We start from the raw sequence: 72,089 nt of genomic DNA on the forward strand, positions 1-72,089 counted from the left end.
GAGTGATCTCTGAGCACAGAGCCAGGAGTAACATCTGAGCATAGCCACGTGTGACACCAAGATAAAAACAAACAAAAATAAATAATAATGATGTTTACTCTTCTGGGGATTTGAGAGCAATACCATTGATATTCAGGAGTTACTTCTAGCTCTGCACTCAGGAATTATTCCTGTGGGCTCAGGGGACCAAATGGGGTCCCAGATATCTAACTTAGGTAGGCCATTTGCAAGGCCTACTTACCATCTATATTATTTCTCGATTCCATAATAGTGATTCTTAAGGTTAGGGAAGGACTATAATACAAAATTTATACATTTATTTCTATATAGAGCTTGACAGTTAGGAGGTTTTATTCTGGTGTCTCTTTTGCCTGGAATAAGAGTCAAGCAACAATGAACAATGTGGTAGACAAGACTGGATTTCATTCAAAAAAGGAATTCTTTGGTTCTGTGTTTACAGAACCAAAACTGATATCACATTGGTTCTGAGGGTTGCTTGACAAATCTTAAATGAAAAGTAGAGAAGAGGACAATGAAGAACTTTGAAAGATCTTTCAGAATAGTATGTTAGGTAAATAGATATTATTATTAAGTACAAACAACACAAATTTATGAGAATTTGAAACTAATTACACCAATAACCTGTCAATAAGTGTTAGCAAAAAATAAGAATGAAAACTAAAATTCCACATATCTATTTAACAGTTTCAACAGAGACACTAGGAAGAGAAATAATAGTCACTTAAAATGAAGCAATTTCTGTAAGTCATCATTCATGATTGCGTGAGATGTAGTGGATAATATGTATACTTCTTTGGTAAGAATTTTTGGAATCAAAGCACCGTGGTGGAAAAAATATTTAATTTATATAAGTGAGTTAATTAGTAGTTGATAATAAAAATAATAATATTAAAATATTTTAAGTATACCTCACCAATCTCAAGTAATATGGTTGTTGCTAAATTTGTCATTTCTGAGTACATAATCTGAGAGAATAGGAAAATGTTTTCTTTCAAGTTTGGAAGATAAAGCATAGAATTATTAATTTATTTTATTTTATTTTGAAATTTTTGAACCATAATTTAATAGCATGAATGGATTATCTATGTTTCTGTGCTTAGGATGATTCCTAACAGAGCTCATGGGTCCATATGGGATGCATAGAATTTAATGTAGATTAGTTGAATGCAAGGCAAGTGCCCCACATAATGCACTCTCTGTCTCTACAGTGTTTTTAGTCACTTCGTTCATTTGGGGGCCACACCCAGAAATGTGCAGCTGTTATTCCTGGCTCTGTACTCAGGAATTAGCCCTGACAATCCTCAGGGAACCATATTGAATGCCAGAGATCATATCTGAGTTGGCCAAGTGCAAAGCAAATGCCCAAACCATTCTGGTCCCCAAATCCTGTAGTGCTTTTAAATAAGAAAATGAATATATAGTAAATAAAAATTAATTTAGTAGCTATATACACAGGCTAATTCAATTAAATGGATATTGGCATTATGAAGAGCTGACTTTGAATATCTTTCATGTCTCTCAAAATGTCATAATAGGAAATCAACTGCTAACTTAGAAGTCATCTTTAAAAACTATCATTAATTTTATAAGTTTTGTTTTTAGTATAGTTTTTATTTCCTCTTATACTTTTATTTTTTACTTTTAAGAATATTGGTTCTTTTGGCTTCTGAGTTACACCCGGATGTATTCAAGGGCTAATGTTTTTATGTGTTTTAAGGATCAAACCCAGGCTAGAACTGTGAAATCACTTCCCACACTATATTTCAATACAGGTGGATGAGTTTGAAAAGGTAGCAGAGAAAATTAATTAAACCAAGCCAGTTAGAAAAAAATCATGGAGTCTTATTGACTTCTCCTGTGGATTCTATGTGCACCTATTAAAAACTGAAACCCTTTGCTTCCTCAGCCAGCAGGAGGATGGTCATGTGAAATCCAGGTAGACTTTTTCATATCAAAGGGACAGGTGAAAAGGAAAGAAGAAGTTGGGGAATGCTTTTATTTTGGGTAAAAGCAGGTGTCATCTAACAAGAACCATGAACAGCAAGTGCCCCTAAACTGTTCAATGCCTCCTGTTAAAACATAGCACTTTTATAGCTTCAATAACTGAAATTGTGTAGATTTTATTTCCCAGACTAGGCAATTAATGACAGTCATTATTTGACTAGACTTTGTAGTTAGCAACAGTAGATATTTAAGAAAGTATTCTTCATAGCCTAAGTATATAGTTAAGAAAAATTTTGAATTTTCAAGCTGTTATAATAAATAACATAAATTTATCCCTGACTTTATTTTTACATTTTACTTTCACAATAATATATTGGTGTGGATCAAAGTCTAATCCAAAATTGTCTTTTCATCATTTTTGGTTTTAATTATTATTAAATGATTTATACAGTAATATTTCAGTCCCCTTATTACTATTACTATTTGATATGCATATGAGGGTAACAGAGATCATGTAAGATAAAATTTATATACATATGTATACCATTCTTTAAAATCTTAACGATCAATAGGAAATTATAGTTTCTCTTTATTCCAACAGCAAGATCAATTACATTTTGATAACTCATTATTTATATAGATTATATTGGTTGAACTGACAAATAATTACATATTGTTATGATGTTGCATAAATGGCCCATTATAGAACCATGATGTCCTAGGAACTGTCCATTACAGATAAACTTAGAATGGAAACATTTCTAAAGATATATCTTTTCATACACATAATTTAGGTTTTTCCTTTTTTAAAATGGGCAGAAAAATGACCCCTTTGGGTAAAGTTGTCCTGTTCAACTAACAGAAAACAGCTTGAGCATGGAAAGGCCCAAAACTTCTGTTTCCTGAAAAACTGCTAACCTACACCAAAAACAATGGCTCCAGATTAAGGATTTCCTTTACAGGGAAAAACTCACTACTGCAGTTTCATGAAAATTAGAAAAGGGGAGAAGTCTAATTCCATGAAAGAGGTTAAATTTCCTTTGGAAAGCTCAGATACAATCTAATCCTTGATTCAAGTATCCTCTTTCTTTGTTATAGGAAGGTAATAAAGCCAGCAGATTATGTCTGCAAAGAAATTGCTCATTAGCTGCTGATTTACAGTCAGTGATCTTCCTCTAGTAATTTACTTGGTATTTAAAGCCTTATAGAACATTTGTAATTTTCTTTGTGATTTTCCTCAAGGAATTATTCCTCCAGCAATACTTCTATTTTTTCTTTATGTTTTTCTACTTTCTTTTCTTCTTTTTGGAAAAACAATAAACAGCAAACATAAATCATTATAAATATTTTTGTGGAAATAAATTATAGAGATTAATAGAGAATGTAATTTTCATATTTTTTGTTCATCAAAGTAGCTGAAACATGTAAAGCAAACTTTGAATTAAATTTAGCATTGATCTCAGTAAATCTGGGAATATAATTAAGATATGAAATATTGTGTTTCATGAGACTAAAGTAAAATTTCTCCTAATACCCAAAACATTGAAAATATTCAAGACATCCACAAAGATTTTTATATCCCTATGTATTAAACTAATAATCTACTGTGATATTAAGAATTTTATTGTAACATTGCAAAGTTCATATATGTAGAACCATTACTTATCTAAGAGACCTACCAACTCATATATGAGACCAGAAATGACGTCTATTTATATTTTATAATTCTTGATTTATCTTGCACTAATATTCTGGGGCTTGAACGGGAAAGAGAATATAATAATAGTTTAGAAGAATTTTAGCTGACAGAGATACCTAAATCTCTAAACAAAAAAGTATCTTCGATGATATCTTCTGATTTTATTAGAAAAAATACAATGATACTGTCAATGTTTCCATCTTCCTTTTTTGAACAGATATAAATATTTAAACAACATATTTAAATATTTATAGTGTGTGGTTTATAGATTTTGGTGTATATTACACAGCCTTGACAATACATCTAAGATGACTAAATGGAATAAATTACCCTAATCTAGTTACACTGACTCTTAGAGTATAAAATATAAGGAGCAAGAGAAAAATATATTTCGACAATTTTAAAGTAAGACATCATATATAATTTTGGTTCATGTTTCTTACTACATTTTTCTCTTTCTTTTCTAGTTTTTACTCCTCCAATGAAATAGCCAGCTCTATGTTCCCCCTAGTAAGAATGTATATTATAGGAACAGACAACTTCTGGAAAGACTGTTAATTTCCCCAAACCATTGAAATATCTGACTTAAATAACAAATTGACTATGTTCCCTCCATACTTGTCAATATGACCCTACTTTAAAAGTTCTCCTAATTTTTTATGTTATACATAAGTATTTTGATTCTACTGGTCTTTCTAATTCCTTAGTATGCACTACTTTACAAATCTTGTAGATACTCAAATAGCTAAGAGTATTGCTGGCAAGTGTCTATAATTCTTTTACTTTCTGGATCCTATTGTGTTTTCATTTACACTTTCATTCCCATGAATAATTCATCTAACTCCAAGATGAGTAAATTCAAATTAGTAAATAAGATTTATTATTTTAAATTTCACTTATTAAATTGCCCTATATTCAGTCATATTGTCACTAGTAAAATATGTACCATGTATGAAATCATAATCTTAGGGCCTGGAGAGATAGCACAGCGGTGTTTGCCTTGCAAGCAGCTGATCCAGGACCAAAGGTGGTTGATTCGAATCCCGGTGTCCCATATGGTCCCCTGTGCCTACCAGGAGCTATTTCTGAGCAGACAGCCAGGGGTAACCCCTGAGCACTGCCGGGTGTGGCCCAAAAACAAAAACAAAAACAAAAAGAAATCATAATCTTAGACATCCACCTAACTACCACAATTAATTTCATTAATGAACAGATTTGATCTCCATAGGTTTCTTGATTTTCCATTTTGAAATAACTCCTGCAACTTCTTGCATTTATCTTATTCATTAAAAAGTCTTGATTTTAAATTTTATCCTGTCTACCCTTGAAAATTGTTTCAATATCCTAAGTCTACCACTATTTTACTTGTACAAACTAGAACTTATGATGTACTACTATACTCCCATAAGTACAACTGAATTTCACTAGCCTAAAATAAGTAGGTCTAGTTGCATTAAAAGATTTAATATGATACCATTTACATAAAATACAACTCATGTGTTGAAGGAGTACTAGTCTGATTTTTAATGAGAATCTACATATGTAAAATGAGGATTGCAATGAATATATGGAAAACACTCCTCTGCTACATTGATGCCTCATTTTTTTCTTTTACTACAACTGTTGAAAAGAAAATTAAAGATTAATTTTCTAATGACACTAGCTAGAACATTCATAACAATAAAACCTTTGCCTATGATCTAAGCAGACAATCTAAAGGCCAAATCACAGTTTTGTTTTTTAAATCAATTGTTCCAAAATAACATTGTTGCTCTGTTATTGCCAGGAGTGATTCCTGAATACAGCGCCAGGAGTAACCCTGATATTGCCTGATGTGGCCCCAAAGCAATAATAACAATAACAACAAAAATTAATTGTGCCTCTTTTTGTAACTCAGAGTCCAAAAGATAGTACCAATATATTGTCTTATCATTCACATAGGATACAAATTATTTTTTTCCAAATTCCACATTCTGATTGCCAAAATACACCAGAGAAATATCTAACAATCTCTTTTTCTACTCTTCATCATCCCTATATATTTTGAAACTCTTTGTTCAATGCAAGTAATAATAATTGGCTTCCTATTGCAATAATAATAATAACTGTCTTCATATTGCAAGCTATAAATAAAGACACTTCACTTTTCATGTGAATGATTGTATTTATTTCCAGGCTTGATTATAGGTGAAAAAAATCTATCCTTGATCCATGTTCCATACTACTAATTTCAATGTATCTTACTGTAAAAATCTTGTCAAATCTGCACTAATATAAAAATATTGAAAAGCACTTCCTGGTTCTTAAATATAATCATATTGCTTACTGATCATTATGTTTCTATTTCTAAATGGAATTAATTCACCATTGCTGATTTGATCTTCCAGTGATAATTCTGGGAAACATTCAATTTAATCATTGATATTCATTTTTGAGAAAACTTAGAAAGTACAGTAAGCTTCTTCAGGTCCAGTCATCAGCAGTGTTTATATATAAATAATCCTGCATCACAATTTGTTTTTAATAATATCATTTGACCAAAGCTAATAAGGTAATTTATCTTAAGCAACAAGCAAGCTAGTTTAATTTTCCTTCTCTGTTACATTTTTCTTATTCCCAAATGTTTTTCTATACTTATTTCTCCCATTTCCCTTTATGTGTTTTACCTCTTTATTTATCCATGAAATATATTTTTTCCTTCAGACTCCCATGTACTCATGAATAGATATGCAGGCCACAGTAAAATATTTTTCCTGAGAAATATGACTATATTTCAAGTTATATAGATAAAAATTTCCCTAAGCATAAAAAAGACATGATACTAAAGAAAAATTTTTAATTTGGAAAGAATAAAACAACTCATGTTTCCATGACCAAAATCAGCATGCTTTGTTTTAATTTGAACATTAGAGATTAAATCTTGAAATGGTAAAAGTCAAATGGACTATACCAGAAAGGAATCTGCATGTTTCCTCTTTCCAAATAAACCAAATAATTCACATTATTAATTTAAAAGAGCCCAATTAATGACACCTTTTAAAAAAATATAGTACTTAATAAAATTAATGATTTAATTAAAATATTTTGAAAGAATTTGACAGCAAGAAAAAATAAAACTGTTGTAAAGTTGTCAATTGACTGAAAAATATTCTCTGACATTTGAGAGCAAAAATGCTGATATCACAGTAACCCTTACATCTTATTTTGTCAATAAAGCTAATGCAAAAAATTGGACACCTAATTAGTAAACAGAAATTAGAATTGGCTGAAGACTCTTTATCTTAGCTAAAATACTTTCAGAACATTTTAAAAGTGCCTTAGAGAAAAATGAAACAAGCTCTAGATATTTTACTTTTTAGTCAGTGACTAACAAGAGCATTGTAAAAGCAAAAAAATTAAGAATCAACAGGGGAAAATATTGCTGTATCTTATAAAAAATACCTGTGAGTAGAAAATTCCATCGGTTTATAACCCAGAAAAAGCAAAACTTATCCAAAAGTCTATAATGTCCTAAACACTAAACTGAATTAGAAATACATGGAACCTTTGTCCTGATAGATATAGGTGCCATTCTTTGTATTTAAACATTTTTTAACCTCTGCCTTAGAGTTAATATTTTATATAATTTTTGAGTATTTTAAATAAGGCACATTTTTTTCATGATTTGAATACTTTTTTGGAACCCTTAGAATAGAAACTAAAAAAAATATTTCCCTACTTTGTAATGCAAAATAGAAAGACTTATTTTACAATTGACATCAGGTGGTTTATTGCCTTGCATGTGGAGCGTCCAGATCCTATCCCAGAATTTCTGATACTTAGAGCTCCTTCATGAGTGATCCCTGAGTGCTGTCAAAAGTCATCTTTGAGCATCACTAGGTGCAGCACAAAACAAAACCACAAACAAATTATTAGCTATTTTTTACCTTTATATTATTCTTAATTTGTCCTTTATTTTTGATAGTAGTTTAATTTTAGTGGCAAAGATAATTCTCTTATAGAACTTTTTCATTCATTTTTTTTTAATTTTCTTGAAATGCATGAATTTTGTTTTCTAGTGGTATCCTTTTTTGGTTGCGGTAGCATTGGTTTACAAGACTATTGTTTTAGGGGTATAATATTATACTTCTTCAAAATATTTTGTTACCACAGTGTAATTACCACACGTGTTATTATCACCATACTACATTTTTTGATCCCTCTAATACTGTAAAACTGGCTAATATCTGAGTGGGTCTTTGAGGTATTGCATATAAAATTAGCACACAAAATATCAGATGCCTCTGAAATTGCAACTATTTCCTCAACAGTTTGAAGACTGTAACTTTGGATTCTCCAATTGTTCTATGTCAAGGCCATAAGGTGGTTCCCTGCTGGTTCTGTCCTTTTGGTTCTCTTGTTGGTCTCTTGTTGATTCTATCCCACAAGATCTACATTTCCAATGTCTTCCTCTGTCTTCCTGGTCTGAGGGTTTTGCTCTGCAATCTGTTACTGAGATTTCAACATCTATACTGAAATCAAAGCCCATTGCCTGTTATCAGGTGCCAATTTGACTTTCCTAGTCTCTGGCCACTTGGACCTGGTTGAGAACAGTTGAGATGCTAATTTTCTTGTCAGCTTCCCAGTGATACAAAGGAAATTTCATCTTCTACCCTCCCTTAATTTAACATGTTTGTTTATCTTACCCTTTTTGCTCATTTTTGCCATTTTGCTCATCTCTCTGTAAACGAGATTTAAAACGACCAGTTAGGATAGGAGAAAAAAAAGGGGTTCAGTGTTGACCCAATTTAGTCCCCGTAACATGCCAGAAATGACCCCCGAACATGCTGAAGTAAACTAGGTATAGCCTCCAAAACCCACAGAGAAATACATAATAAAAAACCAAAAGTAACAATTAATTACATTTTTGCATGGTGTCCCTCCCCTCCCAGTCTTCATAACAGATCCACTCATTCAGTATTCTCTGTATTCCCCCAGAGGAAACCTCATTTCCACAGTAGAGTTCATAGTCTTGGCTAGTCCCTTACCTTGTTTCCTGAAAAATCACATTTAAAGGACTCATACAGTTTTTGTCTTTATCAATTTGACTTATTATGCTCAGCATTGTCCTCTTCACTTCCATCCTTAGAAACCAGCTCCAAAATCAATATTGGACAAGGTCAGTCTTTGCCCCAAAGCCTAGCCTTAGCTTTGTCTGTTTGTAAATAATGTGTCTTAGGGAAAGAACCAGCCCAATAGGATTTCATTCTTCAGTCCAACACCTACAGGTTGGCAACCTTCACTTCTTCCTGGTTTCTCCCTTTAAAAAAAGTCAATAATAACAACAACAAAAACCTTTTGTGCCTGTTCAGACAGTTAGTTGGCTTTAAAGACATGAGTTTACTATCTTCCAAACTGCCAGCTTGTTGCCAAAAAAGCTTTTTCCAGACCTGTCACTGTGTTTCTCTCTTGATAGGCCCTGGAGAGGCAGTGGAAACTGACCTTTGAGGTTATATATGTCAAAAAAAAAAAAAAAACCCAAGATTTAACATCTTCTTGCAGCTGAGTGCTATTTCATTGTGTGTCTAAAGAATATCTTTAGGCATTATCAGTCTGTGCACTTGGGTTGCTTACAAATTGTAAATTAGATTTTGTAAGTAGTGCTGCAGTGAATATAGGTGTGCATATATCTTTACAAATTAGTGGTTTTGTAGTCTCTATGTGAGATCTAGGAATGGAATTGCTAGATCATGTGGCAGTTTTATTATTGGTAAAGGGAGCTTGACTGATTGGAATGGGTCCCATGTCTTCAAGAGCTCTTGCAAAGCACAGACACTGCTCCTTCCAGCAATACAATGACAATCACCAGGCTGTAACTAAGAACCTATTAGTTACAGGTGATTTGGGAGTGATGCAGCAGCGTTGACAGACAGGTCTATGTGTTGACCCATGATTTCCAGGTTCCTCAATATTTTCACTTCTGAAATATTGTGGAATAAAGATGCTCAGACTCAGTTAGAATATAGAAAATTTTATTAGAAAATAAAGGAGAAAGAAAAGGGACTCTATGTGAGGATGAAGTTAGCATAGGATAAAGCTAAGCATTTTTTGAGGGAGAGTTATAGCAAAACTGAGTCTTTGTCCAGTCCTTGAAAGGTTCTTTTCATTTCTTCTCAATTGATAAAAAATTTTATCATGAATACAAAATGCTTGTCTGAATCTTTTTGGTTCTATTTGGTCATGGGCCTTAGGAATTGTCCATTATTATATTCTTTCTAGGTGAGGCAGAATTTTATAGTCTAGTTGAGTATGTTTGAAGTACAAGCCAGGACCTCAGGGATGAGGTTTGTGTCTTAGATCAATGTATACAAATGGAACTGCTGCAAGGAGAATTAAGGTTTTCTCTTTTAGGTGATTGTGGGGATCAGGTGGAAAGTAACCCAAAGAAAACAGTTCTGCCACCTATCTCCTGGCCATAAAGAGAAACACCTGTCATAGGACTAGTCAAGTCTGCTCAAGCTCATACAGGGCACAGAAACTCACATCTCAGCAACCCCATGAGGCAGCTGTCAAAACAGGCCTGAAGCACAATAGTGATGGGAACTGGGCCTATCCACTGGGGTCCTCCAGTGCCAAGGACTCAGGCTAGAGGGCAGAGTTGCTCTTTGCAGCAAAGAAACATTAGTCTGAATCTCAGCACAGGCCTTCAAAGTTCACTGCTCTCCTTCACAGAAAAGAAATCTAGGAGGAAGCAAATAGCAAAGCAACAGTATTTTTTTTAATTGAATGAGACATAGGAAAATGTGAGGGAAAGGAAACAAAAAGAGAGTAAATGGGATTTTCCAGAGTGGAAAAAGCAAGAGAATGCCTTTAGGGAGAAGGTTTGATATAGTTTCTCCAAATTGTCATGACCTGCAGTGCTCTGCATACAGAAAATTTTATCTTTGGACTTCCAGGGAAATTCCTATTCTTTTTATAGTCTTTTCACATTTTTATTATAACCTTTATAATTTCCTTTAGCTTGCCTTTTTCTCAGGGGTTACCCACTTTTGTGGATGGTGCCTTGGTTTCTGTGCTTGGTTGGTGTCTCAATTTCTCCATCTCTAAAGAACTAAGAATGTATAAGTTAAAGGAGTGTGGTTCTCATATCTTTGGACTTCTTGAGGGCTGAAAAAAATTTCTTCTTACATTTTAATATGTCCTAAAATGTTATTACCAAGTTTTCTTTATCTGCCTAGATCTGTCATGTGAACTGGTTCTCACCATCCCAAATTTTGTGATATCCATAATTTTCAGGCTGGGATAAGGATTAAACTTCAAGGGGAAAGGAAAGTAAATCTTAATCTCTATCCAAATTTAGTCAGTTCTAATCTCTACCAGGCTCTTTGTCTTGCTACAGAAAAAAAAATCGCAAGTAGAATTAAAATTAATATTGGGAGAGGACACTGATGCCAATGGAGGTCCCCAAGTGACTGTCTACTTTGCCTTCATTTTCAGGTCTGTGGTTTTCCCTCACAAAAAAAATTTTAGGGTGAGAAGAGAAGTGATATAAAAATGAATTTTTGGGAAGGAACTGAGTTAGGAGTAGATAAGAAAATAGAAAGAGCAATATGCTTAAAAGAGAGTGGAAGCTTCTCCAACTCAGCAAGAAAATAAAAAAAAACACCACATCTCAGGAGGGGAGAGAGAAGTAGGCTACATGTTTATGGACTTTGGGGAAAAATGTGCTTGTTTCCTTGATTGCCAGTTAGTTTATAAAGTTTTTCTCCCAACCAGCTCCAGTCAGGCTTAAAATTTAGGTGAAGAATTCAGTTGTGATTGCCAGGGGAAGGGTCAGGATAGGTTGATCTTTGAACTCTTTCCTGGCCTTTGTTACTATTGGCTCTTTTCTCATCAGTCCTTAGTTGCAGTCCCACTAGGTGTGACCTGATACTCTTAGGGCTAGAGACAAAAGTAACTTCTTCAAATTTTATTTGGTTTTGTTAAGTCCCAAGGACTTCTGTTATATCAAAAGGACTCATATTCATGGGGGCAGGGAGGTCCTTTCTAGTCTACCTGTGCTTCAATACTAAGTGAAGAAGAGAGACAGCAGGAGAAAGAGAAATAGATACGGCAGAAAGTCAGTGAGAAAAATAAGGTTCCGATATAATCTATAAAATAAATCAAGAAAAAAATATGTACCCTTGAGTGTTGCCAGGGGAACTAGTTGTTTGCCACATTCTAGATGCCTGGAATTGGGCAGTATGTGCAGATCCTTTTCAAATCAGAGTTAAGATAAAGAATGTAAATTCAAGTGATCATTTGCATTTAGAATCTTCTCAAGTTTAACTTTTTCTGAATTGTCTCCTGAGGGGAATTAATTCATTGAATTTGGGCTTTGGTTTAGGTTATCTAGAGTTGGACTCAGACTGGGCTAAATCTGGCTGGGTATTTTACATCTTGAACCCGGGTCTAATATTCTGTTTTTCAGGCCAGTTTACTTTTCATGGCTTTTTTTCCCTTTTCTGAAATTATTTGCTAAGAACTCTTCTGACAGTCTACTTTAACTCTATATTTATTTATTTATTTATTTATTTATTTATTTATTTATTTATTTATTTATTTTCAATTTCTGCAGACTATATTCCATAAAGATTGGGCCTGTTTACATTTTTTTTGCGGTTTTTGGGTCACACCTGGCAGTGTTCAGGGGTTATTCCTGGCTCCACGCTCTGAAATTGGTCCTGGCAGGCACAGGGAACCATATGAGACACCGGGATTTGAACCGATGACCTTCTGCATGAAAGGCAAACGCCTTACCTCCTTGTTATCTCTCCGGCCCCCTGTTTACATTCTTACAAAAGAAGATGAGCAGTGGTTTTTCTTCATATTTCTGCCAACAGTCTATTCACCCATTTACTATAGGGTATTTTCATAGGTGGGAGGGGATCCAAGGTTTGTTTTTATTTCTCTGAGGATGGCAATTCTTCCTCCTTTTTCTGTAAATATGTCTTAAAAATGTCTGTTTAGTTTAATCCTCACTGATTTTTGGAGTTTTATGTTTCAATTGCTTAATTTTATGTCACATTATTATATTTTAGACATTAGCCACTCATCATATGCAGAGTGAGCAAATATGCTTTCCAGTCAATTAGATAGTTTTTGATTCTTTTGCTGCACAAAAATTATTTAGTTTGTATAGGCCTATTAGTTTATTTTTCTTAGTATTCTCCTTGCTGAAATCAACAGATAGTGTTTTGTGTATGTTTCCAAGGTGTATTTTATAGTCTTGTTGATCTAATATATAAGTTTTTAATTTTTTTCAATGAGTTTTTTCTGTGTTCATGGTGTGAGCAAAAATACAAATTTGGTTTCTTATGGCTTTTTATTTTTCCCAGCAAATATATTAGAGACATTCCTTTCTCATTTTATGCTCATAACTTGGTCATATAGAACTAGACTGATTACATATGTTGTATATTTCTGGGATCTCAGTTCTATTTCATTGGTGTGAATAGCTTCTTCTATTCTCATACACAATTTTGGTTATTGTATTGAATGTGAGCTTGTGAAAGACCTCTGTAATATAAAGATTCCTAACTTAAGTCTGTATTTCAAAGACCTGGGAGGCTGAGACTCGCCTTACTAAGGTAAACATCTAACTGTGTCTCAGAGTCTCTAGAGTCCCTACAATTGTTCCATTCTTCTCCCTCATCAGCCAGTACAAAGAACTAGACTAGGCACCCCTGGCTTATCGATTTCAACCAGCAAGACAGAAATCTTATGTCTGTGCTACCCAAATTCATAGAACTGACCACGTTGTTTTCTTCATAGCATAAGCTAATATTATTCTGTAGACATTCTATTATGTCTATATGACTAACAGTCATGTAACTAACTTAGTTGATCTAAATTACTATATGTAGTTTTTCCTTTATATGTGATTGACTTAAAAAAATTTTTTTGGTTTTTGGGTCACACTCAGGCAGCGCTCAAGGGTTACTCCTAGCTCAATGCTCAGAAATCACTCTTGGTAGACTCAGGGGATCATATGCGATGCTGGAATTTGAACCACCATCCTTCTGCATGCAAGGCACACACTCTACCTCCATTCTATCTCTCAGGCTCTTAAAATATTTTAAATACAATTAGATTTCTCCCACAAATCTGATACACATGTCCTAATGTTCCTTCATAGGACTAACTAAGTTTGAAAAAAGCAGATTCTCAGGCTAACTAAGTTAAAAAAAATGTGGAATTCTTGCATGGAAAGCACCAAACTGGGTCAATTGAAAAGGTGTTATTACCTCTAGGGATATACCCTAGGAACTCAAAAATGCAATACAAAATCCCTTCCTCACACCTATGTTCATTGCAGAACTATTTACAATAGCCAGGTTCTGGAAACAACCAAGGTGCCCTTTAATGGATGAATGGCTAAAGCAACTGCGGTACATATACACAGTGGATTATTATACAGCCGTCAGGAGAGATGAAGTCATGAAATTTTCCTATACATGGATGTACATGGAATCTATTATGCTGAGTGAAATGTCAGAGGGAGAGAGATAGACACAAAATAGTTTCACTCATCTATGTGTTTTAAGAATAATTAAAGACATTGAAATAATTCCCAGAGATTAGGGCTGGAAGAACTGGCTCAAGATAGGAAGCTCACCAAAAAGAGTGATGAGTGCAGTTTAAGAAATAACTATGATGAGAACTATCATAACAATGTCATTGAGTAAGGGATGTAGAAAGCTATTGAATACAGGCGGGGGGTGGGGGAGGGAGAAGATGAGGGCATTGGTGATGGGAAAGTTGCACTGTGAAGGAGGGTGTTCTTTTTATGACTGAAACCCAACTGCAATCATGTTTGTAATCACGATATTTAAATAAAGGTATCGGGGCCGGAGAAGTGGTACTAGAGGTAAGTTAAGCCTTGCAAGCACTAGCCAAGGAAGGACCACGGTTCAATCGCCCAGCATCCCGTATGGTCCCCCCAAGCCAGGGGCAATTTCTGAGCTCTTAGCCAGGAATAACACCTGAGCATCAAATGGTTGTGGCCCAAAAACAAAACAAAAAAAAATAAAATAAAGGTATAAAATAATAAAATAACTAAAAGGCGATTTACCTGCCTTCAATAAACTTGCTTTATTTTTGTATAATCCATACAACTCTTGGTAAATTATTATATCACCTCAAGGACCAGAAATAGAAGAGCCTGGTTTCAAGAATGTGTCCTAAACCTATATATATTTATAGTATAAAATTAGGTCTTCATTATCTCCTATCTTCTTTGTTAGGATAGCTATGAGTATTCAGGATCTTTGATGAATCTATAAAAATACTAATAATGTGTTTAACAAGTTTATTTTCTTGAAGAATGCCATTAGAATGTTGATAGGAATTGATGGAAGCTGTATAGTCATAGTGATAATAATTTCTTCAGCACATATCTTTCTGTCTACATTTTTCAACAATCCTTATGGCTTTATATGAACAAATTTTAAAAACTAATTAGGAATCTGAAATAAGTCAAAGAAGGGTAGTTCATCTTCACAATATCCCAGCCCAGAATTCCTGAATACTCCCAAGCATGGCAAGGTATGGCCTTCGTAGCTCCCAGAACTTCTTAGCCTGAGGTGCACTGTAAAATTTGTCTCAGCAATTAGTTGTACAGATTATTTACCCAAGTTTCACCCAGTGTAGCTGAACTTTCTGAAAATTTCTTGGAAAGTTTCCCTGAGAGAAATCTTTAAAATGTCTGATTTTAGAGCCTGGATGATCACAAAGTGGGTAGAGTGCCTTGCACACAACCAACCTCGATTAGATGTTCAACAACTTGCAGAAATAACTCCTGACCACAAATTCATGAGTAACCTTAAGAACTGCTGTGCCTGCCTGAGAATCTGCTTCTGAATCCCCGAAGGTTTTCTCAGAGGCCTAGGGAGCGCACCCCCAAAAAAACTGCATTTTGAAGCTGCTGAGTGAGTACATTCTGGCTGCGGGATTGCTCTGCCCTGCTGTGCCTTTGTTCACTCTGAGGACTACTGGGGAAACTTCTATCTTTGTCTGCCTGAGACTCTGCTTCTGAATCCCGAAGGTTTCCTCAGAGGCCTAGGGAGCAGCACCTCCAAAAAAAACTGCATTTTGAAGCTGCTGAGTACATTCTGATTGTGGGATCGCTCTGCCCTGCCCTGCTTTGCTTCGCGGCTGTGCACTCTTTCTAATCAATGAACCCCACCACAACACGCAGGAAAAACCACACTACAAGCATGACAATGGGGAAACCTCGCAGGCAAACACCATCCACAGAGAATGAAGACGAAAGCTCGGATGACCTAATAAATTCCAACCACCTGATTAACCTTTCAGATAAGGAGTTTAGAATAGAAATATGGAATATGTTCGTAGAACTCAAAAAGAGCATAGATCGATCTGAAGAGAACACAAAGACAGAAATTAGAAAACTCCAAACTGAAATAACAGATTTGAAAAACATGGTTGCTCAACTGAAAAACTCAATGGATAGCCTTGCCAACAGGATATCAGCAGCTGAGGAGAAAATCGGAGTACTGGAAGATGTGATGCATAAAAACTCAACACAACAGAAGAAATTGGAAAAGACCCTTAAGCCAAATGAACAGGCAATGAAAAAAGTACACAAGGCATGCGAAGAGATGAAAATAGAAGTCTTTGATAAACTCAACAGAAACAACATAAGAATCATTGGAGTCTCAGAAACCCAGGAAGGAGATCTCCAAGAAGAATCAACTGTCAAAGACATCATCAAAGAGATACTCCCAGAGTTAAAGACTACATGCAATCAAATCCTGCATGCCCAAAGAATAACAGCTAAAAGAGACCCAAAGAAAGACACCCCAAGACATATCCTCGTTACAGTGACAAATCCCATAGATAGAGATAGAATACTGAGAGCAGCAAGAACAAAAAAGGAAATTACATGTAAAGGAGCATCCCTAAGACTTACAGCAGACATATCACAAGAAACTCTCATGGCCAGAAGACAGTGGTGGAATATTGTGACAAGACTGAATGAAATGAATGCCTTACCGAGAATACTGCACCCAGCCTGACTCATGTTCAGGTTTGGAGGAAGAATACACAGCTTCATGGATAAACAACAGCTCAGAAACTTCACAGATGATAAACCAGCCTTAAAGGAAAAACTGACAGGTCTACTCTAAGACAAGAGAGACCAACAAACACAGCAAACTTATCTACAAAGATGATATTAAATCCTATGACAATCATCTCCCTCAATGTCAATGGACTAAACTCACCAATTAAAAGACACAGAGTGGCAAAATGGGTCAAAAAGATGAATCCAACCTTCTGCTGCCAACAAGAAACACATCTGAATAGTCAGAACAAACATAGACTCAAAATCAAAGGCTGGAGGGAAATCATCCAAGCAAACAACACCCTCAAAAAAGCTGGGGTGGCCATATTAATATTTGATGACACCAACTTTATACTCAGAAAAGTGGTAAGGGACAAAGATGGACACTATGTACTAATCAAGGGATATGTGCAACAGGAAGATATCAGACTATTAAACATATATGCACCCAATGAGAGACCATCAAATTATCTAATACAATTACTGAAAAATCTGAAAGAAGAAATCAATAATAACACAATCATTGTGGGAAACTTCAACACGGCCCTATCAACACTTGATAGGTCAACCAGACTGAAACCCAACAAAAACATACTAGCCCTGAAAAGAGTTATGGAAGAAAGAGGACTAGTAAATATATACAGGCCACTCCATCCCAAAAAAAACCTGGATACACATTCTTTTCCAATGTACATGGGTCATTCACCAGAATAGACTTCATGCTGACACATAAAATATAACTCCATAAAATCAAGAGGATAGAAATCTTGCAGGCTACCTTTGCTGACCACAAGGCTCTGAAATTAGATGTGAACTACAAAGCCACACAGAAGAAAAACTTTAAAAATTGGAAATTAAATACCCTGCTACTGAACAACCAGTGGGTCCGAGATGAAATCAAAAAGGAAATCAAAACTTTCCTGGAAACAAATGATAATGAAGACACAAACTGCCAGAATCTATGGGACACAGCAAAAGCAGTCCTGAAAGGAAAACTTATACCTCTACAAGCACACATCAGGAAGGAAGAAGGAGCATACCTGACAAACTTAATGATGCAGTTCAAAAAATTAGAAAATGACCAACAAAAGGAACCAAAAATAGGGAAACAGAAGGAAATAAAAAAGCTGAAAGCAGAAGTCAATGAAGTGGAAAACCAAAAAGCAATCCAAAAGATCAATGAAAGCAGAAGCTGGTTTTTTGAAAAATAAACAAGATTGACAGACCATTGGCAAAACTCACAAAGAGAGAGAAATCTGATAACCCATATTAGAAATAAAAAGGGGGATATCATGACAGAAATTGCAGAGATCCAAAGGGTAATCGGAGACTAGTTTGAGAAACTTTATGCTACAAAACATGAGAACCTAGAAGAAATGGAAAAATTCTTGAACACTTATAACCTTCCACATTTAAGTAAGGAGGATGTAGCATATCTAAACACCCCCATCACTACTGAGGAAATTGAAACTGTAATCAAAAATCTGCCCAAAAATGAAAAGCCCAGGCCATATGGTTTTCCTAATAAATTTTTTCAAATCTTTCAGGAGGAGCTACTACTTATCCTAGCCAAGCTCTTCCAAGAAATTGAAAAACGGGAACACTACCAAACAGCTTTTATGAAGCCAAAATCACCTTGATATCAAAACCAGACAGAGACGCTGCCAAAAAAGAAAATTACAGACCAATATTGCTGATGAATGCTGATGCAAAGATCTTCAACAAAATCCTGGCAAATAGGATCCAATGCATCATCAAGAAGATCAGGGCCCGGAGAGATAGCTCAGCAGCGTTTGCCTTGCAAGCAGCTGATCCAGGACCAAAGGTGGTTGGTTCGAATCCCGGTGTCCCATATGGTCCCCCGTGCCTGCCAGGAGCTATTTCTGAGCAGACAGCCAGGAGTAACACCTGAGCATCGCCGGGTGTGACCCAAAAACCAAAAAAAAAAAAAAAAAAAAAGAAGATCATACACTACGACCAAGTAGGTTTCATTCCAGGAATGAAAGGATGGTTTAACATTCGTAAATCTATTAACATCATGCATAACATCAACAACAAGAAGAAAAAAATCACACGATCATATAATAGATGCAGAGAAAGCATTTGATAAGGTCCAACACCCATTCTTGATCAAAACTCTCAGCAAGATGGGAATGGAAGGAACCTTTCTCAATCTAGTTGAAGCCATCTACCACAAGCCAATGGCAAATATTATCTTCAATGAAGAAAAAATAAAAGCCTTTCCTCTAAATTCTCATACAAGACAAGGCTGTCCTCTCTCACCACTCCTCTTCAACATATTACTGGAAATTCTTGCTATAGTGATCAGGCAAGAAAAAGATATCAAGGGAATCCATATAGGAAAGGAAGAAGTCAAGCTCTCATTGTTTGCAGAGGACATGATACTCTACTTAGAAAACCCTAAAGACTCTACCAGAAAGCTTCTAGAAACAATAGATTCATCTAGCAAGGTGGCAGGCTACAAAATCAACCTACAGAAATCAATGGCCTTTTTATACACCAATAATGATAGGGAAAAGATGGAAGTCAGGAAGGCAATCCCATTCACAATAGTGCCACACAAACTCAAATATCTTGGAGTCAACTTGACCAAAGACGTGAAGGACCTATACAAAGAAAACTATAAAGCTCTGCTCCAAGAAATAAGAGAGGACACATAGAAATGGAAACACATACCCTGCTCATGGATTGGCAGGATTAACATCATTAAAATGGCAATACTCTCCAAAGCATTATACAGATTTAATGCAATCACCTTAAAAATACCCATGACATTCTTTAAAGAAGTGGATTAAACACTTATGAAATTCATCTGGAACAATAAACACCCTCGAATAGCTAAAGCACTCCTAGGGAAAAGGAAATTTCCCCAACTTTAAACTGTACTACAAAGCAATAGTTATCAAAACAGCATGGTATTGGAATAAAGACAGACCCTCAGATCAGTGGAATAGGCTTGAGTTCTCAGAGAACATTCCCCAGACATACAATTACCTAATTTTTGACAAAGGAGCAAGAAATCCTAAGTGGAGCAGGGAAAATCTCTTCAACAAGTGGTGCTGGCAGAACTGGTTAGCAGTTCCAAAAAAGTGAACATAGACCCCCAGTTAACATCATATATGAAGGTAAAATCCAAATGGATTAAAGACCTTGATATCAGACCGGATACCATAAGGTATATAGAACAACACATCGGTAAAACACTCCATGACATTGAGACTAAATGCATCTTCAAGGAGGAAACTGCACTTTCCAAACAAGTGGAAGCAGAGATTAACAGATGGGAATACATTAAACTGAGAAGCTTCTGCACCTCAAAAGAAATAGTGCCCAGGATACAAGAGTCACCCAATAAGTGGGAGAAACTAATCACCCAACACCCTTCAGATAAGGGGATAATATATAAAATATACAGGGCACTGACAGAACTTTACAAGAAAAAAATCTAATCCCATAAAAAATGGGGAGAAGAAATGAACAGACATTTTGATAAAAAAGAAATACATATATAGCCAAAAGGCACATGAAAAAATGCTCCTCGTCACTAATCATCAGGGAGATGCAAATCAAAACAATGATGAGATACCACCTCACACCGCAGAGATTGGCGCACATCACAAAGAATGAGAACAATCAGTGCTGGCGGGGATGTGGAGAGAAAGGAACTCTTATCCACTGCTGGTGGGAATGCCGCCTAGTACAGCCTCTATGGTAAGCGATATGGAGGTTCCTTCAAAATCTGGAAATTGAGCTCCCAATCGACCCAGATATTCCACTCCTAGGGATATACCCTAAGAACACAAGAATACAATACAAAAAAACCCTTCCTCACATCTATATTTATTGCAGCACTATTCACAATAGCCAGGCTATGGAAGCAACCAAGATGTCCTTCAACAGACGAATGGCTAAAGAAATGGTGGTACATATACTCAATGGAATATTATGCAGCTGTCAGGAGAGATGGAGTCATGAAATTTTCCTATACATGGATGTACATAGAATCTATCATGCTGAGTGAAATAAGTCAGAGGGAGAGAGAGACACACAGAATAGTCTCACTCATCTATGGGTTTTAAGAAAAATAAAAGTCATTTTTGTAACAATCCTCAGAGACAATGAGAGGAGGGCTGGGACACCAGCTCACTCCATAAAGCTCACCACAAAGAGTGGTGAGTACAGCTATAGAAATAACTACACAGAGAACTACCATAATCATGTGAATGAATGAGGGAACTGGAAAGCCTGTCTGGAGTGCAGGTGGGGGTGGGGTGGGATGGAGGGAGATTTGGGACATTGGTGGTGGGAATGTTGCACTGGTGAAGAGGGGTGTTCTTTACATGACTGAAACCTAATCACAATCATTTATGTAATCAAGGTATTCAAATAAAGAAGAAAAAAAAGAATAAAAAATAAAGAACTGCTGTGAATGACCCCAAAAATAAAAAGTACATGATTTTAAAGTAATATAACAACTAACAATGTATGCACAGTTCTACACTTATGCATATATATGATTTTTACACACTTGAAATAATAAATTTTCAGTTTTCATATAGATGATAAATAAATGTTCAACAGTTAATTAATTACTTGTTTAAAGAGACTTTCAATTCTTTCTAGATTCCTCAAAGCCTTAAAGTAACCAAGTTTTAATTTTAGTATATAATTATATTAATAGAATTTCTTAGTGGAGAGATGGATACTAAGCCAGAATGGTTTAAATTAATTTTAAAATAAAATGGTGGAGGCAATCTTACACAGTGATCTCATTAGAATACACATACAGAATTCATTTTCAGATTGAGAGCACTAGTTGAAACATTAATAACTTTACATATTGGCTAACATAGATTTCTCTGTGAACGGCTTTGTAAGTAATTCTTATATTTTTTCTAGAAGGCATTAAACTAAAAATATTCTTTATATTGTATAAATTTAACCTAGTAAGTTAACAATGACATTTTTGCCCTCTCAAGACATGAAAACCACCCCGTCCAGAAAAATATCTTTATAGCTATACCCAGATAATCAGAGCCCCCAGGGGAAAAATAGGTAGCTATTACATATATGAGTTTTTCAACTTTGGCATTAATCTATATACATATATATGTCATATAAATTAAATCATAATCAACTTTAAAATTAAGCACACTTCAAAGATCATCTAATTTATATGTTAGAAAAGATATAAAACTTTCTTTCTCCTTCATTACTTACTGGTACTGCCTTTCCTTGCAAATTTGGAGGAGTGGGTACTAAAAATATAACTTTCTGTGCCAACTGGATTTTAGAAAATATAAACCAAAAGGCATTAAAATGTGCCTCTATATGATGCTCGCTCTCTTGAATTTATGTCATGACATGACACTATATTTCCAAGGAAATATATACCTGTACTTATATATCTCAATCTATAATCCAGAATTAAAATGTAGGGAACACATCTGCAGTGTGAAGATCAGCATCAGTGCAACAAAATTGTACTTAGATCCTTACCTGTAGACCCACAGAATTCTATCTGAAAGGAATGATTTTACTTTATGCTTTTGATATGGTAGGGGCATTTGTTATTAAATTGGAACAGAGGTGTGGGACACAGCTATAACACAAAATGAAATATGTGGCATTGGTCTTGAGATTGACCAGTGAGTGATAGGCACTGTTAAAAGAAGTAAGAAAAAAATGGCAAGAAAATGGTTTATAAAAGTGTGACATGAATTGTAATAAAAACTGAAACTTCTGGAATACTATAACTTACTGTGTCATTTGCGATAGGGAATATGCTTTCTAACTTGCAGAATTACACATGATGATTTCTAGACAAAACATTAAAAGGGTGCAATTTTTCTATTCACCTTAACATTGATAAGGTACTGCCTGAAGTTTAAACAAGATTAAGTGTAAATATAATATGTCCCCAATATCTTTAATTTTTATAATTGAAATAGCTAGTATTTTGTATTTGTTTTAAGTTTTAAGTCAATAAAGCTTCTCAAATCAAAGGTGACAATGTGAATCATGGACATCATGCTCAGAAGAAATCAGAGGTTATTTTTCCTGGCCTGGTGCTAAGTATTGGTGGTTCCTGATGGTCCTCAGAAAAGGATGCAGTGCCAAGGATCAAACAAACACTCCCACACATAAAGCATTCAACCCTTTGAATCATAACTTATAATAACTTTATGAACTTCTGAAAGTAAAAATTGAGGGTCAGGGAGATCATTCAAAAAGCTAGTGTACTAAAATCTTGCATACAAAAGTCCTGAGTTTGATTCCCAATACCTCATAGCTCTGTATATGCTATATATTTCTGATTTGTCCTGAAAAACCAAAGAACCATCAAATAATATTATATTATATCATGTTTCATCATATAGTATATCATATCAAGTAGCATCACAGAATTAGTGGTCAAACATTCCTGGAGTGACCCTCAAATCCTCAAGTGTTGCTGGGAAGACAACCTCAAAATAGTAGATCATTGAGAGGCTAGAGTGGTGGACCATGGTAGTCATTTGCCTTGCATGCAATTGATCTAGGACAGAACCAGGCTCAATACCTAGCATCCCATATGGTCCACCGAGCCAGGAGCAATATCTGAGCTCAGAGCCAGGAATAACCACTGAGTGCTGCCATCAGATATGGACAAAAAAAAAACAAACAACAATAGTAGAACTTTGACATCTATTAGATAGTTCAGCTACACAAAATGACTTCAATTTCATAAAATATACATAATAGAAAACCAAGAGGTGACAAAAATAACTGAGAATATAACTTATGGTACAAGAGCATGATTGGGATTAAATATATTAAAGATATAACTGTTTTCCGATTGGATGTCTTCTCTGTTTTCAGAGATGGATGTTTTAGGAAAAGTTTGTTAGGCTGGATTTAAAAGAATGACATATAATTGAGATAGAAAATCATATATTGAGTAAGAAATTTGTATGAAAAAGAAATAGTCTTAGACTTTCAACATTAAAAATGAAAAGCGAAGTTTTAATGCCTCCTTCAGAGATGATCAAGAGTTGAAAAAGAAGGAAAATCTGTATTCATAAGACGAAGTCAAGAATCAATGAAACTAAATAACTATTGCATTCGTTCCTTATAACAATACCCTAAATAAGACTCAGATCAGAAAGATGGAGCAATAAATGCCCAGTAATATTTCATAGTCATCACCAGAAAAAAGAGAAAAACTTCTCTGCTTCATAGATTCAACTTTTCTTAATTTTCTCTATCTCATCTCTGTTTGATCTTTGTGAGTAACTGGAACAAAGCACATGATTATATAACTTGATTTTAAGATTCATAGTTATATAGATCAAAAAAGTTACTTTTAAAACAGAAAAAATTGACATAAATAGGACAGTGATAGGGTTCTTATTTTGCAGATGTTACACTGGGTTTTAATCTTCAGTATCCCATATGATCCCTCAGCCTACCAGGAGCTGTTCAGGTGCATAAAGCCAGAATTAAACTCTAAGTACCACTGGGTGCAGCAAATAAATAAAAAATAAAATAAATAAATATTTTAGTTGACAGATTTATTAAGATTCTGTAATTTTGTGTCTTAGAGATCGGTGGGTATATTTTTATAGATTGCAAATATTTATGAAGACTGCCTTAAACTTTGTTATTGTTTCTACTCAGAACTGAAATTTCGTGTGAGGAGTTTCTTTGTCCTTTGAATTTTGAACTAAAGATTAACCAATGAAAGTTTAGCAAACAAGATAAAAACAGAGTAAAATTGTATCAGTGCAAAATTTATTCTCGATATGACTGGCATTTCCTGAAAAACGTATGCTGCTGATTTTTGAGAAAAATCATGTCCTGTAGAAAATAAGTCATGGTAGCCTGAAGCAGTTACTTCAGACAAATTGAATATCTAAGTCCTAAAAAGAAACAAAAGTGAAAAAAAACATATTACATGACAGCAAGATGCTAGAAATGTTGCTCAACTTGCAATAATTTAAAATTCAGAGAAATGTCAAAGTAACAAAAGTGAGCTAGCATAGCAATAATTTAAAATGCAAGAGGGGCAAGGAAAAATAGTAATGTAGACATCTCCATCTCCTTTACAGAAACATAAATTTGTACACTGATCCATATAGGGAAGTATGTTCACAAGTCCTAAAAATTTTAGCTAAGGGTTTTAGCATTGAAGTGAAACAAGTACATAGTAAAAAAGTACATTGGAGAGGGCAGGAAAGATAGTCTGACATCATCCAGTTACTCTTTTCATAAATCCAGGTAATTCAGAGCCACTAGAGACCCTTGTGTGGCATAAACTGTATAGAGTGAGCAGCCATCTTCTCTGTGGCCCCAATAGCAGACATATACCAGAGCAAGGGCAATTTCCAAAGACTAGCCCTTAAAGAAATTCTTACAGACCTAAATATATCATGGTGTAAACATAAAGCATAAGCAGGTCTAAAATTTAAAGAAAGTGAGATTAAATTTAGCAGGTATAGAAAAAAGACAAAAGCATTATAATATAATTATTATAACAATATTTGTTAGAATAAAATCCTCCCCAAAACTTCAACATATATAAAGACTTTTAGTCTATTTCAGTTTCTCTAATTAAAAAAAATATATACACTTATTTACTAAGGGGTCAACTCACTAACTGCTCTTATTTACATATCAAAAGAAAGTAATAATTTTTAAATATTACATATAAAAAGCATAAAATTAACCAAATTATGCTGTTTTTATTTTATCTCTCAACCAGGAGCCCAGTGAGAAAATATAAATTAAATACTCTCAAGTATTTAAGAGGCTTGACCAATCAATAATTTATAATTTATTTTATTTTTCTAGGAATCCTCAATACAATTATAAAATGTAAGGGAAAATCTTAAATATAACTAGAATATAAAATAATGCTGTGTTTTTGCACTGCATCCATAGACAGAAAGGCCTTTTTATCAATGTTCAATTTAAGAAAATAAACGTTAATATATACTAAATAAGTCAAATATGATAGTGAGAAGAAATTCAGATTCTTTGGAGATCATTTACTTATTAATTCTATTTTTAAACACTGATTTAAATTGTTCTAAATATGTTGGTTGATTGGAATGCCCCCACACCAATTTTTCTTTTTATTATTTTTTTCATTGAGGGTAAATTTAGAGGAACTCAAAGGACATTATGCATGCAGGAGATCGAACGTGGGCCTCCTACATGCTAAGAATGTGCTTCAGTTCAAGGGAAAAAATATTTCCAAGACACATAGTTTGGAAATATTTTGTTTGCTTTGAGTGTCCAATAGTTATGAAAAATCGGATTGAATACATTATGGAAGTGTATTTTCTTGGGTCTATCAGATAATATGGTAGGTAAGGCTCTTTCTTTGTGTATGGTCAATCTGGATTTGATCTCTCTTTGTTCATAGGGTATTCTGAGTCTTGCAGATTGTTTACTTACCACAGAGCCAAGAGTCAGCCTTGATCATTGTCCAGTGTAACAGGAAAACAAAAATGTCTTGGAAATGGATTTTCCTGGACCAGAGCGGTACACAAGCAGTAGGGCATTTGCCTTGCATGTACTGACCTAGAATAAATCTCAGTTCAATCCCCCAGAGTCCCATATGGTCCCCCAAGCTAGAAGCAATTTCTGAGCACATAGCCAGGAGTAACCCCTGAGTGTTACCAGAGTGACCCAAAAACCCAAAAAAAGGGAAAAAAAGAAAAAAAGAAATGGAATTAATGTAAATAATTAGTTATATACATAAAATATTACATTGTGACAATATGAATTAAAGTATAAAATTCATTGTACCTCAAAATTATAAAACTGAACGTATAGAATGCTCATAACATATTTTATAAATATAGATATTACCCTAATTCCAAATCCAGGACAAAAATATACAAAATCAAGCAAATCAAAACTATAAACCAGTTTTTTTAGTGAATAGAGAGGAAAAATTCTCAATAAAATACTAGAACTTGAATCCTACAATACATTATTATTTGTGAAAAGTGTTCAGGAGTATCTAAATCCCTCCTGCCAATTATTCACAATATATATATAAACTGGGATTTCAATAAAATGACACTAGAATGCAGTTTTGATTGGACACTGTGCTTTGGGATTTAAATTGGAGTTTGTTACATAAAAGCTGTATAATTACTATACTACCATTTCTGACCATGAGTTCAATATATTATTATATTATTTATTATATATATAATATATATAATAATATATATATTATTAAGAGTCATAGACTGCAATAAGGTGAGAATGATTAGAAGGTGACAGTGGTGATACAATAAACAGAAATTAGTGTGAATTGTCATGTTAACAAAAGTAAGGACAAAACCCATGTTTATTTCATTGTTTCAGTAGATACAGAGGTAGCCTTTGTGAATATTCGACATTCATTTATAATTAAAGAAAATTGGCATGGAATAAATATATGACAGTTTAAAACATGTTATAAATAACAAATTTTGGGACAACATTATTCCTCATGGTGATAAATTGTATGTCTTTTCTCTAGATTACTCATGAGATAAGGTTTTTACAACTGCTACTATTATCCAACATAGAAATTCACCACAATAATTACTAAAGAAAATAAAAGATATACTTTTCAAGTTGGAACAGAAATAAAGTTATTACTAAATAGTACATGATAATATAGGAAGGAAATTCCAATGAGTACAATAAAAATCTAGAATATAAATAATAAATGGATACTAAAATGTATACCACAAAATTAATATACAAAAATTGAATTTTTTTAAACGAAACTAGCAAAAAGACAAACAAGAGCAATTCTTTTTTTAACAAAAATAATCCCTTTATTGTAAGATTTATTTGAATTCTAGAGATTTTAAAATGTACAGATAATTGCTTCTCTGCCTTTTGGCTAACAACAAGTGTAGTATCTGTTATTATCAGTTTAATATCTGATATGTTTTCTATCTGAGGACACCATATTAAATGATATTTGAAGTAGAAAATTGAAATAGAAGTTTGCTCATCCACTCACATTTGGACCTAGTCTTTCAATTTTTCAAAAACATTGTATTAAAAAATGTATAAATTTGATTGCAGAAGGAAAGTGGTTCAAATCCCGGCATCCACCATGGTCCCCCGAGCCTGCCAGGAGCGATTTCTAAGCATAGAGCCAGGAGTAGCCCCTGAGTGCTGCTGGGTGTGACCCGCCCTCAAAAATCACAATACTACTTAAAAAAATTTTCCTAGCAGAAGATGAAAATTCAACAGCAGTAGGGCATTTCCCTTACATGCAGCTACCGTTTTAATTTCATCAATAGTGATGGGGGTGTTTAGATATGCTACATCCTCTTCATTCTACAGTGGAAGATCATAAGAGTCCAAGAATTTATCCATTTCTTTCATGTTCTCATATGCAGTTTCTCAAAGTAGTTTCTGATGTCCCTTTGAATCTCTGTCATATCAGTAGTGATCTCTCCTTTTTCATTCCTAATATGAGTTATCAAGTTTCTCTCTCTCTCTTTCTTTGTTAGTTTTGCCTGTGGTCTATCAATCTTGTTTATTTTTTTCAAAGAACCAACTTCTGCTTTCGTTGATATTTCGGATTGTTTTTTGGGTTTCCACTTCGTTGATTTCTGCTATCAGCTTTGTTATTTCCTTCTGTCTCCCTATTTTTGGGTCCTTTTGTTGAGCACTTCTAGTTCTATTAGCTGTGTCATTAAGCTACTCAGGTAAGCTCCTTCTTCCTTCCTGATGTGTGCTTGCAAAGCTATAAATTTTCCTCTCAGTACTGCTTTTGCTGTGTCCCATAAGTTCTGATAGTTTGTGTCTTTATTGTCATTTATTTTCAGGAACCTTTTGATTTCCTCCTTGATTTCATTTAGGACCCACTGGTTATTCAGTATTAGGCTGTTTAACTTCCAGGTGTTAAAATTTTTCTTCTGAGTCCCTTTGGAATTCACAAATAATTTCAGAGCCTTGTGGTCAGCGAAGGTAGTCTGTAAAATTTTTATCCTCTTGATATTATGGAGGTATGTTTTATGTGCCAGCATGTAGTCTATCCTGGAGAATGTCCCATGTACATTGGAGAAGAATGAGTATCCAGGTTTCTGGGGATGAAGTGTCATATATATATCCACTAGGCCTCTTTTTTCCATTTCTCTTTTCAGGTCTAGTATATTCTTGTTGGGTTTCAATCTGGTTGACCTATCCAGTGTTGACAAAGCCCTGTTGAGGTCCCCCACAATTATTGTGCTGTTATTGATATTGTTTTTCAGATTTGTCAACAGTTGTATTAAATATTTTGCTGGCCCCTCATTCGGTGCATATATGTTTAGGAGAGTTTTTTTCTTCCTGCTCTACATACCCCTTGATTAATATAAAATGTCCATCTTTGTCCCTTACAACCTTCCTGAGTATAAAGTTTGCATGATCTGATATTAGTATGGACACTCCAGCTTTTTTATGGGTGTTGTTTGCTTGGATAATTTTTCTCCAGCCTTTTAATTTGAGTCTATGTTTGTTCTGATTATTCAGGTGAGTTTCTTGTAGGCAGCAGAAGGTTGGTTTGAGTTTTTTGATCCATTTAGCCACTCTGTGTCTCTTAACTGATTCATATAGTCCATTGACATTGAGAGAAATAACTGTCCTGGGATTTAGTGCCATCTTTATATCGAAATTTGGTGTGTCTTTTGGTTAGTCTTGTCTTAAATTAGGTCTTCAGTTTTTCTCTTAAGACTGGTTTTGAGTCTGTAAAGTTTCTGAGCTGTTTTCTGTCTCTGAAGCCATGTATTCTTCCATCAAACTGAAAAGTGAGTTTTGCTGGGTACAGTATTCTAGGTGAAGCATTCATTTCATTCAGTCTCGTCACAATATCCCACCACTGCTTTCTGGCCTTGAGTGTTTCTGGTGACAGGTCTGCTGTAATTCTCAAGGATGCTTGCTTGAACGTAATTTCCCCTTTTGATCTTGCTGTTTTCAGAATTCTGTCTCTATCTGTGGGATTTGTCATTGTAACTAGGATGTGTCTTGGGGTGGTTTTTCTGGGGTCTCTTTTGGTTGGTACTCTTCGAGCATGCAGGATTTGATATATTCTTTAGCTCTGGAAATTTCTCTTTAATGATGTTTTTGACCATTGATTCTTCCTGGAAATTTTCTTCCTGGGTCTCTGGGACTCCAATGATTCTTAAGTTGTTTCTGTTGAGCTTATCATAGACTTCTATTTTCATCTGTTCCCATTCGTTGACTAATTTTTCCATTGTGTGTTCATTTGCTTTAAGTTTTTTTCTCAATCTCTCCTGCTCTATGGAATTTTTATGTATCTCATCTTCCACAGCACCAAGTCTATTCTCAGCTTCTGATACCCTGTCCCAGAGCTTATCCATTTTGTCATTCACTTCATTTCCTGACTTTTTCAGGCCTGTTAGTCCACATATTATTTCAGTTTGGAGTTTTGTGATTTCTCTCTTCATATTTTCTTGCTTTTTATTAGTGTTCTGTTCAACTCTATCCATTTTTCTTTGAGTTCTTTGAGCATCTTCCATATTATTTGTCTATAATCCTTATCTCAGAGGTTGATTAGTTGGTTGGTCATTATCTGGTCATCAGAATTGTCATCTTCATTCTATGTCTGATGCTGGCCTGCATTGTTTCCCCATTGTCACACTTGTATTGTGGGTTTTTCTATGTGTTGTGGTGATATTCATTGGCTAAATATGTAGGCAGCCACACTCCTATGGCTCTGCCCTTTCTTGATGGGTCGACTTGCCTCCAAGGGAGGGGAGTCCTTTTTGTATGAAGCCTCACACAGGATTAAATCTTAGGCCTGAGCATGCAGCAGAGAAGACAGTCCAGAGAGAAATGCTGGGCTTCAGTGATCCAGCACAGTTCTTAGTGTGATTTTTTTCTTCTTGTTGCGATGGTGTTCTTTCCTTAGAAAGATCGCACAGCAGCAAAGCAAAGAGGAGCGGCCGTGCTCTGCTGGAGTCTCTTTTCGGCCCACTCCCAAGAGTCTACAGGACAGTAGACAGACTCACACATGCAGCACTCACAATTTTTCACAGTCGGGCCCCACTGGGCTGGTGTAGTTTGGTAGATTTTCCCAGCCTGACATCACAAACAGGGGACCTGGCTTCCGCAAAGTACTGCTTATAGCCGGTTTTCACATTATGGAGTAGTTCCTTGGAGTTCCTGCCCTAGAATGGGTCTCTGGGAGTTTTCTGGAGCCTCTTTTTGGCCTACTCTCAAGAGGTTCATGCGACAGGACAGTAGACAGACACACACAGGCAGCACTCACAATTTTTCCACAAGAGCAATTCTTGAGGCCAGAGTAATAGCCCAGCGGTAGGGCATTTGCCTTGCATGAGGCCAATCCTGATGGACCTCGGTTTGATTTCCAGCAATGCATATAGTCCCCAGAGCCCACCTGGCGTGACTTCTGAGCACAGAGCCAGAAGTTTGTAAACCCTGAGCACCTCCAAATATGACCCAAAAAACAACTAAAAAAATAATACCATAATACACTCGAATAATAAACTGAAAAATTACATGTGAACTTGTACTATCCTGCATATATATATAGACTTGAAGTAGACCAAGTTTGTAGACCAAAAGTTTTCTTTTTTATTTTGATTTTGGGCCACACCAGATAGCGATCAGGCTCACTCTTCTTCAAGGTTTGGGGGATTGGTGGTATCATAGAGTCACTCATTGAGTCAGTCACTTATAAGGAAAATTCCCTGCTTGCTGTACTATCCCTTTAATTTCAAGACCAGTAGTTTTTACCCTCTCCATACCTGTACACAAGAAATGGCCCATGGCCCACCAGCTGGAACCATAGTTTTAAGACAAAAGAGAAAAAAAATTGTAAGGGCATACGATGTATTATGAAAAATCTCTTTAAAAATGTGACCTGTGGTAAATTAAGCAAATGTGTGCAACAGAATGAAATGATGGGCTTCTGAGGAACTGAGCACCGGAAGGGAGCCCTGTCCTACCCTTCTCTGTCTTTCCTGAACTCTGGAAGCTCTCCTCAGAGCCCTGGGAAGCGAACCCCAAAGAAACTACATTCAGAAGCTACCCAGCGAGCCAGTGAGTGAGTGAGAAATGGCTGCAGGTGGGGGGTTTCCAGGCAGAGTGCTGACTGCTCTACCTGCAGAATATCCACCGGGCTGTGCTTCTTCTGAGGAACTGAGCACCGGAAGGGAGCCCTGTCCTACCCTTCTCTGTCTTTCCTGAACTCTGGAAGCTCTCCTCAGAGCCCTGGGAAGCGAACCCCAAAGAAACTACATTCGGGAGCTACCCAGCGAGCCAGTGAGTGAGTGAGAAATGGCTGCAGGTGGGGGTTTCCAGGCAGAGTGCTGACTGCTCTACCTGCAGAATCTCCACCGGGCTGTGCTTCTTCTGAGGAACTGAGCACCGGAAGGGAGCCCTGTCCTACCCTTCTCTGTCTTTCCTGAACTCTGGAAGCTCTCCTCAGAGCCCTGGGAAGCGAACCCCAAAGAAACTACATTCGGGAGCTACCCAGCGAGCCAGTGAGTGAGTGAGAAATGGCTGCAGGTGGGGGTTTCCAGGCAGAGTGCTGACTGCTCTACCTGCAGAATCTCCACCGGGCTGTGCTTCTTCTGAGGAACTGAGCACCGGAAGGGAGCCCTGTCCTACCCTTCTCTGTCTTTCCTGAACTCTGGAAGCTCTCCTCAGAGCCCTGGGAAGCGAACCCCAAAGAAACTACATTCAGAAGCTACCCAGCGAGCCAGTGAGTGAGTGAGAAATGGCTGCAGGTGGGGGTTTCCAGGCAGAGTGCTGACTGCTCTACCTGCAGAATCTCCACCGGGCTGTGCTTCTTCTGAGGAACTGAGCACCGGAAGGGAGCCCTGTCCTACCCTTCTCTGTCTTTCCTGAACTCTGGAAGCTCTCCTCAGAGCCCTCGGAAGTGAACCCCAAAGAAACTACATTCGGGAGCTACCCAGCGAGCTAGTGAGTGAGTGAGAAAAGGCTGCAGGTGGGGGTTTCCAGGCAGAGTGCTGACTGCTCTACCTGCAGAATCTCCACCGGGCTGTGCTTCTTCTGAGGAACTGAGCACCGGAAGGGAGCCCTGTCCTACCCTTCTCTGTCTTTCCTGAACTCTGGAAGCTCTCCTCAGAGCCCTGGGAAGATAACTCCAAAGAAACTACATTCGGGAAGAGATAACAATGCTATCTGGGCAAAAGCCGGCTCCCTGTGTGTGACACCAGGCGGGGAAAATCCGCGAAAGTACACCGGCCCAGTGGGGCTCAACTGTGAAAGACTGTGAGTGTGACCTGTCTATGTCTGTCTACTGTCCTCTTGCGTGAAACTCTTGCGAGTGGGGCAAAAAGAGCCTCCAGAAACCTCGCTCGCCCAGACGCCATTTTCAGGGAGGGACTTCAGAGCATAAAAAACGGCTAACCTTTGCAAAAGCTGGCTCCCTGTGTGTGACACCAGGCGGGGAAAATCCGCGAAAGTACACCAGCCCAGTGGGGCTCAGCTGTGAAAGACTGTGAGTGTGACCTGTCTATGTCTGTCTACTGTCCTCTTGCGTGAAACTCTTGCGAGTGGGGCAAAAAGAGGCTCAGAGGAGCACGGCCGCTCCGCTTCGCTACGCGGCCGTGCACTCTTTCTAAGGAAAGAACTCCATTGCAACAAGAAGGAAAAATCACACTAAGAACGGCGCTATATCACAGAAGCAAACATTTCTCTCTGGACTGTCTTCTCTGTTGCATGCTCGGGCCTAAGATTTGACCCAGTGTGAGGCTTCATCCTGGAGGACTCCCCTCCCTTAGAGGCAAGTCAGCCCATCCAGAAAGGGAGGAGCCAGAGGAGTGTGCTGCCTACATCATATAGACAATGAATACCACCACAACACGTAGAAAAACCCACAATACAAGTGTGACAATGGGGAAACAACGCAGGCCAGCATCAGACATAGAGAATGAAGATGACAATTCTGAGGACCAGATAATGACTGAACAACTAATCAACCTCTCAGATAAGGACTTTAGACTAGCAATATGGAAGGTGCTCAACAGACTCCAAGAAACCATGGATCGAGTTGAACAGAACACTAATAAGAACCAAGAAAATATGAAGACAGAAATCACAAAACTCCAAACTGAAATAATATGTCAACTAACAGGACTGAAAAAGTCAGTAAACGAAGTGAATGACAAAATGGATAAGCTCTGGGACAGGGTATCAGAAGCTGAGAATAGACTTGGTGCTGTGGAAGATGAGATACATAACAATTCCATACAGCAGGAGAGATTGGACAAAAAACTTAAAGCAAATGAGCAGACAATGGAAAAATTAGTCAAAGAATGGGAACAGACGAAAATAGAAGTCTATGATAAGATCAACAGAAACAACTTAAGAATCATTGGAGTCCCAGAGACCCAGGAAGAAAATTTCCAGGAAGAATCAATGGTCAAGAACATCATTAAAGAGAAACTTCCAGAGCGAAAGAATATATGTGATCAAATCCTGCATGCCCGAAGAGTACCAACCAAAAGAGACCCCAGAAAAACCACCCCAAGACACATCCTAGTCACAATGACAAATCCCACAGATAGAGACAGAATTCTGAAAACAGCAAGATCAAAAGGGGAAATCATGTTCAAGCAAGCTTCCCTGAGATTTACAGCAGACCTGTCACCAGAAACACTCAATGCCAGAAAGCAGTGGTGGGATATTGTGACAAGACTGAATGAAATGAATGCTTCACCCAGAATACTATACCCAGCAAAACTCACTTTCCGGTTTGATGGAAGAATATATGGTTTCACAGACAAAAAACAGCTCAGAAACTTCACAGACACAAAACCAGTCTTAAGAGAAAAACTGAAAGACCTAATCTAAGACAAGACTACCCAAAAGACACACCAAATTTTGAAATAAAGATGGCGTTAAATCCCAGGACAATTCTTTCTCTCAACGTCAATGGACTAAATGCACCAGTTAAGAGACACAGAGTGGCTAAATGGATCAAAAAACTCAATCCAACCTTCTGCTGCCTACAAGAAACGCACCTGAATAGTCAGAACAAACATAGACTCAAAATAAAAGGCTGGAGAAAAATTATCCAAGCAAACAACACCCATAAAAAAGCTGGAGTGGCCATACTAATATCAGATAATGCAAACTTTATACTCAGGAAGGTTGTAAGGGACAAAGATGGACATTTTATATTAATCAAGGGGTACGTAGAGCAGGAAGAATTCACTCTCCTAAACATATATGCACCGAATGAGGGGCCAGCAAAATATTTAATACAACTGTTGACAAATCTGAAAAATAATATCAACAACAACACAATAATTGTGGGGGACCTTAACACGGCTTTGTCAACACTGGACAGGTCAACCAGACTGAAACCCAACAAGAATATACTAGACCTGAGGAGAGAAATGGAAGAAAGAGGCCTAGTGGATATATATAGGACACTCCATCCCCAGAAACCTGGATACACATTCTTCTCCAATGTACATGGGACATTCTCCAGGATAGACTACATGCTGGCACATAAAACATACCTCCATAAGATCAAGAGGATAGAAATTTTGCAGACTACCTTCGCTGACCACAAGGCTCTGAAATTATTTGTGAATTCCAAAGGGACTCAGAAGAAACACTTCAACACCTGAAAGTTAAACAGCCTCATGCTCAATAACCAGTGGGTCCGAGATAAAATCAAGGAGGAAATAAAAAGGTTCCTGGAAACAAATGACAATAAAGACACAAACTCTCAGACCTTATGGGACACAGCAAAAGCAGTACTGAGAGGAAAATTTATAGCTTTGCAAGCAAACATCAGGAAGGAAGAAGGAGCTTACCTGAGTAACTTAATGACACAGCTAATAGAACTAGAAAATGCTCAACAAAAGGACCCAAGAATAGGAAGACAGAAGGAAATAACAAAGCTGAGAGCAGAAATCAACGAAGTGGAAACTCAAAAAACAATCCAAAAGATCAACGAAAGCAAAAGTTGGTTCTTTGAAAAAATAAACAAGATTGATAGACCACTGGCAAACCTAACAAAGAAAGAGAGAGAGAGAAACTTGATAACTCGTATCAGGAATGAAAAAGGAGAGATCACTACTGATATGACAGAGATTCAAAGGGTAATCAGAAACTACTTTGAAAAACTCTACGCCACTAAAAATGAGAACCTGGAAGAAATGGATAAATTCTTGGACTCTTATAATCTTCCACGGTTGAAGGAAGAGGATGTAGCATATCTAAACACCCCCATCACCATTGATGAAATTAAAACAGTAATCAAATGTCTGCCGAAAAACAAAAGCCCAGGTCCAGATGGATTCACTAATGAATTCTATCAAACTTTCCAAGAGGAACTCTGCCAATCTTGGCAAGACTCTTTCATGAAATTGAACAAACAGAAACACTCCCAAATAGCTTTTATGAAGCCAACATCACCTTGATACCTAAACCAGACAGAGACGCTACCAAAAAAGAAAATTACAGACCAATATCACTGATGAATGCAGATGCAAAGATCCTCAACAAAATCCTGGCAAATAGGATTCAATGCCTCGTTAAGAAGATCATCCACTACGATCAAGTAGGTTTCATCCCAGGAATGCAAGGCTGGTTTAACATCCGTAATTCTATCAACATAATACACAACATCAATAACAAGAAAAATAAAAACCACATGATCATATCAATAGATGCAGAGAAAGCATTTGATAAGTTCCAACACCCATTCTTGATCAAAACTCTCAGCAAGATGGGAATGGAGGGAACCTTTCTCAATATAGTGAAGGCCATCTACCACAAGCCAGTGGCAAATATTATCCTCAATGGAGAAAAACTGAAAGCCTTCCCTCTAAATTCTGGCACAAGACAAGGCTGTCCTATCTCACCACTCCTATTCAACATAGCACTGGAAGTACTTGCTATAGCGATTAGGCAAGAAAAGGATATCAAGGGAATCCAGATAGGAAAGGAAGAAGTCAAGCTCTCACTGTTTGCAGATGACATGATACTCTACTTAGAAAACCCTAAAGACTCTATCAAAAAGCTTCTAGAAACAATAGACTCATAGCAAGGTGGCAGGCTTCAAAATTAACACACAAAAATCAATGGCCTTTCTATATACCAATAGTAATAAGGATAAAATGGACATTAAGAAAACAACCCCATTCACAATAGTGCCACACAAACTCAAATATCTTGGAATCAACTTGACTAAATATGTGAAGGACCTATACAAAGAAAACTATAAAACTCTGCTCCAAGAAATAAGAGAGGACACACGGAAATGGAAACGCATACCCTGCTCATGGATTGGCAGGATTAACATCATCAAAATGTCAATACTCCCCAAGGCATTATACAGATTTAATGCCATCCCTCTAAAGATACCCATGACATTCTTCAAAGAAGTGGATCAGACACTTTTGAAATTCATTTGGAACAATAAACACCCTCGAATAGCTAAAGCAATCATTGGGAAAAAGAATATGGGAGGAATTACTTTTCCCAACTTTAAACTGTACTACAAAGCTACAGTTATCAAAACAGCATGGTATTGGAATAAGGATAGGTCCTCAGATCAGTGGAATAGGCTTGAATACTCAGAAAATGTTCCCCAGAGATACAATTATCTAATTTTTGATAAAGGAGCAGGAAATCCTAAATGGAGCAGGGAAAGCCTCTTCAACAAGTGGTGTTGGCACAATTGTATAGCCACTTGCAAAAAATTAAACTTAGACCCCCAGCTAACATCATGTACAAAGGTAAAATCCAAATGGATTAAAGACCTCGATATCAGCCCCAAAACCATAAGATATATAGAACAGCACATAGGCAAAACACTCCAGGACATTACAGGCATCTTCAAGGAGGAAACTGCACTCTCCAAGCAAGTGAAAGCAGAGATTAACAGATGGGAATATATTAAGCTGAGAAGCTTCTGCACCTCAAAGGAAATAGTGCCCAGGATACAAGAGCCACCCACTGAATGGGAGAAACTATTCACCCAATACCCATCAGATAAGGGGCTTATCTCCAAAATATACAAGGCACTGACAGAACTCTACAAGAAAAAAACATCTAACCCCATCAAAAAATGGGGAGAAGAAATGAACAGACACTTTGACAAAGAAGAAATACACATGGCCAAAAGACACATGAAAAAATGTTCCACATCACTAATCATCAGGGAGATGCAAATCAAAACAACGATGAGATACCACCTCACACCCCAGAGAATGGCACACATCACAAAGAATGAGAATAAACAGTGTTGGCGGGGATGTGGAGAGAAAGGAACTCTTATCCACTGCTGGTGGGAATGCTGTCTAGTTCAACCTTTATGGAAAGCGATATGGAGATTCCTCCAAAAACTGGAAATCGAGCTCCCATACGATCCAGCTATACCACTCCTAGGAATATACCCTAGGAACACAAAAATACAATACAAAAACCCCTTCCTTACACCTATATTCATTGCAGCTCTATTTACCATAGCAAGACTCTGGAAACAACCAAGATGCCCTTCAACAGATGAATGGCTAAAGAAACTGTGGTACATATACACAATGGAATATTATGCAGCTGTCAGGAGAGATGAAGTCATGAAATTTTCCTATACATGGATGTACATGGAATCTATTATGCTGAGTGAAATAAGTCAGAGAGAGAGAGAAAAACGCAGAATGGTCTCACTCATCTATGGGTTTTAAGAAAAATGAAAGACACCCTTGTAATAATAATTTTCAGACACAAAAGAGAAAAGAGTTGGAAGTTCCAGCTCACCTCAGGAAGCTCACCACAAAGAGTGATGAGTTTAGTTAGAGAAATAACTACATTTTGAACTGTCCTAATATTGAGAATGTACGAGGGAAATGTAGAGCCTGTTTAGGGTACAGGCAGGGGTTGGGTGGGGAGGAGGGAGATTTGGGACTTGGGTGATGGGAATGTTGCACTGGTGATGGGTGGTGTTCCTTTTATGACTGAAACCCAAACACAATCATGTATGTAATCAAGGTGTTTAAATAAAAAAAAATATGCAAAAAAAAAAATCCCATCTAGAAACAAACAAAAAAAAAAAGAATGAAATGATGGGTGTGATTTTCTTAAACCATAAACAATAGTTAAAAAAGATGAAAAAATAAGATCAAACAATAAAGTTCAAAACTAGACACAGAGGGGTCCAATTATACTAGCAGCCCATGGGGCAAAGCAGGAGGATATGGGATGCATGCTGAAAACAGGGGTGAAGGGAATGACCCTGATTCAATGTCACTATGTACCTAAGATATTATTGTGAAATATTTGTAATTCACTGTGGTCAAAATAAAATTATAAAAATAAGCAATAAAGTTCACAAAAATATATAGGTTAAAATTTCCTCATCATAGAAATATTTATGGAAGATCAACTCCATTAACACTGACAATACAGACAAAAATAAATGCCACAAATCTCAATTAAACCGCTTCTTCACAGCAAAACAAACAAAAAATAAAAACATAAACGACTATTGAGTATTGAAAGACAACGTATTGTGTAAAGATATTCGCAAGTTCCCTCATTCAGTCACATTTTGTTATGCAGTACTCAGTGCCATTATTTCTGTGACTGCACTAAACAATCCCTGTGGTGAGCTTCATGTCTGGAGCTGAACCCTCCAGTTCTCCTCTATTTTGTCTCTGAGAATCATTACACAAATGTTTTTCATTTTTCTCAAAATCCATAGATGAGCGAGACCATTCTGTGTTTATCTCTCTCCCTCTGACTTATTTCACTCAGCATAATAGATTACATATACATCCATGTATAGGAAAATTTCATGAATTTATCTCTTCTGATGGCTGCATAATATTCCATTGTATATACCATACCATAGTTTCTTTTTTTTTTTTTCGGTTTTTGGGCCACACCCGGCGATGCTCAGGGGTTACTCCTGGCTGTCTGCTCAGAAATAGCTCCTGGAAGGCACGGGGACCATATGGGACACCGGGATTCGAACCAACCACCTTTGGTCCTGGATTGGCTGCTTGCAAGGCAAACACCGCTGTGCTATCTCCCCGGGCCACCATAGTTTCTTTAGCCATTCATCTATTGAGAGGCATCTAGGCGTTTACCAGAGTCTGGCTATTGTAAAAAGTGCTGAAATGAATATAGGTGTGAGAAATTGTAGAAAGCCTGTCTAGACTACAGGCCAGTGTGGGCTGGGGAGGAAGGACACTTGGGATATTGGTGATGGGAATGTTGCACTGGTGAAGGGTTTTATATATATGTATATATGTAATATATACATATAATAATATATAATATGTAATACATAAATATATATAAAATAAAAAAGATAAGGCCTCCCAATGCTTACCACAGGCTGTGTTCTTTACACTGACTCTATAGAAGAGGAAATACAGTAAATGCTCCCCATATACACCTCAAACCAGGCCCTTTGCCTGGTCTGTATTGTGAATGGGGGGACAAGGAAAAAAAGATATTTGCAAGTTATAAATTGTACAAAATATTAAGACCCAAAATGCATAAATAATTCATATAATTAAATACACAGAAGCATAATTTATCAAAAAATGTAGTAGAGAATTTTTGTAGACAGTTCTCCAACAAACAATCTATAAATTTGGACAATTGACACAGCAAAAGGTGCTGTTTTATTATTAGGTAATTTCAAATTTAAATAATTAAAGGATATTACTTTATACTTGTGAGACTAATTATAATTAAAAATTTAAAAATAAAGTGTTAGTAATTATGTTCAGAGAAAAGAGAACTCTGCTATACAATTGGTAGGAATAAAAATTAGGGCAGTTGTTAAGTAAATCTCAACAACAAATAACAGGAGTTAAAAGTATTAAGAAAAGAAAAAATACCACAGAATAGTTTTTTAACATAAAAAACTAATTTATTTCTGACTACACATTATATATTCTTTGTAGCGTTTGTCACAATATCCACCATCCTGGAATAAAGTTATCAGCAGAGTATTATACAAATAAAATGTGATATAAAAATACAACAAATTACCTTTAAAATTACCTCTATATTTTAGCAAAATATAAAGGATAGCATGCTAAGAGAAATAAATCAGATAAAGACCAATATCTTATGACTCAATCCAAATGGAAAATAAAACTAAACAAATGAACAAAAAAAATTACAAACTACATAACAAAACAGTTATGACCAGAAAGTAATATGGAAATTATTTTACCTGATTTCAAAAATAATATTCAAATTTTACACAGAAACGAAGATTCCTTCAATCTTAGCCTATTTTAATTCCAGATATCTGTATCTTGTGCGACCTATAAATTATGGTCTCAGTCTTTTGAATAACTGTCCAAAATAGTGACCTTCCTCATCTTCATCTACCAAAGCAATTTTTCTTTTAGTGCTCTTATCTACTAGTAAACCATTATTTGATTGACACATAAATGGCCATCATATCTATTCCTCGTACAGTTTTTACTTTTGTCCTACGTATTTGGAATACTCGTGATATGCTAATGCTTTATCCACTTGGCAATTCTATAGAGTTTATAGACAGTTTATTGCATTTGAGTATTCAACTCGGTACATTGCAGCAATCAACCACTGTATTGTATATTTTGAGGGAAGTTCTCTTTCCACTGCCACAGTAATCTTGCTGGGTGTATTTCATTCAGCCTGGCACTTCAGTAGAAATTGGATGACTTCTCCTGAACATTCTTTTAATGGCTGTTCTCCAGGCCTTAATAATTGGTTTCTATTTGATGATCAGCATAGCCCAGAGGTGACACTAATTCATAGACAGACTACTTCTAGCTGAGAACAGCATTTCTGTTGAATCATTTTTTATAGTAGCTTGCCAGAAGTTACACACATGAAGACTCTCATAAATGCTTTTGATGATGAAAGGATCCAAACTTTATTTCAGGCAATGCCAAGTGTGTGTATCATTTTCACAATAAGCTTTCTGTTCAGTATTGAAATAAAGTTCAAGCAAAAGTGTTTTCTCATTTGACATTAGTTTTCAAACGACTATATCTGAGTTCTGGGAAGAAACCTCTGTTATTAACAGTAAACATTTATCACAGCCCTTCAAGCAATGTAGTGAAATAAAGATTAGACGATTTCGACAATAACCATTCCCAATGAAATTTGGCTTGGCCTTTTCTATATACTAAAGAAAAAAATTCAAATTTTTCTAATTGGAATTATTTTTCTGAATTAAATTGGCATCTTAAAGTAATAATAGAGATAAATTGTAATATAACTCTTAGGCACTTTGACCCCAATTAAAGTCAATGTACATTTATTTAGAAATGATTACCAGTAAATCTCTCTGTTATTATGGCAATATCATCTCAAGTTAATTCCCTACTGAGATGAAAAAATATGATTCAAACAATGAAAACCATACTTTAGAAAGATAGTGTGTTGTCAAACTATATCAACACTTTAAATGATTAAAATGCTGCGATAAAAATCTTCCTTATCAGTAATGGATGAATACACTTGTTCCTTTTTTCTTATGAGCAGATGTTAGTATTATAAAGAAAATTTATTTTTAAAATATTATAATTAAAACCATATATTATTACTGTTTTTGTCACATTTATTAAAGGAAATTTAATTATTTTGATAACTAAGCTTATGAATGAGATTACTAATGGACAAGTAGATCAAACTTAGACTGTGTAGCAGATACTTGCATAATTTTTTACTGGACTGAATAGTGTAATAAATTCATAATTCTGACTCGAATAAAAATTCAGAATTGTTTCTTGCAGGTGCAATAAAACTTAAAATATAAATAGTCAATCAAGTCCTACCTAGTTACACTGCTCAATAATTATAGCCATACAAATTTCTCTTGAAGTAAAAAGAAGTTTTGTGGAAAGCCTCTGCAATTTCACATCTCAATCATAGTTTCAATGTTCTTTTCTTCTTGAATGACTCTTAGAGAATGAATTACTGATAGTTTAAATGTTTCATTTACATTCATTATTCTCACATAACACACAAAGCCACTGCAGATTAAAGCGGTAAGTAGTACTTGAAATTAAGTCTTTGCAGTTGAAATCTGAAACATGAGTTTCTTAAAAGTTAAATAAGGAAATGAAGTTAAGATTTATCCATATATAGGGTATATTTTCCATGATCTAAAAGTTTCATAAAGATTTCAAAAGCCCGGGTTTCACATACTTAGCATTGTTCATTTGTATGATCATAAAAGACAAAGAAAATACATTCCCACTATAATTATTTTGAAAGGTACCATGAAACAAGAAAAAAGATATGATTATGAACTCTCAGTTTTGGAGTCTTTTTTTCTTACTTTTTTCTTTATCTCTGGAAAATGCAAAACTGTCTAAATAATTTTTTACTTTATGCAAAACTTATTTTTTGTATTTGAAATTCCTTTATTTTAGAGCTTTATATGTCCTCAGATTCATTTCATTTGCATACGTTTGTTCAGCAAAACTCAGATTCACATTCAGTAACCCTGTTATGAGGACATAGTTACAAAACCTAAATTAAAATAAATGAAAAAAAATAATGTTACAACAAGGTCAACCCTGAAGCATGACATTTGTATTACCAGGAATTGAATTTAATCAGAGGAATAAGCATAATTAGCAAAACATAATACACATTTATAGATTAGTGTTGATATTGTAGTCATGAAAAATGCAAGGCTTATGATATTGCAAAACCAAATAAAATGTTCCATTTGTTCTGCTTGCTTATTTTTTTACTCACAATGAAATAGATTTTATTTGTACTGCAATTCATGAATAGTGAAAAAGCAGGGTGTTGATTAGTAGATTAATATTTCTCATTATAACAAGTACACTTTGAAATGCATATAGTGTCTAACATAACATTCAAATAAAGTGTTATTGGTTAGAAAGTCATACCTTTATGTCTTAGTATACTAAAGCTGCATAAATTCAGATTTTTAGAAAACCACAGTGTATAAGTCTAATGTTCCTATACATAGAGAAAATATAATATCCCTTCATTTATACATTATTTACTTTTTAAATGGGAAGAGCAATGCAAGCACAATTGTCTTGTTTTAGGATTAAATGTTTTATGAATCTCCTTAAATTAGTTCATGTCAAAAGTAACATTTTTATATAAATATTTTTAAAATCAGGCTAGGTCTTTAGTTCATTATATAATGTTCCATAGGGCCACCACTCATATGCAAAATAATTTTTAATGTAGTCAACTACTATGGATACTTATAATGTATGCAATCTTTGTATGTTACGGAGGTGATACAGGCAATTAGTAAAATGTGAAATATATTCTTAAAAAATTTATGGAATATTGACCTCCAGAATGCATTCTACTTGCAAAAGATAATTTTCTAAAATGCTAGATTAAATTTGCACGTGCCAATTACTAAGGTGCTCATTCCATACTTGATGACACTAGTCAATAAGCCTCATTTCTTCAACTATACCAAATTCGCACAACACTCTTGCTTATAAAATTTATCTTTCAATACTATCAAAATTTCTCACTATGCATTTTTCATTGTGAACAGTCCCATTTAGTGCAAAATACAAATAACTGACTATAGGTGCATATCGATAAGCCTTAGTCACATGTAAGTATAGAGATTATAGACTACTTTCTTTCCTTATCCCAATTTTTATTTTGGCACCATGGCTAATGATACTGCCAGTAAGATGCTCCATCTCCAAGCATCTTATTGCCAATGCAACAGTGTCTCCTCACCCATTACACTAGTTCCTCATTTTACTCCATTGATAGACTCAGATCTGTAGTTCAATTCTCAGGATCCCTTACGATTGACCAATTGTTTTTCACTTACTATGTTTTTTTTTAATTTTAAATATAGAAGAGATCATTATGTATTTCTTTTTTTCTCAATTTAACTTATTTCACTCAATAGAATACTTTCATTTCCCATCCACCTTGCAGCAAATTGAATGATTCATTTTAATACTTCTTAGCTATAAAATTATTTATATAATTTATATAAAAATTATTTATAGCTAAGAAGTATTAAAATTTGACTAAATACTGAAGTATCTAATCATCTTTTCTTGAGTAATTATTTTTATTTTCAATCCTTGGCTATTGTGGATAATACTGCATTAAAGATAAGACTTTCAATGGCTTGGCCTAAGAGAAAGTTGTCCAGTGGTTTAGGCACTTAATTTTCACACAGCAGGCTAGGTTTGATCCCTGGCACCAGAAATAATCACCTGGAAACAGCCAGAAAGGATCCCTGATCACAGTGTCAAAAGTAAGTTCTTAGCACAGCTAGTTGTGTCCCCCCCCAAAAAAAAGAAACAAAATAAAACAAACTAACAAACAGAAAAACATGTTAAAATCTTTTCAAAATAGTCTTTTCAGCCCTTCAGTTAGACCCCAAGAATGGAATTGATGGGTCATATGGAAGCTCAGTTATAAACTATTTTAGAAGTCTCTTACTGATTTCTATAGAAGTTAAAATAAATAACTGAATGGAACGTTTTTTAAGTGCATAAGGATTTAACAGTCTATTTAAATATGTTAAATTACAATAAATTCAAAGAAATTTAGCAAGATGCTTCATTATATTTTTAATAAGTATTTATATGATTTGAATGTTTTGCCAGTAAAAGAGCTACCACTTCACAGTTAGAAGTCTGAGGCCTCTTTTGACCAATGGCTAGCCTCAGGGGTATGCAGTTCAATAGGTGACGAAAGGGTCAGGTGTTAATTAAATCCTGTAATATGAATAGAGATATATTGGGGTTACCCGGTTTTGCTGGGGTTATGTCTTCAAGGACCACAATCTTAGTGCTTGAGAGTCTCTAGGACTGTACCTCGTATTGCTTGAGAAACTAGATAATATTAAAGTTCTTTTTATTTTTTAATAATAATTTCTTTATTTAAGTACAATGGTTACAAATTTGGAGAGTCTTAAACCCTAAACTATCTTTCTGGCACCTACAGTGACTCATTAAGAGATAGTTTGTACTTAAACTGGTCTCCTCAGGATAGTAAATTGATGCTATCAGTATAAAAATCTGGTTTCAATTTTTGAGTTATAAAGCTTTTTGTCTATGATGTTGGAATTGATATATCTATTTTCCGATTGTGAAGATGACATTTTTAGTTAAAAATGAAAAAAAAATACCAAGAACCTGAGTGCTAGATAATAAAGCAGATAGGATGTTTTCCTTATATATTTCCCTACTGCGTTTGAATCCTGGCATTCTATCTGGGCTCTAAGCAAGCCAGCAGAGATTCCTTAGCCTAGAGCCAAAAGTAAACCTTGTAATGTTGGTTGAGTCCCCACCTCCAACTTCTCTATCACCCAAAAATATCTATTCACAATAGAAGAAGAATAGTTAAGGGATTCACAGAGAGATGGTATGAACCTTGGTCAAAGTGCCAGTCATATGTAACCTATTTATCAAAGTCATATATATACATGTCAAGAAGTCATGTCTATTTTTAAGTCAATGTTGATTGTTTTTATAATGTAAACTATTCTAGCTTCTACATATGGTTTATAATCTACAATGTTGAGAGATCAGCAGAAATAGTATATACTAAACTTAGCAATTAATTTTGATTTCTAGGAAGATATCAGCAATAAATGATGATTATGACACTCATATTTTATATTTATATGCTTAGAAATTTTCTTGTACCTTCAGTGCATTTAAAAATCTTATTTCTGGGTGTTAGGGGAACACTCCTTAAAGTAAGTCAATGTCAGAGTAACGGAGGGGTCTTCCCTGGAAGAGGTTTGCTTCCTGCTGATGTACAATTGTGTTTTGTTTCTGTAGATGGTCAATGATTCAGGCATGTATGGGCAATGCCCATTCTTTTGAGGCCTACGCCAAGTCATAATGCCAGTGTTCAGGGTATAAGGCCTAACTGCCTAACAAAATTTGTATTCCTATCTCTATTAGATAAGAACTTGTTTGCATATGTAGTATTTTACCATTTTAATGCCCCAATGCAAAAGAGAAACAATGCCACAAAGTATAATTGGTGCCTCTGGAGGGCCGAGGAAACAAGTCCGATAATTCTCTTAATTTGGTTCTAACATGAATTTTAAAGAGAAAGATTCTTCAGAATTATTGAACATATCACAAAGAAAGAAAGGAAAAAACAAACAAACAAACAAAAAACATCGGGCACAATTGTCACTGTATAAGGGGATAGATGACTCAGCAACAGCAACAACTTGCTTACGGGGCAGGACACTCCTCATCTAATGGTGAGGTGAAAACTAGAGGACGCTCCACATCATCCTGACTTGAATGAAGGAAATGCACAGAAACCAGAATCTTTAACTACAGAAACCTGACACCAACAACAGCTAAAAACTTTCACTGGGAGCACAGAGAATGATTAACGGGTTGAACAACCTAGTATGCCTGGAACCCAGAGTCTGTCTTAAGCCAGCAAACATCAAGGATAAGGTCTCCTTGTATTTAGGCCAAGGCTTTTTTTTCTTCTTCCATTTTTCCCATATTTTGCTGGGCCTATGCAAACAATAATTGCCATTCTCACACCGTTATTGCTGTATTTTTTTTAACTTTTATCTGTTTCTTTTAAAAGAGCTTACTAAACTTTCTGCTGGTGCTTCAATTCATCGTGATTCGATAATTTTCAAAATATTCTTTCCTTTCTCTTCCATCTCTTTATTTTTTTTTCAATTTTCTATTTATAAATTATGTTGCTTTTAGTCTTCCTAAAACAAATGTAATATTATCAGTTATGTCAACTATGTAATGCATGTTCTTTACATAAATTAATAAAAACTTATATTTCTGTAGTTACATAGAGAAGAAATTTAAGGTAACTATGTTAAGAATTGCCTAGATATCAATTTTACATATTCAGGTTCAAATTATGAAAATAAAAATTGTGAATTTATTTTTGTTTGGTTTGTTTATTTTGGTTTTGGGGGATTTTGTTTTGTTTTTGCTTTTGTTTTTCTTTTTGGGCCACAACCGGTGATGCTCAGGGGTTACACCTGGCTATGCACTCAGAAATCGCCCCTTGCTTGGTGGACCATATGGGACAAAGGGGGATCAAACCGCAGTCTGTCCCTGGTTAGCATGTGCAAGGGAGATGCCCTATGACCTGCAGCACAGCTTTGGCCTCTGTTTATTTTGTATTTGAGCCACACCAGAAAGTACTAAAGACTTATTCCTTGTTATACACTGAGGGATCACTCCTGGCTGTTTATGGATTAGATTGTAAGTTGGCTACAAGTAAGGCAACCCTAGGTTGCCTACAATTTGCCTACAAGTTAGCTACAAGAAAGGCAAGTTCTCTACCTGATGTGATATCACACTAGTTGCCATGGTTATTTTATTTTAATGTAGAATTCACTGACCCTAGTTAAAATAGATTATTTTTTGTTTGTTTGTTTGTTTGGTTTTTGGTCTACACCAGGCGGTGCTCAGGACTTACTCCTGGCTATCTGCTCTGAAGTAGCTCCTGGCAGGCACGGGGGACCATTTGGGACACCGGGATTCAAACCAACCACCTTAGGTCCTGGATAGGCTGCTTGCAAGGCAAACGCCACTGTGCTATCTCTCCGGGCCCAAGATAGATTATTTTTTGTATTTAGATAATAAAGTAAATTATTAAAATGCATTCAAAATTATTGTTGCCAATAAAGGTTTATTAAGTGATAAAACTTGAAAAAAATTCTTGTTTTTATACTTTCTTTCCCTTTTTCTTTTCTTTTTTTCTTTCTTTACATCTTTCTCTCTTATATTCCTTCTTTCTTTTATTCTTTCTTATTTCTTCCTTTTTATAATTTTACTCCCACTACCTGGAAACAAATGTATTATGATCAATTATGTCAAATATGTGATACATAGTCTTTAAATAAAGTAATATATATATAATACATCAGATTAATAATAGCTAGGGATAGACCTATTATTCATGTGAAAATAAATGCATTTGCATTATATATGTCCTAATACATTCTGCATAAGTAATCACATGAATTCACCAGTAGTATCAGTCTATACATGCACAAGAGCTTTATATCATAATGGAGTATTCTATTATGCATTTTATATTAAATAGATGATAATAAGTACAAACAAATTTATGTTCAATGAGTTTTTTCTTCAGATCAGTAGCATATTGAGACTGGACCAGTAGAATAATTAAAACTGCCTCAGAACCAAAGTATCTAACAAGCAGTGCTTATCATCAGGTCTTGTGGTAGAACAGGATTTTTTCAAAATTCATTGTTTGAGAGCAGAAATGGATGTGATCCAGAAACAGGCTTGGTTGAATCCCTTGGACACTTGTTTGCTCCCCTTCAATTTTACCTGACAGCTTTGAGCTCTCCTTGGGAGCACCCCCCTGCTGATATTTATATTCTTCCAGATGTAGCCCCCTAACAGGGCTACATGAGCTGTGATGGCAACTCTTGTCCCAGATGTAAGAAAAGTGTTTTCAACCTTCAAGAGCAAAGAAGGGAGAGGTTGATGTGTGTGGACATAACAGCTGCCAGCTGTTCCCTTTACTGCCTCCTGGTACTTAGTATTACTGGGCTAGAAGCCCAATCCTCATGTTGGCCTGATAACATTTAATGATGCCAACAATTTCTGCATGAATCCCTCTGGGCAGGAAACAGACATTGTGAGGAACAGTCTATAGAGTACTTGATTGCTCTATTTGGGGATATTTTGAATTCAGACCATAAGGAAAGCTATGTCTCTAAGCAGGTGTGACACCAAAAATGAGCCTTTTAGTTTGCTCCATTCAGAACATGCTCCTGTTGCTCAATTCATTAGTCGGTTGGCCAAGTCAAATGTTTCCAGAAGCCCAAGGAATATAAAACTATATTTTTGTTTGTTTTATCTACCAATAATTAATCTTATTTTATTGAATGTAGATTGTATGTTTTACTTTACTCCCAATATACACATTTTAAATATTTGAAAAACTATTCAGAAACAAGTCCTAAATGATGACTACTTGACACAAATACTCAACAATTATTATATTATATTTTCACTACAAAAAATATAAAACTAGGAGAGGAATATAGGCCAGATTCAAATAAACTGATAATGTCTTTTGATTATATTTTTTCCAGGTTTCTACATACTTCTGAATTTTCCAAATCATTATCATCTCCATCCAGGTATGTGCTTTTAATCAACTTCATAATTTACTCTTTAGAATATAGCAACTTATAGCATAAATTTCTTTGCAATCTGAAGGATAGCTTTATATTTGTCCTCTGTTGGTGGTGTTTTTTGTAAAGCACATTGCAATTCATTACTCATTGTCATAGACAAGAAGTAATCCAAATTCTACAATCTTATCATAAATGGCTATGCCTAGATTGTAGTATACTCATTAATTCTTTGGCTACCACTAATCCTTATATTTTAAGTACTTTTAAAAATTCTTGTGTTAGAACTTAGCCCCGAATAAAGCTTTATTGGATAGGTGGGGACTGTTCATTGGGCCAGTGGGTCATACATCATACCAACACTATTGAGTTCTTAATCCTAGCTTGGGGTTCAAGAATCACATTGACAGGCTCAGGGGAATGTATTATGTCTTTCTGGGATGAAATCAAGGTAGGACACCTTAAAGGCGTGAGGCCTACCCTTCATAGTATATCTGGTCCTAATAAAGCTGTTTTTTATCATTTTGATATCTCTTGTTCAATTATCTTCCATTGTAAAGTCTTCTGCATAACATTTATCCAAAATATTATATATTGGGCTTATGATGAATAAAGAAATCTTTAATTAATTTTCTTAATCATAATTCAGCATGTCTAAGTACTTAAAAAATCTAAATACTAGAATGAATAGCAGAAGGTAGAGAATGCATTGGAATGGTAGGCTTGAGGAATAGATGTTAATGGTTTTAAAGAAAAAACATGAAAGGTAAGGAAAAATAAAACAGTGACAAAGCATGTTTCCCCCCTGTAAATATGTCTTTAAACATATATTTCAATCATTACCTCTGTTTGTAAATCTCGTTTAATTATTTTTGTGAAAGATTTTTTGAGCATTTTTACAAATTCTCAATTACTTGTGCCTTATAAAGATGTATGATAATTTTTATTCAATAGCTTTAGATTTTTCTACCTGTAACTTTACACTCATAAAAATCCTTGAAGCCAAGTTCTTTTGAAACAAGCAGTAGTCATGGGTGCACATAGCAATGAGTTCTCGAAACCTAATAAAACTAAGATTTAATTAGGTGATGCACTTTCACTAGCCCTAAAGCATTATTATTAGACCCATTTGTAAATACAGGAACTGAGATGATAAAATTTCAGCTGGTGTTAATAGGCACACAGATGGCTGGATCCCAACTTCAATGAGATGCTCCAGTAGAAACAAAGGATTGTGATAAGTATATCAATGAAGACCATCAAAAGTTACTGTTTTTCTTTAATAATGCCATAGAAATATTCTGGTCTATGCCAAAAGTAACCATGTGGAGTCAGCTTGGGAAAAAGAAATAATGTGTGAAGGCTAGAGGAGCGTTGGATTGTTTTTCCACCTAACATGTGTACTCTCCAAATCTCTTCACCTCTGGAGAAGCTAGTGCTGCTCTCTCTCTCTCTCTCTCTCTCTCTCTCTCTCTCTCTCTCTCTCTCTCTCTCTCTCTCTCTCTTCTCTCTCTCTCTCTTGCTCTCTATTCCTTCTTCATAATATCTAAATAAATTACTAATAAATGTCTAAAATCTCCTTCTAAAATTATGTTCTTTGAGGGAAATGTGACAAAGCCATAAAAGCTTGGCCAGTTCTAAGACTGACTTATTTTTTCTGCAAAGAACAATTCTTCACTCCAACTAGAGTCCACAGTTTCCACCAAACTGGGTGACAGTGATCATTGTTTATGCTGTGAAGAACAAGTGGACTTAAAGTGTAACTTTATAGCTAATCTATGAGCTGGTAAGACTTGAGGTTCGGACTGTGCTCATTACAGAGCTTTATTAATCCTAGATTTCACCAGGCACCTTCCAGGTGACAAAGTAGCATAGGGAGGAAAGAGGCTCACTCCCCTTTTAAAAATGCAATCTTTCTCTTCTCTCACTTCATGTAAGTCACATGCAACACTTTCATCTGAGAGAAGTTAAAAGCTTTGACATTGGGCAAAAGAAATTTATAAGTCAATACCAATGGTGACATATTTAATAGACACAGTTATTTAATTAAAATTCAGCATGGACTAACATCTAATTACACAGTATGCCAATATCTGTAACCTAGTTTTGAATCTATATATAACACATACACACACATATACATATTCAGGGATTAGAATTAAATCCAGTGGTGAAATTCATAAAGGATTGTGCGTCTTTTCTTTTTAAATATATTAGTGTATAAATAAAAGGAACAATTTGCTAGCTGAAATGGGAAGTTGTGTATGTATATTGATATGTACACAGTTTAACTGTGTATAGTTATATATAGTACATTTAAAATAATTTATTTATTTTATTGGTTTTGGGACTATAGCTGGCAAGGTACATGCCTTAATCCTGGTTCTGTTCACAGGGGTCACTACTAGATGTATTCGGGTAACACATGTGGTGCTGGAGATGTAACCAGAGTCAGCTATATGCAAGGCAAATACCTTACATCTTTTATAGCTTTTATAGCTTTAGATAGCTTTATAATGCTTTTATAGCATTTTTAAAAAGGTGAATTGTAGTCTATAATTTTAAAACTTATTTTTGTTCTGGTATTTAAAACATCTTTGAAAATATGGCCAGTTAATATCTATGTCTAAGGGAAGAAAAACATAATAATTGAAAATGAATATTAACACGATTTTTATTTTATTTAACAAACAATTCACACTAAATTTCTAGATCTAAATCTGAAAATTATATTATAATTTATAATATTATTATAATGAAAATATAAATAAAAATGAAGACCGCATGTTCCTAATTTATACTCCATCTAAATTTATAAAAAAATTTATTGTGGACTTAATAACTTGTCTTTTATTCTCCCTATCACGAATCAAATCTGTGGTACCACATATGGTTCCATGAGCACCATTAGGTATTACTTCTGAGTACAAAGTAAAAAAATAGTCCCTGGGCACTGCTGGGTATGACTGAAAACTGGCAAACAACAGTATTTTTACCTTTGCCAATTCATATTCTTTTTCATTCAGTTCTTTTATTTCAGTCCAGAGAAAATTTCATCAACAGCAGTGCATATGCAGGGCCCTAGATCAAGGCAAAGGATACACAGAAAAGCTGATCGGCGCTGGTGAGAGACTGGACTGAATCCTACTAGCCACACAAGGACGCTGTTTCTGAAATCCATTTGTTCAGCTCAGTTTGGAAGATGATACCAGTCACCCACTTACTTTCTCAGGAGCAGTGGACTTGAGCTGGAGCAATGAATTGTTCTTAGAGGAAAGGAAAGTCAGTCCTAAATTTTACATAGGTCTTCCAGGTTTATTGCTTTTCCCTCATAAAAAAAGAATTTTTGCAAAATAGTGAAATGATATAAATTTGTTCAGAAATGAAAAAAGAAAGAGAGGAACCTAAAGATGTTGCTCACTTAAATGGGAAGGTGGCATAGAAGGCAACTTAGTTCAATAAGAAAAATAAATAACATGTAAAGTGCCACTAGAAACAAACAATTCAGTAAATGATCAGAAAATGACTTTAATGACCCAATGTGAGATATAACAATTTCACATTTTCTTTTATTAAACTTTATTCTTATTCTACTTACCATTTTGTTATAATAAGCAATAGAAACTATTCTGCCTATCAAGGGGGTATATTCAGGGGACAGTGGGAAACTGGAGACACTAGTGGAAGGTCCATCACATTGGTGGTGGGATTGGTGTTAGAATATCAAATGCTCATAACAACTGTCTTATGAACAACTTTGTAAACCATGTTCACCTCTCAAGAAAAAGATCTAAGCCATAAGAATAGGCCTCTTCCTTTGCTAAGTAAGCTTCTTTATAGTCTCCCAAATGGTCCCTGTACATGGCTAGGGTGGATGACAAGGCAATAGCTTGGAGCAGATATTTCTTGTGTTTCTTTGTTTGCATGTTTGTTTTTGGATATTCTTTGCAAGGCCTTTTATTTATTTCAGGGTTGGAGTTTCTCCTCACAGAAGACCCTGCCATCTCTTCTCTCAAGTCTCAGTATAGCTGACCTAAATTTTTACATTTCCATGATTTTCCAGATGACTAAGATGGGTCTTTTGTGTCAAAAGCTTGGTTGAGGTTTCAGACACTATTTTTCCAAATCTACATTACTAGAATCTACATTACTAGATTTATCTTGTATTCTGCTGTTGCAATAGGATTTTCTGGGGAAAGGCATAGAAATCAAATGTGAAGAAAGGAGCACTAGCAAAGAATCGCAACTATTATGTACATTATTTTTTTCCTGTAAAGTTCTTAGATAAATATTTTATGAAGTTTTATTTATTATAGATCTGCACTGTGATTCATCGTATATGATACTGCAGAATTGACCTTGTCAATGTGAAATTTCAAGTCAGTTTCAGTTGCTTAAAGGGTTTCACATATAAATTAAAAAGTAAAATTATTTCTAATTTGTTAATATCAACAATAATTACTACAATTTTTCATAGTTTATCTATATATTGCCATAAATTTAAAAAAGTGAAATGGAATTTTCATTAGCTCATATAATAGTGATGAAGAAGTACATAAGTCAAGAAATAATGGCTGAATATCAAAGCAAATAATATTTTAATTAAATATCAATAAATACATAAAAGAACATTGATGCAAACATGACAACTTAGATCAGCCTAAATGTCTCAATCTATATTTCTTATAGGTGTTCTTTATTTTATTTTCCTTTAAATTGCATTTAACATTGCACAAATAGTGATAATTTTTAATAACTGGGCATTCTCTTTTAGAATATTTGCTAGTATTAACACTAGAAGGAAATGATATGTAAGATTTTATGAGTACCACTATTTAAAAATATTTCATTCCTTTAGTCAAGACATATCTTCAAGCAATATTTTCTTGGTACATCACAAGCTTAAGTTATGCATTAATAAATTTCTAATTGCTGAAATAAACCTCAAAGCAACCGAATTAATGTTTTGGTGCATATCTCTTCCCAGATATAGTATAACACAATATTACCATAAAATATATATTAAATTATGATTTAAAAATTATTGCTTCTTTCCATTGGGTTTAAAAACCAACTATTGGACCAGAACTCCAAGTTCTATGCTGATGATTTAAGAAAATTATTTTATACATTTTCATATATTCATTATAGTATACATTTTCACATATACATCTCAATATACACTTTCATATCATTATATTTAAAAAATAACTTTACTAAAGATAGAAAATTGATGTAGTGAGGAGTATTGTAATAAATGACTTAGCAATAAAGAGGTTTTCTATTTAGGAATTCTACCCAGTTGGGAGACATTGCCATAAAATTTAATGAACAGGAATATTGAGGTCACTGAGACTATAAACACCAGTGTAAATAGGGCTGTTTCTTCTAAATGATAATCCTTCCATTCTAATATCTGCAGAATTTTAAATACCATGCTTGTTAGCACTAGATATAAACATAATTGATAACTAAAACTTATCTAAAAATACATGCCTAAAATATCTAAATATAAAAACATAAGACATTTGCCTACTCAATAAAATTGGTAAAATAAATAAGGAAATACTTTAAAATTATCAAATAAATATTTTTATAAGGGAGTTTAAAACATTTCATGCAAGATTTTACTGTGTATTAGGATTTATATGTTAGTATCAGAAAGACAATGTGACATGGACTGTCTCTGGACTAGAGTTATTGAGATGGGACAGAAATTACGGCACTTGCCTTTTATGTGACTGACCTGGTTCTATTTCCTTCATCTAATATGGTTTCTGAGCACCACCAGGACTCATTTCTGAACAACGAACCATGAGCAAACCCTGACCACTGACTGTTGTGGTCTAAAAAGTTTCTGCTTCCTACATAAAAAAAAAAAAACAAACAAAAAAACAAGCATTTTTCCATTTATTTTTATATATTTTTATCTCTAACCTGTATATTCCCTGTTCAGGGCATCACTTGAAGTTTCCTAAAAGGCCATGCTTCATTGTATATATTAAAATTATTCAGTTTCACTAATTGTTTTAATTTATAGATTTTTTTCAAATTTTAAAAGTGAAACAGAAACTAAACAAGACTAAAGAAACAAAAGTAGCAAATAAAATGAAAAATATCATTTTACTTTGAAAAATGTCTTCTACTTATGAACTCCTCAGATTATCTAAAGTAAGAATTGAACTTACTCAATTTACTTGTCATTCTATGCTATATTATTTAATAATACATTAATAATAATGTTATATTATTTAGGACTTGATTATTACTGTAATGTTGAACTCATGATTACATATTTGGATTTATTTGGGAAGTACTCCATGTAGTGATGCAATGTGAATGTCACTCCTAGAAGTGTATTCCCAGCAATGCAGGTCAGAGAATTTCATACTTAGCATGACAATAAAGTGATATTCAAATTCCAATAATATTAGAGACCACCAGGGATATATCTAATGGTGCCCTGCTAAGCATGTGATACCTATGATTGAATTCAGATATTGTACAAAATAATGGATTCTAGTTCTTAGAGATCATTCACTTCAGTGCTATATATAAAAAAAATACATGTAAAATTATGTGTATAAGGGGCCAGAGCAGTGGTGTAGCAGAAGGGCATGTGCCCTGCATGTGGCTGACCTAGGATGAAATGAGGTTCTATCCCCTGGCATCTCATATGGTCCCCCAAGACAGCAGCGATTTCTGAGCATAGAGCCAGGAGTAACTCCTGAGTGTGACCCGAAAACCAAAAAAAAAAAAAAAAAAAAAACATAGTTATAAAACATATATGTTTATTATATATAGCAAATATATACGTAAATTTTAAATATTGATTATTTAATTATCTTTTAAAACAATAAGTTATGTTTGAAAGAATTACATCGTGAAAAAATAAACAAATACAAAACACTCCAATGTGCCATGTGGCATCAACTAGAATTTTGATTATTTTATTATATTGGGATATTTTATTCTACTCCTTGTAATATTTGATAAAATATTGATAATTGATCCATTTAAAATTCTTATGTATGACATGCACAATAGTAAATTTAGTCAATGTTTGTTTATTCACTGAAATAGGGAATGATTTCAGTGCTTGGGCAATTATATTAGATATTTTATATCTCATGTTGAGGATACTAAATAGACAGTATCATTTTGTTATTTATGATATTTCATAGGCCAAGGAAGGAGAACTATGAATGTAATTTAAGAGCACATGGAAGTTGAAGTTGTTGGGTTTTCTTTTTTTCTTTCTTTCTTTTGGTGTGTGGGTGGAAAGCAGATCCCAGTGGTACTTAGGAGACTATGGGAGACCCAAACTTCCTGCAGTGGAGATTAAAAAAAAAAAAAAGAAGCTGTGAAAATTAGGTTTTGTTATATCAAAAGTTAGAAAGAATTTTTATTAACACTAGAGGATCTACTTGATTTGTTCATTTGGATTCTGCTACTAATTGCAAGGAAGGGATCTAAAAATTCCTACTATAAATAAAAAAATTCTTGATTCATTTGATGTGGCAGAGGGTTGTGGTTGGTGATACATTTGTTGAGATGGAATAGAGAGAACTTGCACTCATTATTTGGAGACTCTTTATTTCACCTTCTAGTAAAGCAACACATAACATATTGTGTTCCTATGAACCTTCTTTAAAATTGCATTTATAATTAATTCTCTTTTCTTCTTTATTTCATGAGCTTTTCTCTCTGTCATGATAATTAAAATATGTTTAAAATATATTAATATTCTAATAGATCATTAAAGAACTAGAGTAACATTAATTTTAGACTGGTTTTTAAGTGAAACTGGATTAGTTGTTTTAAGAATTTAAAACAATTTCAATTGGAGTTATAGTACAATAGGTAGGGCACTTGCCTTGCATGTGGCTATGTGGGTTTGATCCATGTCATCCCACATGTTAGCCTGAGGCAGTATATAGCCAGGAAGAGTAAGCTGAGTACCATTCATGTGGCCCAAAAATTAAAAAGAAAATTTAAAAATATGTATTTTGTTTAAAAAAAGGACAGAATAATTAATCATTTATTGATCAAGTCAATATTTCATGAAAGAACATGATTACATGTGAAGGCTAGCTAGAAGTATAATGTGACAAAAATCAAAGGGAGAGATTTTGCAGATAAACAACCCTTAACTCAGAAACATTGCTTTGGAAAGTTTATTATTTAGAAAAACTACTTATCTTTCATCATCTTTAGCTTGGATATTAAAATCTCACTTGCAAAAAAAGCTTGTATTTTCAGTTCAAATGCACTAATCAGTTCTTCAGTTCACATTTCAAATAAACTGATTTAAAAACTAGAACCAGTCTTAAGAATTTTTATAACAACTTAACTCACATTGCTTAATTTATTACTTTCTAGAATGTCACATTTATTATGATTTCCCATTCAAAACAGAATTATAATGATGAAAAAGAAATATGTTTATTCATTATTTAAACAAAGGTACCTTTTCACTGATATTTACTTTTTATACATTTTATACAATTCACCAATGCCCTACGTGTAAATTTAGTTGTACTCAATATAAAATTCTTTTAAGTTGTGACTATATAATATTTCTGCAATAATGTTAATGTCTAGTTTGTGCAAATAAATTCCATATTATTAGAAATAAGTATAGTGCCCAGATAGTAATTTATTTAATTCCACTTACTATTCCACTGTTTTTGTTTTTATTTACTTGTCTTTTGATCAGTTAGTCTCACACTAATTTTACATATCCAGATGAGTTCTAGGTTTATAATAAGACTTATAAATACCAATATTTTATTTGAGAAGTAGATAGATATTAGCCATTTTAATCTTTAACAAGAAAACTTAAGCTAAGTCACAAATGTACAAGTACAAAATATGACATTGAGAAAAATGCTTCAATAGATTTTAATAGTTATCAACATTACAAATATGTTAAAAATAAATTGCTTAAAGTGATTGCTCATATTTTATTATTGTATCATCAGCACATAATTGTATAATTTGCATAAACATCATAAATTCTATATGCCCAGTGGCTAAGACATTTTGTTACTCTTGAAAAATAAGAAAAAAGATAATAAAGAACTTCTAGGGGCCGGGTGGTGGCGCTAAAGGTAAGGTGCCTGCCTTGCCTGCGCTAGCCTTGGACGGACCGCGGTTCGATCCCCCGGTGTCCCATATGGTCCCCCAAGCCAGGAGCGACTTCTGAGCGCATAGCCAGGAGTAACCCCCGAGCGTTACCGGGTGTGGCCCAAAAACCAAAAAAAAAAAAAAAAAAAAGAACTTCTGAAGAAAACTATTGCTACTTAGTCCTTTGCTAAGTTCCTCATCACATGGGGAGTTCCTCTTCTTTTCTTATCTACTTTTAAAGAAGAAAAAAGGAAAGAAAATGATTGCTATGTTTATGTCACAATTGATTCTCTTAGCTTATTTATTGAGTATGAGGAAAGAAAGAAGCATTTTCATGAAGGGCCCATGGCATGAAGATAATAATTTCTCCTGCTCGACTGTGAAATTTTTTGTACCTATCACAATTACAGCAACAATAATCAGGCAATAAATATGTAAGCCCTTTTATTTTTTTAGTAATATTTTCTATTTCACTAAAGGTTCTTGTTTATGAAACAAAGTTACAGGAATCAAATTACCGTATATACTCGAATACCAGCAGACACAAGTATAAGCGACCCTCTAATTTTCCCTAAAAACTAAGAAAACTTAGTGACTTGAGTATAAGCCAAGGTGGAAAATGCAGCAGCCACTGGTTAATTTTAAAAATAAAAATATATACTCAAAACAATTACAATAATTAAGGAATCAGGTTAAGTGTTTTTTAATGTTTATTGCTAAAGAAAAACTGAAAACTAACAACAATAACTTTAAAACTTTCAAGTGCAGAAAACCATAGCTTAACAGGTAATCTAGCTAAATTACAAAGGTTAAAATTCTTCAAAACTCGATTCCTTCTCTTTATCATCTATATGTCCAAAAAGAGCTACAGCTGTATCTGATGTAAGGGTATCAGCATAGACATTGTCATCATCACTGAGTTCGCAGATATCATCATCACTGCTATAGGTCTCATACAAAGAGCAGAATATTGTGGGTTAAATAGTTCAGTGGCATACAGTTCAGTTCAGCCGCCTACCTCTTCAGTTCAGCTGCAATTTGTGGACTAAGCTGAAACACTGCCCCTCCAACAGATGGCAGAAGACAACTGGAGACTACATGCATTTGATTCGGTGAACACGCACTGAATCAAATAACTGGTATGACCCGAGTATAAGGTGAGTTCAGGTTTTCGGCACAAATTTTGTATCGGAAAAACTCAGTTTATACTCAAGTATATATACAGTAATAGTAATAAAATACCTATTAGGATTAGCTGTTAAGTATTTGTTGGAATTAATTACTTAAATAATATGAATACCGAGAGCAGGATTTTTAGCCAGCAAGGGCCGGCACCTGGCAGACCTCCGTATGTGCCAGGAGCCTCTTGGCCTGGCCTAGGGTAGGGGGGCCCGGACCTGGGTCACCCGATCCCCCTCTCCCTCTTTCCTCCAGATCTCCAGGTGGGTTCCTGGGAAAAGCTGATGGGGCACCCTGGGTTTTCCCCACTCCCAGGCCGGCTGCAGAGTTTGGCCTAGGGTGGGGCTTGAACTCCTGTCCTTGGGCCTGGGAGGGTCTTCCTCCCTTCCTAGAGCAGGATTTTTAGCCGGCCCGGGCGGGCACCTGGCAGACCTCCGTATGTGCCAAGAGCCTCTTGGCCTGGCCTAGGGTAGGGGGGGCCCGGACCTGGGTCACCCAACCCCCCTCTCCCTCTTTCCTCCGGATCTCCAGATGGGTTCCTGGGAGGAGCTGATGGGGCACCCTGGGTTTTCCCCACTCCCAGGCCGGCTCCAGAGGTTGGCTTAGGGGGTGGAGTTTGATCTGGGGGGGTGGCAGATAGCTGCTCAGCTAAACTCAGGCTGTCACTGGCAATTTCATACCAGTCTACATTTTGCTCCTCCCAACCATCAGTACCCCAGATTTACCCTTCTTAACTTCAGTAACACACAGTTCTAATCTCTGACCAAAGACATACAGTGGATCTAACAATCCCAGAACTATTTAGAAGGACATACATTGAACACATATTAAACACATATATCTTTTGAATATTTTATGTGTATTTTCTTTAACTGCTGTAACTCTCTATATATTCTTCTACCATGATGTTTCTATCCACTTTTCATCTTGTCTTTTCTTTGTAAGCTGTTCAGTAAGGATTGTTGGTGGAACTGTTCCTCGGTTTGATGCCTATGATTGAACTATGTCATGGAAATTGCTGGTCTTGTTCCTATTGCCTCCAGATGCACCAATAACGCTTCATGGCATTGATCCTTGTTTGCGTAGACACATTAAAATGGGAAAACACTATACATACAGATAAGTTCTTATCAAATAAATCTCAGTACAATGTACCTTACACCCTGAACATTGATATAATGACCTGGCACAGGCCTCAGAAGAATGGGCATCCTCCATTCATGCCAGAACCAGGCAAGCTATCTACGAAACATCCGAGGTCTTTTATAGCAACAGCTGGAAGCAGTCCTCTACCAGGAAAGACACTACCAAGGGTCTGACATCAACCTCCTAAAAAGAGACTTCCATTTACACTGAGAAGACTTGACAACAACAATGACCTGCTCTACAGGACATGGTTCTCTCTATTGCCCCTTAAGTGTGAGGTGAAATGAGAGGATGCTCTGCACCATCCTGACTGCAATATGGGATATGCAGACTCCAGGATCCTTAATACAGAAGCATGATACCAACAACAGAGACTATGTGAGGAATGGAGGTTTATTGCCACTACAGACAATGACTTGGATTGGACAAACTAGTTTGCCTGGAGCCTAGAGTCAGTCCTGTGCCAGGAAACTTCAGGGGTAAGGTCTCCTTTTATTTAGACCATAATTTTTCTTTCCATGTCCCTTATATTTTGGTGGGCCTATGCAAACAAATGCCACTCTAACACCGTTTTTTACTATATTCCCTTGACTCCAATCCTTAAGAAAAACAACCCACTAAAACTTTTGAGGTTAACTTAAACTAGTAAGCATGTGCTTGGAACTAGATAAATGTACTTTGCCCTCAATGTTTAAGGAGTTACATAAATCTAATGTCTTTAGATTATATTGTGTGCTGCTAAGAAATAGTATGTACTACAACTGGGGATTTGAGGGACAAAGTAATTGTATTGTACATGGGTTCAGTTTTGTTTTTCTTAATGTTCTTTGGCTGAAAGTTCAAGGCTGGGATATCATCAATGGGACTACCGAGAATTCTGTTTATGGATGATTGTGCTTCCACTGTAACTTTACCCTGTCCTCTTTCTTTGCATCTTTGTTGTCATAATTAAAATTAAAAAAAATAAAATAAATAAAAATAATCTGAATACCGTTATAAACATTTAATTGTATATACAATTATTTTACTTTGCAAATTACTATAACCTAAAGTGAAACAGTTTATATTGTTTAATAATACTCCATTTTGTGAATTGAGTCATACAAACTTGCACTCCTGCCTGAAAATGCATTTCAAGAAATTTACAAGGAGTATGGAGTAGAAGATTCATCAAACTATTAATCTATGGTCAGATAGGACAAGCCTTGCAAGCAGCATATTATGCTGAGAAGTTTAATATACAAATATTCACAATAAGCAAAAACAGATGTTTCCAATGCAAATATGTGAAAAATACTGGAGAATATTGTAAGTGTTACTCTAGAACAAAACCACGTTTAAGTCAGTATTTGCACAGGTAAGAGAACATTGAATGGGGCCAGTGAGGTGGTGCTAGAGGTAAGGTGTCTGCCTTGCAAGCGCCAGCCAAGGAAGGACTTCAGTTAGATCCCCCGGCGTCCCATATGGTCCCCACAAAGCCAGGGGCAATTTCTGAGCACTTAGCCAGAAGTAACCCCTGAGCATCAAACGGGTGTGGCAGAAAAAAAAAGAAAACATTGAATTTCCCTGCTGCCCATAAGTGAAAGAAGACTTATAATTGAGTATCTCTGAAGCAATATCACTATGTCCAGTTCCATATTAGAACCCAGATGTTTTACTTCAGCCTCAGAAACTTGTGGGATATTTCAGCTTATTAAATTGAAGATTGTAGACACTAAGCTTTTCTTACTTTACATTAGTGCTGTATATGTTAGATACAGGATTTAGGCCTCCAAACAGATAGATGTGAAGATTTTACTAATAGCTGCAAGGATGGCAGAGAAGCCTAACCCCGAATAAAAATGCACTAAGTGCCAAGAGAGGTGAAAGGAAGAAAGAAAAAGTGTTCAGTGGATAGTTGGTGCATTGTTTCCTTCTAAAATACTGAATGGTTCCTTGAACAGTACTGGAGCAGTCCTCAGCAGTGCAGGAGCATTGAACTGAGTGGCCCCTGAATACAGATAGGCATGGTCACAAAATCGACAAATAAAAATGTTTCACATACAGATTTCAACGTTATGATGAGAATAAATCAGAAAGGTTCATGAAAAGAAGAAAATAACACTATATCAAATTAAATCTAAAAAAACTTGATATCATCCTTTCTGAAATATTTCTAATTTTCTAAAGATTTGCTGACAACGTAGGTTCCAAGGAGCTAGATCAAAGGACATTTGACATTCACAGTACTCAGGTTTAATCTCTGGAGTCTTATTGCCTTTTGATTACCACTAGTTTAACCCTAGTGACCCCTAACCCACTGGGAGGACACCACACACACAAAAATAACATCATAGAATAAACACCAATTTAGCCCTCCCAGGTTTTGGGTGGCCAAAATTTATTTGAAATTGATATTGGCTCTAATTAACTAAACTGAAACAAGGTTAAGTCTCCAAATACTAAAACTTTCATGTTCAGTCAACTAAGTAAACTTTGGTTGCATGTAAATGTTGGTTCTTGACATTATCATATTGGGAGGAGTGAGAGAGGAAGATAATTTCAAGTCTATATATTTGACAGTTGGTAGCCAAAAACTTAAAGATTACCAATCCTTCTAAATTGATTTTGCAGTTTTCAAAATGTGCAATTCAAGTGATAAACTTTATTTGTATAAATAATCCTATTTAACTTTTGTCAATGTAGAAAATATATGCTTACTAAAGAAGGCTATTGTAACCAATAAGTGCATTTATCCAAACCAAAATTTGTAAGTAGGAGTTGAAGAGGAAGTATAGTGGTAAAGTTCTGCCTGCCTTCTGCTGACCTGAATTCCGTCTCTGGTAGCCTGTATGGTATCCTGATCCCTGCCAGGAGTAATTCTTGAGAGCAGAGTCAGGAGTAAGCCTTGTGGAAAGCTTATTATGTCCTCCAAACCAAACACAAACACCCAAACCTGCAAATAACCAATTCATTACTGGTAGTAACTCTCAGAGATAAACATGGAGGAACAATATGCCAAAAGAAAAAAGAGAAAACTATCACAGTTGAGATTTTTATGTAGTTAGACAAAAAATAAAGTGTGAAACTTAAAAGTTAGCAAAGGCCATCATCTTATTTGGAGAAAGCTGCTGATCTTTTTTATTTAACGACACATTAAATTTTATTCCAATTTAAAAGGTCATAGCTCCTTGAGTGGGAAATTTAGTGATGACACCATGTTATCTCATCAAAATTACCCACAAACAATTTTCAATGTTGTGTAGACAGCACATAGAGAAGCGAAGCAGCCATGCATAGAAAACAAAATAAACAACTCTCTGGCTTCCATGATTTTACATTTTAATGGGCAATAATTAAAAAAAAAGGGTGTAGGGTGAAAGTCCATGAATAAATGTATGTGATAGTCTGCAGGACTCAAGTTATCTCAAAAAGGGAAGTAAATGGAAATTTCCTTATCAGGCTACTTCATTAGTCCATCTGTTTTAATGGTACTCTAACATATATATTAAAATTTAAGAATTATGAGATCTATAATGAAAACAAATCCATCTAAAGCATGAGAGCACTGTGGCTTTATTTTGCTTTTTAAGCAGATACTGCACATCTGGTTTGTGATATGGTCCAGTTGGTGGAGGCTAAGGTCATCAGGCATCTTTTATTTTAATAAGATCTCAAACTTCAAAGGAGCACTCTCCGGAGAGAAACATTCTCAAATAAAGTCTCAGATGCTATTAGATGACCAGAGTACATTCAGGTGGAAAGGGTCCCCAAAGGAAAAAAAAACAAAACAGTTTGAAGTTAATTGTCACTCTGTCATAAAACATTTTTCTCTGACTGGTAAAGAGAATTGGGAGCCTAGAGAAATTTCTCTATGTGAGCTTCCTGGTTACTATGAGAGGCCAATACTGACTAAAGCTTCTGAGATTAACAATGCACACTCTACTTGACCCTCACCCCATTGTAAAAAGGATGAACTGCGATGCCAGAAGAGTATTTAACTGTTGCAGGAAGGAAACGTTGCTTATAATAAAAAGACACAGGCATTTTGTTAGAAGGAAATTGCAGCGACATGAGGGGCAGAACCACAATTTGTTTAAACTCCAGAAAGAGTTAATTAGCTTGGAAACAGGAAATGTTGATGTTTATAATAAAAATGTGCTCTTTCCTGTTCCACAGCACATAATTCAGTCTGTGATACACATAGAGCTTTATTCTCCTTATGCAGCTGACCCTCATTAATTAATAATTGCATGTCAGGGGTAAGATAAGTCTCTAAGTCAGCCTCTTAATCGGGTGGATTTAAGATCCATTACAGTATATTTAACCCTGAATGGGGAAGAAAAATAATTAGGATCGATGAACTGGAAATAAGCACCTTGGAATAATCAGGTTGCAATTGTCTCGGAAAAAATATAAGTTGGGCTGCATTTGAAATACAAGGACATTCTTCCTTGTTAGGGGGGTAAAAACAAGGTAAACTCTATATATACCAGGGCTATCAAATTTTAATACCAATTTATATTCAGTGTTTTTTACTGTATCCTGCATGCAACTACATCAATCTTTTTTAGGAAGAAGCAGCCTGGTAGAGAAAGCTGCATATTCAATTATGTATAACTCAGTTTCCTTTGTATTTGCTATTGCAAGCCCACTTGTTACTAAATGATATATTTTTAATTAGCTTTGTCTGCTTGGCACTCAGAAGGTTGACTTGGGTTTTCTCTAGAGTCCTGTTAACTAAATGACCTGTTTCAGGTTATGGGCTTTTTCCACTTCTAGGCAGGACAAATGACAGGAATTTTTTTCTTTTTTCAACCCACTGGTTTTCAAGGGTCTATATCAGTTTTATTTTTTCTTCCCATCTTAGATTTTCCAAGTCAGATATTGTAACAAATTTTTTAATCTGCTCTCTTACTTCTTCAGTCTAATTTGCTGGCTCATGTCCACACTCATTATGACCTTTCTTTTAGGTAGATTTCCTACTAAGAAACTTCACAAGTCTCAAAGATCTTTTTCAACCCCAACTTCAAACTCTCCTCATATATGAGTCTGCAGGGAGCAAAAATAGTTTTTGAGTCAGCATTTATGTTTCCCTTTAGATGTATATATAGCAATGTAGAACCAATTTATATGCAGGATATATTATAAAATATTGGACTAGACATTTATCTCTCAAGAAGAAAATACTATCTCAAATCAACATTAGACTTTATAAATGCTAATTGATTTACATTTGCCATAGGTTTCTGTGCTAGAATAAGATTCTGAAAATCAGTTCAAGATTCAGTGCATAAACTAATGTTTGGGGGAACTCTGGCTATACCAAACATGTTGATTAGAGAACTTAAGTAATATCTAATAACAGTTTTTGAGAATCTTCCAAAAATTTATTTTAAAACTAAAATCAGATATTAAGCAAATTACTATGTGTTTTGAGTTAAGCATTTAAAAGTGTAACAAAGATTTAAAATGATCAAGTGGCAACTGAATAAAAACAATGGGAAGTCAAAAGTCAATGAGAGAACATAAACAGATAAACTAACAACAATGACAACAAAACACACAAAACAACAACACTTCTAACAACTTTGCTTTCAAATAAAAGATGATTTTTCTGAGATTAGAAATTTTGTTTTTCTCATACAACAGTACACAGAAAGATGAGAAACATTTCTAATGATGCATTATTTCAGTAAATGAATAATCAAAATCAATAGCAGATCATCTTAAAATAGAGCAATAGGGATGAGACCAGAGAGATAGCATGGAGGTAAGGAGTTTTCCTTGCATGCAGAAGGATGGTGGATTGAATCCCGGCAACCCATATGGTCGCCCAAGTCCACCAGGAGTGTAGAGCCAGGAGTAACCCCTGAGTGCTACCGGGTGCAAACCAAACCAAAACAAAACAAAACAAAAAGAACAATAAGGAAGTGGACACTTGTGAAGGAATAAGTGCTAAAACATTGTAGGACTTTGTCATTCACAACTTTGTATCTCACGGTGATTCAATAAATAAAAAATTAAACAAAAAATAAAAAATAAAATAGAATAATAAAGTCTTATTCATTTCTATATATCTAACCTACAATTTCCACTAGGATAAGGTCAGGGACCAAACCAGTCTCCATTCTAGCTGTCCTTATAATACCACCATTAGAGACACTAATATATTTATAAAGCATGTCACCACACAGTCTTGAAAATCACTATATTAAGCATAAATCTAAGTGGGAAATCTTTGGGATTTTTCCCATATGATTCACCTTATTTTTTTTTATTTGCAGGTTAGTATTAGTTTGTTCAGCAAGCTAATTTTTACCTTAAAACACACTTAGTTTCCTCTATCAAGGGAAAGAGGGCTAATTCTTTGAAACCAACATTGCAACCATGTGCTCAGACACTTAGATAATAAATATTGAGCATGAAAGTGAGTTGGGGAACAATAATTCAGATAAATAACATTAGTTCAGAATGCAAATAAAGCTTTTTTATCACTTTGTTATCAATTGAATTTTCATATTCTCTAATTTTAATTTCCCATCTATTCCAGATAATGGTTTTATTATTTTTAAAATAGCAAGATTTTATTAATATATCTCATTTATAGAACATAAAATGGAAAAGTAATCTGAAAATTTATTTTTAATAATGGAAAATAGAATTAATACTATCATAATAATTCTATTTTTACAGATTTTTTTTTTTTTTTGGTTTTTGGGCCACACCCGGCATTGCTCAGGGGTTACTCCTGGCTGTCTGCTCAGAAATAGCTCCTGGCAGGCACGGGGGACCATATGGGACACCGGGATTCGAACCAACCACCTTTGGTCCTGGATCGGCTGCTTGCAAGGCAAATGCCGCTGTGCTATCTCTCCGGGCCCCTATTTTTACAGATTTTATGATAAAGAAAATATACCACATAAAGAAGAAAGATTATTGAAAAGAAACCCAAATAGAATAGACAATATTTCTAAGAAATATTCATGATTGATGCTTTTTGTACTTCTTTAAAAAATAGTACCTTTGCACTAAATATATGCATTTGCAAGATTATGTGTTGCATTCTTTCTTTTTTTTTTTTCTTTTTTTTTTTTTTTTTTTTGATTTTCTGGCCACAGGGGTTACTCCTGGCTGTGTGCTCAGAAATCGTTCCTGGCTTGGGGGACCATATGGAACACTGAGGATAGAAAAGTGGTCAGTCCTAGGCTAGTGCACAAGGCTTCAGACACCTTACCACTTGCGCCATAGCTCCAGCCCCTGAAAATAATTCTTTTTTTTTTTTTTTTGTGGTTTTTGGGTCACACCCGGCAGTGCTCAGGGGTTATTTCTGGCTCCAGGCTCAGAAATTGCTCCTGGCAGGCACAGAGGACCATATGGGGTACCGGGATTCGAACCGATGACCTCCTGCATGAAAGGCAAACGCCTTACCTCCATGCTATCTCTCCGGCCCCTGAAAATAATTCTTATCAAAAACTTATACAATAATATTATTTAGAAAAAGTTTTGAGTAAGGAGACCAAAACAATCAATGTTGCTGCTGGCATAAAATGTAAATTCCACTGGTGAGAACAAAAATAGTTAAGATATAATATTTTAAATATTTGTAAAGAGGAAAATAAAAAGGACTCTAGCAGAGATCAAATTATGTTCAAGATCTTTATTTAGGGGCCGGGCGGTGGCGCTGGAGGTAAGGTGCCTGCCTTACCTGCGCTAGCCTAGGAGACGGACCGCGGTTCGATCCCCCGGCGTCCCATATGGTCCCCCAAGCCAGGAGCGACTTCTGAGCGCATATAGCCAGGAGTAACCCCTGAGCGTCACCGGGTGTGGCCCAAAAACCCAAAAAAAAAAAAAAAAGATCTTTATTTATTTACTTATTTTTGGTTTTTGGGTCACACACGGTGATGCTCAGGTTACTTTTTGCTTTGCACTCAGAAATAGCTCCTCGCTTGGTGGACCATATGGGATGCTGGGGATCGAACCCAGGTCTGTTCTGGGTCAGCCGTGTGCAAGGCAAATGCCCTACTATTGTGCTATCATTGCAGCCCCATGTTGAAGATCTTTGGAAGAGAAGAGAATTTCTATTATGTGGGAGTTAGTCTCATTAATATCTAGGGCACTAAAAGTACTGAGTTCTAGACAGGGTGAAAGCACAGGATCTGAAGGAAAAAAACATGGCAAAGCCTATTCAACTACACAAATAAGGTTTTTCTATGTGCTGACTTAGCACAAGTGAATGGAAAGGTGAGAAGTAATAATTGATTACATCTGGAAGGAAGATCTTAGAGTTCAAAGTAAGGCATTTGGATTCTATCCTAAATTTATCAAACACCTTTGGGGATTTATATACAAATTTCTATATAGTTCACATATGGTTTTGTGACCCTCCCAATCATCTAAGAGTCAGAATGAAGTAAAAAATATTTGCTAGTTACATTGTCAAATTTGAAAAATCCAGTTAAGTTCTTTTTAAAATTCACTTTCTAGTTGTGTTTTATTTTTCTGAGTAGGAAAATTTATTGCAAGTTTTTAATATAATCTTTTTTAGAGAGACTGAAAAGTTTGAACTTAATTATTGGTATTGTGATGAAGGTTCTGATTTGGATTTCATCCATGGGTTTTTCTTTTTCTTTTTATAACCAGTGGGAAAAATGGAAAGGTATGAGCTCATCCAAAGAAGGGCCAAGGTCTATTTGTTTTCCTTATAAATCCTACAAAACCATAATCAGGTCTATGTCATTCTTGCATGTTTTCTTTTGTGTATATTTGAAAAGAAATAGAGAATAAATTTGGAAATGTAAAAACAACTTTAGGAGAAAAATATTTTGAGATAGTTGTAAGTAAGAGGAGAGGAGTGAGAGCAAAAAGAAAATTAAAAACTGCATTTAATTTTATCACTGATTCCATAAGTCAGTTCTAATCAGCTCATTAATAAAAGAAAGGGGAATAACACTCAATAAGAGGTGGTTGGAAGATGGGTTTGAAATTTTGATGCAAGACTAATATGTATTTTTCAAAAAATAATGTAGTTATATATACAAATAGATATATGTGGATTTATATGTACAAGGTACTTTAACTTTTGGTGCTACCTTGATGTGTAAGGTTTATTCTGTCAAAGAGAACAAATCTCTTAACAAAGATGTAATTATATATTTTTACTGTTTTTATGTATAAAATGATATCAGTATCACAATATAATAACTATTAAATCCTTATTCATTGAAAGCCAAGAAAATTGGACCAGAAAGAGTTTAGTATCAATAAAGATCTAAAATCAACAACTTTATGTTGATCTGAATCTTGGTCAAGAAGAGAGCTCTCCCATCAGGAGAGATAAAGTCATGGAATTTTCTTATACATGGATGTACATGAAATCTACCATGCTGAGTAAAATAAGTCAGAGGGAGAGAGATAGACGCAGAATAGTCTCACTCATCTATGGGTTTTAAGAAAACTGAAAGACATTTTTGCAACAATCCTCAGAGACAAAGAGAGGAGGGCTGGAACTTCCAGCCTACTTCATGAAGCTCACCACAAAGAGTGGTGGGTGCAGTTAGAGAAATAACTACACTGAGAGCTATCATAATCATGTGAATGAATGAGGGAACTGGAAAGCCTATCTGGAGTATAGGTGGGGGTGGAGTTGGGTGGAAAGAGACTTGGGACATTGGTGGTGGGAATGTTGCACTGGTGAAGGGGGTGTTCTTTACATGACTAAAACCTAATCACAATCATGTTTGTTATCAAGGTGTTTAAATAAAGATATTATTTTAAAAAAAAAAAGAAGAGAGCTCTCAAGTTTTCCTGTTTAATTTGATTTCAACTGTGGAATCATCATATTTTGTTCCTAATAGATGCTATTTTAACAATCGGACAGTATACAAAAATTGGGGTTTTAATTTAACTGTTTTCAATTAGTTCCCTACAGAAAACCTTTTTCCTCATTTGTAGATACACATGTGTGATGCATACATTAGCCCAATCTTTTCCTAATGCTATACCAACATCTAATATTTACACACAAGTAGCTGTACATGTAGGTTTACCTACATATTTATGTGAAACTGTGCAATTTTGTGTGCTTATGGATAAAAGGTAAATAGAAGTGATCTTCTTTTTTTTGTGTGTGTGTGTGGTTTTTGGATCACACTCAGCAGTGCTCAGGGGTTATTCCTGGCTCCAGGCTCAGAAATTGCTCCTGACAGGCACGGGGACCATATGGGACGCCGGGATTCGAACCAATGACTTCCTGTATGAAAGGCAAACGCCTTACCTCCATGCTATCTCTCCGGCCCCAGACGTGATCTTCTAATAAGCCCTAATTCAGAATACTTTCATTACAAGAAAATTGATATATGGAATGATATTAGAGTTTGACCTTAGATCACAAAACTTAGTTAATAAAACACTGGGAGGTGGTGGAGAGGAGATGGAATATAAAGGTTATTTTTGAGGTTGCAGAGGAACAATAGGTTTTGAATGAGTGTCCCTGGAAAAGTCATCTTAAAATTAATGCTTTTATGTGGAAGCAATAGGTTAATTAAAAATACCATAGTTTTACTTGGAAAGTTATTGATAATATAATTATTGCCCTGAAAATATAATATTCAAAGAATAGAATGATAAAGGAAAAGCAAAGGACATAGAAATATCATAAATTTGGTATTCTATATTTAAAAATAACACTGTACTGGTTAAGGTTAACTCCACAACAAGCA

At 35.2% G+C, this 72,089-nt stretch overlaps 1 non-coding gene and 1 pseudogene across 1 annotated transcript; both read left to right on the forward strand.

The window, feature by feature from the left end:
• The first annotated feature begins 27,664 nt into the window (after window positions 1-27,664).
• LOC126010343 (uncharacterized) lies at window positions 27,665-27,820 on the forward strand (annotated as a pseudogene).
• Window positions 27,821-40,126: 12,306 nt separating this feature from the next.
• Window positions 40,127-40,258, forward strand: LOC126010129 (small nucleolar RNA SNORA51). Its single transcript, XR_007496265.1, has one exon. It is a non-coding gene; the product is annotated as a small nucleolar RNA SNORA51 (small nucleolar RNA).
• Window positions 40,259-72,089: the final 31,831 nt, after the last annotated feature.

Source organism: Suncus etruscus, chromosome 5, assembly GCF_024139225.1.
Source record: "Suncus etruscus isolate mSunEtr1 chromosome 5, mSunEtr1.pri.cur, whole genome shotgun sequence".
NCBI lineage: Eukaryota > Metazoa > Chordata > Mammalia > Eulipotyphla > Soricidae > Suncus > Suncus etruscus.